Source organism: Podarcis muralis, chromosome 3 (genome assembly GCF_964188315.1).
Source record: "Podarcis muralis chromosome 3, rPodMur119.hap1.1, whole genome shotgun sequence".
Taxonomy (NCBI): Eukaryota; Metazoa; Chordata; class Lepidosauria; order Squamata; family Lacertidae; genus Podarcis; species Podarcis muralis.
The window spans coordinates 108290110-108351057 of record NC_135657.1 but is presented as its reverse complement, the minus strand read 5'-3'; the positions used below and the strand labels follow the sequence as shown (position 1 = coordinate 108351057).

The window sequence follows — 60948 nt, the reverse complement described above, 5'->3', positions numbered from 1 at the left end:
AAAGAAGGAGGCTTCCCCATATTTTCCTTGCGGGGATGAAAAAGAAGATCAGGGTGGGTGGTTTTGAGCTGAGAAACCTGGAGGTAGGCTGTATGGATTGTGTATTGCTTTGTAACAATTTGTTGGGTCTCTGGACCGTAATAAACATTGTTGTTGTTGAAAGAACAGGAGAAAGACACACAGGACAATCCTATGCGTGTTTGAAAAGAAGTCCCACAAGTCTGCTTACCCCTCTAGGTGCCAGAGGCATTGCAGGATGGCAGAGGCTTCACTGGTGTGCCAACGAGGGAACTGGAACTTCAGTGCTCTTCCTGATGGGCAGTGGGGACATAAACCCCCGCTGCCTATCAGGAACCGGATCCTAGCCTGCACCCTGCTTTGGCGAATGGGGATGCAGGCTGAGACTAGGGCTGTGTCAGGGGGCAGATCTGACGGAGCAGGTAGGCTTCTCTTGGGTTCGCCCCTTGGCCATTTAAGCAGCCCACGCCTGGGGCACTACCTGTTTGTTCCTTCACTGGTTTTCCTTACCCACCCACCTTCGGTTTAAGCTGATAGTCAATGACTTTGCTTTGGCTACGGAGGTAGGAATTTGCCCACCGGGCTAATTGGCACTGACCCGGTGGTTTTGCCTACCTCATAGCAATCGTCACAACTGGTTGGGCATTGGGGTAATCCATTGTTTTAGATGGAGGGGAGGTTGTAGTCTCCGCCTGCCCCTCCAAACACTGGGATATACCGTTAAACGGATCTGAAGAAGAGAAGAGAAGAAGAGTTTGGATTTGATATCCCGCTTTATCACTACCCTAAGGAGTCTCAAAGTGGCTAACATTCTCCTTTCCCTTCCTCCCCCACAGCAAGCACTCTGTGAGCTGTGTGGGGCTGAGAGACTTCAGAGGAGTGTGACTAGCCCAGGGGTCTGCAACCTTTAAGACAAAAAGAGCCACTTGGACCCGTTTCTGAAGGGGGAAAAAACTGGGAGCCGCAAAACCATTGCATGCGCGCCGCTGCCCTCCGATCTGATAGCGGGTGGGAAGGTGACGCCGGGACGGTGCGTGACTAACGCACGCACCGCCCCCATGCAACGTCACAGCCAGTACAGCGCCCGCCACAGTGGGGAGTGTCGGGGCGCACAATGCGCCTCCTCCCCTCACTAGTATCCGCCCCGGAGCCGCGGCAAAGGTGTAAAAGAGCCACATGCGGCTCTGGAGCCGCGGGTTGCTGACCCCTGGACTAGCCCAAGGTCACCCAGCAGCTGCATGTGGAGGAGCAGGGAATCGAACTCAGTTCACCAGATTACAAGACTACCGCTCTTAACCACTACACCACACTGGCTCATCTGAGGGGAGTGGCCATGTCTGTGTGCCCAGGGGGACCAGGGCTGAAGGCACTCCCCCAGATGGCAGTTCCTGCGGGGGTCACCTTATTGGATGTAAGTCTTAGGAACCCCCACCTGGATTGAACACACGTCACTTCCGGCAGACGGGCTGGAAGTATTTAGATTGCCCCATGCCCATGCCCATGCCAAAGCTCTTTCATCTGTATTCAATAAAGTTGTGGCCTGTTTTGACCCCAAACCAGTCTTACTGGTCTCTTATTTATATGGGTTGGGGTATGGGGAGTCCGCTGCCTGGCCCTGCAATGTTCACTGAGGGTTGCTCAGTCCCCACCCTAGGGTGCCAGCTTCTCACACCAAGAGGCCACCTGCCCAAGGCTGGCATGGGTGGCTTTTTTAATTAAAAGAAATTACAGTGGAGGAAAGAATCAGAGGACGCCTTGCAACATGTAATTGGAGCCTTCCCATCATGTAATAAAAGCTATCTTAATTAATCTGGCTGGAGGTTTCCAAACCAATATTGTGTGTGCGATCGCAAATGCCTGCTCCTGGGCCTGGCAAGATTTTGGCATTGGTGGAGGAGCGGTAGGCATTAGCTAAGTCGCTAGCGCCGATATCCGTAAACTTCCCATGGCTTGATTCTGAGGATGACTGTTTGTGCAGAAGTCGAGAGCATCAGCTGCACAGAAGTCCTCAAGCCACTTCTTTCTGGGAGCCTCCTGTTCTGATCATCTCAGGGGTGCCAGGTGTCTGCCAGCTCCTTGAGCTTCAGGAATGTTGCTGAGACTCTTGGGCTTGCCACTCAGAAGGTGGCAGTTCGAATCCCTGCGATGGGGTGAGCTCCCGTTGCTCTGTCCCAGGTCCTGCCAACCTAGCAGTTCAAAAGCACGCCAGTGCAAGTAGATAAATAGGTATCACTGTGGCGGGAAGATAAACGGTGTTTCCATGTGCTCTGGTTTCCATCACAGTGTCCCATTGTGCCAGAAGCGGTTTAGTCATGCTGGCCACATGACCCGGAAAGCTGCCTGTGGACAAATGCCAGCTCCCTCAGCCTGAAAGCGAGATGAGCGCTGCAACCCCATAGTCGCCTTTGTCTGGACTTAAACATCCAGGGGTCCTTTAACATTTTAACTTTTACCTTTATTTAGCATATTGAATTACATATTTGTTTAGTCATTTAGTCGTGTCCGACTCTTCGTGACCCCATGGACCAGAGCACGCCAGGCACTCCTGTCTTCCACTGCCTCCCGCAGTTTGGTCAGACTCATGTTTGTAGCTTCGAGAACACTGTCCAACCATCTCGTCCTCTGCCGTCCCCTTCTCCTTGTGCCCTCCATCTTTCCCAACATCAGTGTCTTTTCCAGGGAGTCTTCTCTTCTCACGAGGTGGCCAAAGTATTGGAGCCTCAGCTTCAGGATATGTCCTTCCAGTGAGCACTCAGGGCTGATTTCCTTCAGAATGGATGCGTTTGATCTTCTTGCAGTCCATGGGACTCTCAAGAGTCTCCTCCAGCACCATAATTCAAAAGCATCAATTCTTCGGCGATCAGCCTTCTTTATGGTCCAGCTCTCACTTCCATACATCACTACCGGGAAAACCATGGCTTTAACTATACGGACCTTTGTTGGTCTGTATAGGTACATATACAGTATGTGATTTTACTCATTTTCATAATAGACAGCAGTGGCCAATAGATGGTGCTGTTGTTGTATTTAAATGTTTCAGCAAGAGATACAATCTTTTGAGTATTCAAAAAAAGAAATTTGGCTTTAAAAACATTTGCTCTATATACCGGTATTTTGCAGGAATAACAATAAGCAGTTTCTCCCCCCCCCCCCCTTAAAAAAATGTTTAGGGATACTCTCGTTTTCCTCCTCACATTGAAATATTCCCCTCAATGAGGCCAAACTTAGATTCACAAAATGATTAGGGGTATGCATATCCCTGTGTCCCCCCAGAAAAAAGCATTGACAGTAAGTGTCAATCAGTAAGAACATAAAAAGAACCACTTTGTTTTTCTTGGTTATGATTGTATATATTGGAATCTATCTGTCTTGAGAGTGTACATTTGGGAGTAAAGTCAAACCATTGGCTGTGCTCCCCCCCCCCCCCAGGAGGTAATCAAAGGTTCGGGAGCCAAAACATTCAACTCACAACTTACAAGAGAAAAAGGGAAATGTCGCTCTAGACTCCCTGAATTAGTTGACTGGAAAGAGCTTCTGAAAGAATCCCTTTCCAAATTGAGAGGCACCATATTTTTTTAGCAGAACACACACACACACACACACACACACACACACACATACACGTGTCAAAACACACAGTTCAGGTCTATTTATTTATTTAGATTTATTTATAACAGTATATATTGCCTTCTTGTAAAGTATCAGGGCAGTGTCCTTTTTAATGAAGTGCATTTTTCCAAATCAGAATGTGACCTGTTTTGGAGAAAGGCATTTGTAAAGAAGAAAGAAAGAAAGAAAGAAAGAAAGAAAGAGGGAGAGAGAGAGAGAGAGAGAGAGAGAGAGAGAGAAGGAAGGAAAGAAAGAAAGAAAGAAAGAAAGAAAGAAAGAAAGAAAGAAAGAAAGAAAGAAAGAAAGAAAGAAAGAAAAACTTTCCCAGTAATAAAGACAGATCATTGTTTCCCTTGTGGAAACAATTCCTGGACTTCAGCCAAGCAAGTCATAAATACAGATCGCAGTGTAGCAATGTCAGAAACGGCAAACCCTTCTGGCACTCTCTGCAGCAAGTGTGGTTTTGAAATGCTTTTTTGCAGCTATAGCTAGAAGGATGATTCACCCTCCCAGCAGGGCTGTGACTTGCTTTTGCATGTTTCAAGAGGCCAGCTAGCTTTATAATGACCTAATTGCATACAGTGCACCTCCCAGAAGGTTTCTCTGCAAACTTCTGAGCAAAGCAGCAGAGGTGTATATAAAAGAGGAAAGTCCTTTCGGGACGATGGCGACCGGCTCCCACCAGCTGTTCCTCATGGCTGCAGACTTAACACTGGCTTCCGCCCTTTCCTTTGTCCTTTATGTGCTTGGCTGCCTTTTCCTTGCGAGCCTCTCCAGCTTGGTGATCTTCCACTTCTCCTTTGGGCTGCTGAAGAGAGCAAAGAGGAAAGCAAAGAGGAAAATCAGCCTGAAATGGAGAGCAATCCTGAGCCTGGTTTCTCAGAACACCATCGGAGGGATGCTTGTGAAGAAATTAGACCGAGCAAGTTCTGGGTTGCTGGAGGTGCACCGCTCCTCAGAGGGAGAAAGGGTATCTATGCTGAAGAAGGAAAGCTCCTCAAACACCAGGGTGACACGACTCACAGCGGGTAAGGAAAAGAACCAAGCAGTGATGCAGACCCTCACTGAGAGCCCGCTCTCTCGGGAAGGTATTTCCTAAAGTAGCTTGGGTTGTTTATAATCTCAGGGCCTACTCAATCCCATTGATTTTATAGGACTGCTTCTGGTTGAAGACAACAGCTTGATTGGGCCTAGCTCTCCAGAATCCTCTCTTATTCTTCTCTCTGCCTTGGGTCTTCTTTCTGTTCCATACATAATCTATCATTATGTCCTGGTTGGTGTGCAGATTGAGACAGAGAATGCTATTGTGCATGAAAGCTGTATCCCATGCCATATTATATTACATGTGAAAAGATGTAACCCAAGGCAAGGTGCATTATTATTATTATTATTATTATTATTATTATTATTATTTGAATTTATATACCTCCCTATACTCGGGGTCTCAGGACAGTTCACAGAATAAAATCAATATATAAAACCACAAAATACATAATAAAAATAAAAACAACAACCCAATAAAGGTAAAGGGATCCCTGACCATTAAGTCCAGTCATGGCCGACTCTGGGGTTGCGGCGCTCATCTCGCTTTATTGGCCGAGGGAGCCGGCGTACAGCTTCCGGGTCATGTGGCCAGCATGACTAAGCCACTTCTGGCGAACCAGAGCAGCGCATGGAAACGCTGTTTACCTTCCCACCAGAGCGGTACCTATTTATCTCCTTGCACTTTGATGTGCTTTCGAACTGCTAGGTTGGCAGGAGCAGGGACCGAGCAATGGGAGCTCACCCTGTCGCGGGGGATTCAAACCGCCGACCTTCTGATCGGCAAGTCCTAGGCTCTGTGGTTTAACCCACAGCGCCACCTGCGTCCCCAACAACCCAATAGTCCCCCCCCCAAAAAAAACCCTATATTTTAAAAGGGCATAGGATATGCATCAGATTAACCAAAGGCCTGGTTAAAAAGGAACGTTTTTGCCTGGCGCCTAAAAGTGTACAATGAAGGCACCAGGAGAACTTTCCTGGGGAGAGCATTCCACAGATGGGGAGCCACTGCAGAGGAGGTGTTGCCACCCTCTGGACCTCTTGAGGAGGCACATGAAGAAGGGCCTCAGAAGATGGAAAGAGGCAGTCTTTGAAGTATTGTGATCCCAAGCTCTGCATGAAAGTACATGGTGTCACCACTTGGCCGAAGCTAAGCCGGTCTGGGTTTGGTCAGTCCCTCGATTGTAGGGGAGGCCACTTGAGAACCCAAATCTAGTTCCATAGTGGAATCCCTTGAGTTCCGTAATGAAACCCTTTGAGCTCCCTAACAGAATCACCAGAGTTCCGTGATGGGAGAAAGGTGGGATATTCATGGAGTGAAATTCAAAGATACGTTTCTACAAGTTGGTCTGAATGTCTTCTCTGTCTTACCGCAGAATCTCCTGTGCCAAAGCACCACAAACTGATGCCGTTGAGCCTTGCCTTCTCAATCTACCAGGAACCAGATCCTGAAACCTCTCTATAAGCAGAGCTGAACTAGTTTTCAGGCTAGGAGATGTAGCCCACCCTCAGCTTGCAAGTTTATATTAGACTGTACCACCAACTCTGTATGGGAAGGAGTCCAAAGAAAGAGGAGGAGACAGGCAAAGAAGACCTCAAGCCTGCTCCAGGTGGACTGTCCCCTCCTCCCTCCAGGCCATCTTCCATTAACTGCCCTGTAGAAAAAGGTGCTCCATTTTGGACTGTCCTGACCTCATCATAGGGCCATTTAGCACCACCTGCCCTGAGAGAAGTATTCCAGGAGAAACATAAACCAAAGAAGGCATCACTCAAGCCCTTGAGAGAGAGAGAGACTGATGAGTTTGAGTCTAGATGTATCAATGTTTGCCTTCCGCAGGAGTGATGTCATGATGTCTAACTATTACTTTAAAGTAATGATTGAGGCTTCGGAAATTTTAATTAAAAAAATAATGAATCTATTGCTCTTTAATTGCATTATTGTGTACCACCCGAGGACATTAAGTAGTGAAGCATGGTTTTCAAATTGAACAAATAAATAACTAAAGATGGGGGGATTGCATGCAAAGAAGACCCCAGAAGCTGCCCCAGTTGGAGTGGCAGGGCTACCTGCCATTAACTGCCCTGTGGGAAGGATCCCAGGGAAAAGAGTGTCAGGGGCTGGACTGAGGAGGAATGGTTGGGACTGCCCCCCTCTTCCTGCACATTCCCCAAAAGAGGAGGACAGTATAGATTTAGAACAGTGGTTTGCAGAAGGTCATAGTTCAGAGGCTGCAGAGAAGAGAAGCTGGGAAATATTGAGGGAGCAGCAGGAACAAGAAGCACCAGGGGAGAGACAGGTAACAGACTCAGTGTCTCTTGAAAGCATTCCTGACCCCCCCCCCCCGAACCAGGCGTGCCTTGAGAGTAGTAGAACAGAAAGCTCAGAGGCAGAAAGCACAGATCAGCCAGCACAGGAGTGACGTAGAATAGGAGGGACTGAGGGGGTGGGACTTTACTTGGAGCAATGCCATTATCTAAGAGAGACCGCATTCCTTCGTCTCTTTCTATGAATATTGAAGAAACTACAATTGTACCTTGGAAGTCAAACAGAATCTCTTCCAGAAGTCCATTCGACTTCCAAAACATTCAGAAACCAAGGTGTGGCTTCTGATTGGCTGCAGGAAGCTCCTGCAGCCAGTTGGAAGCTGCAGAAGCCCCATTGGACGTTCGGCTTCCAAAAACAAAAGTTTAAAAAACGGAATACTCACTTCCGGGTTTTGACCGCTTGGGAGCCAAAATGTATGAGTACCAAGGTGTTTGACTACCAAGGTACAACTGTACTTGGTAAGAACTCTTCTGGGTTTTCTGCTTCTTGGCAACCCCAGGGAGAGAGATAGAATCCCCTGAAGCCTTGACAAAGAGGTTGGTACAGGAGGATGACATCAGGTGCTCCTATCTTCCAACTGGATTGTCCTTCCACCTGCTCACAGGGCCACCTGCCACCAGCTGTCATATGGGAAGGATCCAGATGACATGTTAGATTGGGATACTGCCTAGCATGATTTTATGAATGCATTTTAAAGTTATTTGTAAGCCTCTTTGAAGGAATTTGCACCCTGAAAGGTGGGATTCGATATGATATGATGATATGATATGATTTATGATATGATGATATGATATGATATTGTTGGTGCTGACCTTTAAAGCCCTAAACGGCCTCGGTCCAGTATACCTGAAGGAGTGTCACCACCTCCATCGTTCTGCCCGGACACTGAGGTCCAGTGCCGAGGGCCTTCTGGCGGTTCCCTTGCTGCGAGAAGCCAAGGTACAGGGAACTAGGCAGAGGGGCTTTTCAGTAGTGGCATGCGTCCTATGGAACGCCCTCCCACCAGATGTCAAAGAGAAAAATAACTACCAAGCTTTTAGAAGACATCTGAAGGCAGCTCTGTTTAGGGACGCTTTTAATGTTTAATAGGTTATTGTATTTTAGTGTTTTCTTGGAAGCCGCCCAGAGTGGCTGGGGAAACCCAGCCAGATTGGCGGGGTATAAATAATAAATTATTATTATTATTATTATTATTATTATTATTATTATTATTATTATTTTTTTATTAGATTAGATTAGATATGATAGACAAACGAAATAACACGGAAGCAACTTGCTCCAATGCCGGTTGCCAGGTTTATTTAAAGCCCACCCCAAACTGGGCTACAATTTGGTGATTTGGGTTCATTTGCAGGCTTCCTTCCTGGTGCCGTGATCAGCACATGATGCCCAATGTGTGTGAGCTGGGGAAACATTAAGACAGTGGCTTTTATGTGCTTGTGAAATGCTGTGATCTAGACAGGACAATGTAGGTGGCATCTGATAACATTGGCACAAACGTTTGAGCAGTTGAGAAACCCATGGCAGCTCTGGGATTCATCAGACCAATTTAGATCATCATTGCAAACACAAAGCTGAGTTTTTAGACCCTTTGAAAAACTGGTTGTATGTATCCACCTTTAATCTTCAACTGCTTTGAGTCCCTATTTGTCAGCCGGAGAAGAGAACAGAAATCTATTTAGACCATGTATTTGCCGCATGACTTCTTGTCCTCCTGTTCATGTCAACATTCCTGAATCCTGGTCCCATTGTCATCTCAATCTCGCCTTGGCTCCTGGTTGTGGGGAATTAAAAGGCTTGGATTTTCTGAATGAGTTCTAATATTTTTTTATAAAAAAAGAGATTAGAACGGAATGGTTTCCAGGAGTGTTCTCTGATGGATTACAGTAGGAACTGGGTCAAGACCTGCTGAGGATCAGGAAATGTAAGACAGGGTCACGGACCATTTGCTGACTTTGACACAAATGTTCAGTGAGTTTGAGGAAATGAGATCAGAATCACAAACGGCACACAGCGTGCTCACTTCCTAGATCAGCGCATCACACGAAAATAGTTTTTCTTACTTATGTAAGATGAGGAAAAGCATAAATACCCAAACAATTTCCAGGGGAGCTGAGAAGATTAAACTAGATATTTATAATAGGATTAATTTTTGCATTTCAAAACGTGGTGTTTCACCATACAGATCCTCACTAAATTTAGCATTGTTTGGGTATGAACAGAGCAGTGATTTTAGTGGTGGTGATGGCAAGGGATCGTTCCAGGTTTTCAGAAAACTGAGAATTTTTATTCCGACTGATTTTCACCTCGTATCGTGCTTCTGGACTGCAGAATCAAAACTTGCGAGAAGCTTGTTTTTAATCTTTCCAAAAGCTCTTTTTCAGAGCAGGGAAGCAACATTACTGGTTACAGGGAAGGGAGGGGAAACCTGGAAATGCAATTTTATGAATTGCAGTGATCAAGCAATTTGTATCGGCCAGTCGTAGGACCAAAGGGGGCTGCTTCATACTGTATTTACTTGAATCCAATGCTCACCTTTTTGGCCAAATTACATTGCAAAAATTAAGGTATGTGTTAGATTCATTGGCACATTTACATTTGCTGGCAAATACTTTGGGGTTTCAAGGTTCTGAAAACTGAGGTGCACATTAGATTTGATGGCGCATTGGACCTGAGTAAACGCGGTATTTGTTCATCTAGCCTAATACTGTCTGCCCCAACCCTCCTCCAGCCTGGTGCCTTGCAGATGTTTTAGATTATAACTCCCACCATCCCTGAACATTGCCCGTGCTGCATCCAAAGCATCTGAAGGGCACCAGCTTGCAGAAGGTTAGTATAACTGAAAAGCGGAAGCTCTCCACATCTCAGGCAGCAAGAGACTCTCAGGCACCTCTGTGGTGTCTGGTGCCCATTCTGGGAGCCCGACAGTAGGTGGCGCTATAGCTAATGGGGACAAAATTAGAATTTGTTGGCTCTGCCTGCCTCCTGCTGAATTCTACAAGGGCTAACACTGAGACTAAGGAGGAGGAAGCTGACAGGCTGGGCCACCATAGGACTGGTTGTTCACAAAGAGGCAGGTGGAAGCTGGCTGAGGACAGTGCCCCCTTCACCCAAATGGGCCAGCTATCTTCTTCTTCTTCTTCTTCTTCTTCTTCTTCTTCTTCTTCTTCTTCTTCTTCTTCGGGAGAAGCCAGTAATTGAACCTAGAACCTTATGCGTGCCAAGAAGATGATCTGCCCGTGAGCTACAGTTCACCCCATACTGCATATTTCTGACCAGGAGAGCTTGTTTGAACGGGAAAAAAAATGTTTTAGAAGAGTTGTTGTATCTTCCAAGATGTTCGTTTTCCTCTTCAAATGGTTGGAGACTGTAGCTTTTGCAGAGAGTTGCAGGCAGTATTGTAATGCGATACACTTTCTTTGTCCTTGTTGGCCGTGACCTCTGTTCAAACTAGTTTTGCAAGTTTCCCGGGAGTGTGTCAAAATCTCGCCCCCAGGAATGTGGCCGGTGCTGTTTGCAACAGAAGCGTCTACAGTTTGCTGCGACCTCAAGCAGAATCCCTGCTGCCACCTTGCATCCTGTTCACTGCTGCTGTTAGGAGAGGGTTAGATTTCTCTTGCTAAAGGTCTGAACACTTGCAGAGAGCTGTTGAAAGTACTCCGAGGGCCACAGGCTGTCCACCTGTACTGTTTGGAAATAATTGTCAGGATACAGCTGGTGAAACAAGGGTTCACCACCCACCTATAATTTCAGGCCAGATTTCCTGATGCAAATCAGACCAAGTTCAATAGCACAGACCGTCTTTTCGCACCAACTCTGTGTCCGGTTGTCTTTTCAACATTCAACTTTTGAATGCCTCTTTAGCATGTCTGAGAGATGAGCTCTTTTCTGTAATCCACCTCCTCCTCCCCCCACTCCCCCCACTCCTTTGCTCTTTTCTGTTTGAGCATTTTCACCATGATGCTTCCACCGGAGGCATGAAAATGTATTTCCTATGCATTGACCCAGTTGCATAGCAAATCAAAGCCTTAATTTACAGGGCGGGTAGAGAGAAAGTGTTCTGACTGATACTCTCTGATCATTTGGTTTTTTGACATTCGGGGTCAGGGGACTAGAGTTTGCTTGCAAAAGACTGACTGAATATATTCGACGTCAGGTAATAAAATCCTGATTTCTGCCAGCAACTCGTTGAAAAGTTTTGATGAAAGAAAGATTTTGGAAGTAGCCACACATAAAACTGTCACACACTAACGTCGTGTTAGTCTTTAAGGTGTGACAAATCTCTTAATGTTTGCAGTAACTGACTAACATAGGTACTTTTATAGCGCGGGTGGCGCTGTGGCCTAACCAATGAGCCTCTTGGGCTTGCTGATCAAAAGGCCAGTGGTTCGAATCCCCATTACGGGGTGAGTGCCCGTCGCTCTGTCCCAGCTCCTGCCAACCTAGCAGTTCAAAAGCACACCAGTGCAAGTAGATAAATAGGTACCACTGGGAAGGTAAATGGCGTTTCCGTGTGCTCTGGTTTCTGTCACGGTGTTCCGTTGCACCAGAAGTGGTTTAGTCATGCTGGCCACATGACCCAGAAAGCTGTCTGTGAACAAGCACTGGCTCCCTCAGCCTGAAAGCGAGATGAGCATCACAACCCCATAGTTGCCTTTGACTGGACTTAACCACCCAGGGATCCTTTACCTTTTTACCTTGCCTTCTAGCATATAATGCCTTATTCCAAGTCAGAAAAGCCACAGAGTCAATGGGCCCTTTACCACTTTCTAATTTTGATGTATTTAGGAACTGGTTCCTGCACCAACACTTGCATGGAACAATAAATCTAATTTGGGGTAGTTCTGCTGTTAAATTACATTGGATGATTTACATCAAGATATATATCTATATATATTTTTAAATGAACACTTCAGGGGCCAGAGGGTTATTTTCACCTGCCAGCCAGGAGCTGGTTTCAATGAAGCAATGAAACGAGATACAATCTGGAGATTTTGTCGACAACTCCACAATACATTAACAGCTCCTCTATACAACTTCTCAGCTTCACAAGGAAATTAGCATTTTTGATCTATTAAGTATTTTTTGGGCTACATCCCAAGTCTATTATAGATCTGTGAAAGGTAAAGTGCAGTTCTGTGGAAGGTAAAGTGCAGTTTCCATGATTCTTTTATTTTGGGGAGGTCTTTAATACATCATGTGGATGCAGCCAGTGACGTAAGTGAAATAGACTCACCACACATGTGAAATAGTCTGTTTCACTTATGTCACTGGCTGCATCCACACGATGCATTAAAAGCTTACCCAAAATAAAAGGATCATGGAAACTGCAGTTTGCCTTTCACAGATCTATAATTCCCAGCACCTTTAACAAACTACAGTCCTCTGGTACGTAGGATGTGTACTCAGCATTCATGTACTATTATCTTACTACAGGACCATGATTACCTCATTTATTGTTTGCAGGGCTTATTGACTTTTTAGCTGCCAGTTTTGTGCAATTAGACCCTCTGCTTTCTGTTTGCATATTATCCCAAGCCATGTCATTGGTCCATTAGCCCAATGAATGGCAGTGGGAGTCTGTTCTTTTTTCTTTCTTTCTTTTACAAAACTGAAGATGCCATGGAGACTTTCTGTGTTAGAAGCACAATCTGCCACTGAGCTATGTGAGCCTTCCTTTAGAAACTGGCATTCAGCAGTCTCCTGGTGAGAGAATGAAGCTGGATCAAGGAGGGATACTGGTGCACTAAGCCAGGACTGGTCTTCAACCTTTTGCTATCTTCTATGTAGGGAATCCTACATAGATCATGGCCACTGGGCCCATCACCTCCTGGCAAATAGAAGGGGAAGAAATGGAGGCAGTGAGAGATTTTACTTTCTTGGGCTCCATGATCTCTGCAGATGGTGACAGCAGTCACAAAATTAAAACACACCTGCTTTTTGGGAGAAAAGCAATGGAAAACCTAGACAGCATCTTAAAAAGCAGAGACATCACCTTGCCAACAAAGGTCCATATAGTTAAAGCTATGGTTTTCCCAGTAGTGATGTATGGAAGTGAGAGCTGGACCATAAAGAAGGCTGATCGCCGAGGAATTGATGCTTTTGAATTATGGTGCTGGAGGAGACTCTTGAGAGTCCCATGGGCTGCAAGAAGATCAAACCCATCCATTCTGAAGGAAATCAGCCCTGAGTGCTCACTGGAAGGACAAATCCTGAAGCTGAGACTCCAATACTTTGGCCACCTCGTGAGAAGAGAAGACTCCCTGGAAAAGACCCTGATGTTGGGAAAGATGGAGGGCAAAAGGAGAAGGGGACGACAGAGGACGAGATGGTTGGATGGTGTTCTTGAAGCTACCATCATGAGTTTGACCAAACTGCGGGAGGCAGTGGAAGACAGGAGTGCCTGGTGTGCTCTGGTCCATGGGGTCACGGAGAGTCGGACACAACTAAATGACTAAACAACAACAACATGTAGGGATTCCAGAACTGATCCAAGATGGGACATGATTCCTGCCATTTTCATAGTTGGGTCAATGCATCTTCTCTTGCCACAGCAACACCAAATGACAACAGGCACAAGAATCCTGTCCTCTGCTGACTCGGACAACCCTATCAAGGCATCACTTTAATATTTACCCCACAGTCAATGGTGCCACAAACAACCTATCTCCAACTCCTCGAAAGATTCCAACAGTGTCTCCGAAAAATTTTACACATCACTTGGGAAGACAGGCGAACTAATATCAGTGTACTGGAAGAAGCAAAGATCACCAGTGTTGAAGCAATGATTCTTCAACATCAACTTCGTTGGACTGGTCATATTGTGTGGATGCCTGATTATCATCTTTATTTTTTTGAAATAAAGTATCGGTTGCCATCCTGCCTGGAAGCTAGATGTGAAACAGACCAAGTTGCAAAAGCATCCCTTCCAACAGGTGTGGGAGAGCTATTCTCTGTATCTAAAATCTGGGATGCAGCTTTTCTCACACCTAACACGTCAACCTAACAGAAGCTGGGGGGGGGGGTGCATAGCAACCAAGATGTGACTGCTTTGTCTCCGTACACTTAAGACAATTACAAACGCTGCTCAGATAGTGTGGATTTTTTAATTGCAGCCTGATGCTCCAACCCGGCTTTTAATTATAAACCTCTGCCCTAGAACCGGTTATTAATTGCAGTGCTCAATCTAAGAAGATGTGAAGTTGCTGCACTAGTATTGTTGCCTCCTCAAAAGCACAGGCCCTCCCAGCAACTTTTTAGAAATCCAAACTTCTATAGCAGAGATGGGGAACATGTGGCTCTCCTATCTTGTCAGTCTCCAAGCGCTTTTCAGGCCCAGCAAGTGTGGTTGGCGAGCAGAGATGATTACAGCTCAGCAACATCTAGAGCAGTGTTTCCCAACCTTTTTTGGGCAAAGGCACACTTGTTTGATGAAAAAAATCTTGAGGCACACCACCATTACAGCCCCGTGACGTCAGCGCGCAGCGTCACGCCGGGAGGGAAGGGCACCGGGGCGCTGCTGCTGCTGCTGCCGCCACTGCTCCCGGCAGGCATGGGCCCAGCTGAGGCGGCGGCGGCTGTTGTGGTGGTGGCGGCGATAGCGGGCGGAGGAGGGGGCGGCGGCGGGGCCGAGGTGGCCGGCGGCGGCGGGGGAGGCGGCGGCGGGTGGAGCAGGAGGGCGGCCGAGGCCGGTGAGGGAGTAGGGTTGCCCGGGGCTTGAGGAGCCGTCGCCGGGAGTTGCTGCTGCTGTTGTTGCTGCTGCTGCCCGGACATGCCGGCCTCCTCCTCGTCCGCTGTCTCGCGCTCCTCCCTTTTGCGCGCGCTGCCCCGCCGCCGCCCCATTGGCCGGGTCCTGTCAGCTGATCCTGTGTTATTTCCTGTGTGTGTGTGTGTGAGGGGAGAATGGAGAGAGAAACCTCGGCACCACCACCGCGGAGCCACCCCCGGCTCGACGCGGATCCTCGCCGCCGCCGCCCCGCCTCTCGCCACCCGACTCGCCCGCCTCCCTCCCACGGCACACCAGGGAACGTCTCGCGGCACACTAGTGTGCCGCGGAACACCGGTTGGGAAACACTGATCTAGAGAACCACATTTTCCCATACCCTGCCCTGTTGAAACAGAAGCATTTATTTATAATTGAAGGCAGCCATCTTGACACTGCATTCCTATGTCGCAGAATAGGAGGTGAAGGGGTTTTTAAGCACTTCATTTCAGAAAAGGTTTGCTAGTGTGAACTTTAGAAGTTCACAGGAGACCCTGAAAACTGTTTTATTCTGAAGTTATGCAGGTATTTCTTCTAAGAAAGAACTCAAGGGGGCGTGCCAGGCCAGTCTCCCATCCATGTACCAACCAGACCCAAACCAGCTCAGCTTCAGCAAGGTTCTCACATTGTGTGCTGCCAGACCATCCTTAAGATCCTCTGCCCCAGACAGTAAACAGGAATGCCTTTCTTTCACAACAGTCAGCTCCTGTCTGTTTGGGGATCTGGCATTTTCAGCACACATTGACTCCTCCTTCATGCTGAACCTGGGAACTATAAAGGTCTGAACTAGACCCAGTGCATGTGGGAAGATACGCGTTCCTATCCTTCATCGCTAGAATGTGTGGACATCCCATGAATCTGAATGTTGGGAGACTCAGAACACATATAGTGAAACTTGTTCCTGCAGGACTCTACAATTCTATGATTCTGTGATCTAGTAGACTATTTTTTAAAAAAATGTTTTTAAGCTAACTCTTGTTAACCCTGAATGGGGCTTATACCATACCGGGTGTTTATGGGATGCAGGTGGCGCTGTGGTCCAAACCACTGAGCCTCTTGAGCTTGCCAGTCAGAAGGTCGGCAGTTCAAATCCCCACAACAGAGTGAGCTCTCATTGCTCTGTCCCAGCTTCTGCCAACCTAGCAGTTCGAAATCACACCAGTGCAAGTAGATAAATAGGTACCACTGTGGTGGGAAGGTAAACAGTGTTTCCATGCACTCTGGTTTCTGTCACGGTGTTCCGTTGTGCCAGAAGCAGTTTTGTCATGCTGACCACATGACCCGGAAAGCTGCCTGTGAACAAATGCCGTCTACCTCAGCCTGAAAGCGAGATGAGCACCGCAACCCCATAGTCACCTTTGACTGGACTTCTGTCTAGGGATCCTTCATCTTTACCTTTATGCTTGGCTGGGGCTAGTGGGAGCTGTGTTCAAAACATCTGGAGGGCACCAGGTTGGTGAATGCTGATATAAAATGTCTCACCAGAGGAAGATTTTAGTTTCAGGTACATGAACCAAAAGCACTGATCCCGGAGCTTACTTCCTAAGCTTATTTTTTCCACCGCCACTTGAAAGGCTCAAGACAATTTCTACAGCAGAGGTGTTTAAACTGTTTACCAAACCACCGAAAACATTTTGTACTGTTTGCCATACACCAGGTTGATAAATGAACTCTTATACCTACAACCCCATGAATGCTCACCTGGGAGTAAGGACCAACAAGCACAATGAGACTTACTGTAGTGTAAAAGTGGGTAAATATGAGCTGCAAGTCAGGCCTCTGAGGAAGTAACCAGATGGATTAAGTTAAACAGGAGGATAATGAAGAACCGTTCAAACAGCAAACACAATAAATAAAGGGAAACAAACACAGCCAATTCTATGCAGCCACTGTTCCTTCTTCACGGGGCAAATAAGAACCATCATATTTAAAGTTAAGAATGAAATCTGAGGTCCCAACCAAAGAAGAATGGCAACTTAAGTTGACAGAATATACACAGCTTGCAGACTTAACATATAGAATAAGAGAGCAAGAAGAACATACGTTTAGAGAAGATTGGAAAACGTTTCTTGAATATATGGGAAATAACTGTGTATAGCTGAAAACAATGTCAGCATTCAGATAAATTGAACAGTGTAAATAAAGTTTTGATGGATGTAATAATGGAAAACTGTATGGTATAGTTTGTGTAAAATATGCAGGGATATGTAAAATGAACTATGGAAAGTCACTAATGTAAAAATGAGTACTTTAAATTGTAAAACAGAAAATTTAATAAAAATTGTATTTTTAAAGTTAAGCATGAAATCTGGGAGCGATTCCATCAGGACTTGGACTTGCCCCCAAACTCAGTAAAATAAGCACAAGGTTCCCAAATGTACCAGGCTGACTTACGGTAGCATCTTTTATAGTAAATGAAGTACCTACATATTACCATTTAAAGTCCCACCACCAGCAGAGGAACAGTTTGAAGTCTGTACCCAGAAGGGAATGAGTTATTGATTATGCAAACTTTTAAACTATATCATAACATAATATTTTAAATTTGGCAGGAATGCCTGGAGTGCTGAAGAATCCGGCTGTCGCGTTCCAGGAAGAGGAGGCAGAGACACAAAATCAATATAAGCAGAAGAATGGTATTTTGACACCTGGTAAGAGGAGAATTAAGGTTCAGCCTTACAAAACGTGGCAGGATATACAGGGGCTCATTTGAGTAGACATTTTGCTCCTCCAAATGGTTGCAACTCAATCCTTTGTATGCCTCACTCCCAAAACACCAGAGCAAATGGTACTCACTTCCAAGCAGTCCTAATTTTTGTAGAAAAAGAGGTGCCGGAACTCACCATGAACACCTCCCTTGTTCTCCTAGAACGGCAATGGCAACTACCTGAGAGGTGCCAGAACCATCAAGTTTCAGTTGGAAAAAAGTTGTGCTTCCAAGTCACTTCCGAGGATACGGAGAGTTGTTAGGAGACTCCCATTTCCCCCGTGGAGTTACAATTCTCTCCCTCTCTCTCTCTCTCTCTCTCTCTCTCTCTCTCTCTCTCTCTCTCTCTCTCTAATTTATTTATTTGGTTTTTTTCAAATTAAAATTTTACAATCACATATCCAACATAAAAACAAGATTCCAAAGAATCTCCTCCTCCTCTTTGTGGGTCCTATTGTTAGTCCTTTTCTCCTGCATCTTTCATAATAATCCAAATCTTTTACATCTCCATTAGGTCCAAAATTCACCATTAAACTACAAGTGTTATTCCAACCCCACTAACAATTTTAGCTGCTTAGACTGGTTTTTAAGAAAGATGATAAATTTTCCTGATTCCTTATTAAAATTTTGGTCTTTCTGATTTCTGAGTCTTCCAGTCATTTGTGCCATTTCGGCATAGTCCATCAACTTGATCTGCCGTTCTTCTCTGGTCAGGACTTTATATTTTTTCCATCTCTGGGCTAGTAGCAATCGTGCAGCCGTAGTGGCATACATAAATACAGTGGTACCTTGGGTTAAGTACTTAATTTGTTCCGGAGCTCTGTTCTTAACCTGAAACTGTTCTTAACCTGAGCACCACTTTAGCTAATGGGGCCTCCCACTGCCACCGCGCCGCCGGAGCACGATTTCTGTTCTCATCCTGAAGCAAAGTTCTTAACCTGAAGCACTATTTCTGGGTTAGTGGAGTCTGTAACCTGAAGCGTATGTAACCTGAAGCGTATGTAACCCGAAGTACCACTGTAGTCTTTTTTGCTCCCTTGGGAGTTACAATTTTCAGAGTGGTTTAACGATCAATTGCTCTTCATGGGGAACTCTGGGAACCAGGGGTGCCAATTTGAATATAAATATTGGGGTGGGGGCAGGTAAGCCCCACCCTGCATAATCGATCACATGACATGGTGCGCACACACCATCTGAATAGCAATGCCCATTGAGTTTGGAGGGGGGCTGGCCCCCTCAAGTATTTTCTTGGGGTAGCCAAAGACCCTTCGGCTGATAGGAATTGGCTCCTATGATGTGAACTGTAGCTCTGTGAGGGGAATTTGTTCTTCCTAATAACTCTCAGCACCCTTAACAAACCTCAGCTCTCATAATTTCCTGGGGGAAGCCATGGCTGTTTAAAGTGTTATCATAGTCAGTGCTTTTTTTCTTTTTTTAAAAAAATGTTTAGGGCTACTCTCAATTTCCTACTCATATGCGCTGTGGGTTAAACCACAGAGCCTAGGACTTGCCGATCAGAAGGTCGGCTGTTCGAATCCCCGTGACGGGGTGAGCTCCTGTTGCTCGGTCCCTGCTCCTGCCAACCTAGCAATTCAAAAGCATGTCAAAGTGCGGGAAGGTAAACGGCGTTTCCGTGCACTGCTCTGGTTCACCAGAAGCGGCTTTGTCATGCTGGCCATAGGAAGCTGTACACTGGCTCCCTTGGCCAATAAAACGAGATGAGCGCCGCAACCCCAGAGTCGGTCACAACTGGGCCTTATGGTCAGGGGTCCCTTTACCTTTACTGAAATACTGCCCCTCAATGAGGCCAAACTTAGATTCACAAAATGTTTAGGGGTATGCATACCCCTGCGTACCCCCAGAAAAAAAGCATTCATAGTGCTTCAAATGTATGGGGCATATATGGCCAAAATCTTGTAGCCATTTATTGACTCAGGCTTGGTTTGTCTGACAGTAAACCTAGCTGTCTTATGAAGCCTTTTGCCAGTTTTCCTTCCCACCATTCCCTACTCCCAGCCGCCCAAAATTGGGCCAGGTGTTGAGATGTATGGGGAATATGACATTATTTGCTGTCCGGGACAGTGAGGGAAATGACTGAGATGACACACAACGCTAACCAGGGCATTACCTTAGAGCAGATGTATGTTTTCTTTTTTCTCTCTCTTTTGCAGCTTTCTTTATTGCCCTCATTTGGCTTCCAGTGAAAATTGCATGCCCATGTCTGAGGAAGAGAGGTTGCCTGAGGCGACTGTGTACATTTGTGTGGGGGGAAACGACAAGATTTGCTCTGGGACTGAGTGAAAAGAATTGAAGGGAAGATGACAAAGAGTGCTTGGTCTGGGCACCGCCTTTGAACCATCCATTTTGAATACTATTATAATTTTTTTGCAGCTGTCATCATTGGCCTCCTTTGGACTCCAGTGACCACTGTGTTCTCACGCCTGAAGAACAGAAGTCCCCAGATTCTTACAACCCTCTCAAAATCTCAAGAGTGACGGGTGAAGCTGACTAGGCCTGTAACACAGAGAGACTGGTGGAGCTTGCTCAGCTTGTGATGTGCAGATGCAGAATTTGAATGTGTGGAAACCATCCATTGCAAATAGGGATGACGAGAAAATTGCCGCAATTTGCATGTTCACCTACAATTCCCAAAACAAAATGCAGTTCTCCTTTGAAATTCTTTTATATTTATATATATTCATTTTATTAGTTTTCCAAATTATAACAAATTGATCCAAATTATTAAGATTTAATACAACTTTTTTTAAAAAAACATAGTTTCCCGCTCCTGTTACAATCATATGTCCGTTGCTTCCTGATGTTGCCACTTCATTCTTCTTCTTTAATCACCTTCTCATCCGTCTGTTAATTTTAATCCATTTTCAAAGCTGACCTTTCTTGTTCCCTTGCAATCAGCACCTTTGTTGTTTTGCAAACATATAGATATCCATTTCACGCGTGTAGTCCTTCCAGCACTCTGTTCCCAAACCTGAAGTGTAGAGATAATTTATTGCCCCCGTCCTTTGTCCATTCACATTCCACTCCTTTGAAAACATTCCTTCAGTTGTTCAAGGAGTTGCTGGGCTATAAATAACTTCCCGACAAGATGCCTGCTCCGCCATTTATGTCTGCCATTAAAATTCTGAGGATTATTTTCCTCAGTCCACAGTTAAAAAACAAAGTCACATATATAAACTCCTGCCAGATGTAATTAGCAGTCCTTCGTCTTGCCAAATTCCTCTCTCCTCCACTCCAGGTCTAGTCCGAAGATGATTTGAATTGCGTCCATTTAACCTTGGTCGAAATTCACACTTCTCCAAATGTTGTGATGCTGTCCCACAGTGAAATAATTTGTATATGAAGATGTGTATGTTGGGGAAAGGTGTACATAAAAATGCAGCTGTGAAAATAAAATATCAAATGCATACAGGGGGATTTGCTTGCCAAAATGCCGATATTAGTTTGAATGCCACACAAAATGGTGTCTCCTGAGAGAAATGTGCTGACGAATTTACACGAGGACATTTTTTTAAGGAAATGCAAACTGGTGAACAACTGAATTTTCTATCAGCAAAATGGCAGACAGAGAGAAACTGAAATTGACAAGGTTCATCCCTCCGTAATTCCAATTCCAAAGGGAGAAACAGAGACTAGATTTACAACATAAATGGACCATTTATGTGCTACCATATTTAGCTGAGTTGCTTTTTACATAGCACACAATTCCTGGGCAACATGAACATCATTGTAAGTGAATATTAATGTTGTTTCTGCAGTATACAGTTGATTACAGCTTCTTTTCTAACCTTGTTTGCACATACCTCTAGACTTAATGTGACAATAATTCGAGAGTCAATCTGAATTGGACAAAAATTAGACTTGTAATGGATTTCACGTGGATGAACAACACCTTGGAAACCTCTTCACCTCTTCAGATATTCAAAAGAAACCTTAATTATTTGGTAGGTTTAAAAATATGAGGGTCAGGGAAAGGATATGTCGACTCCTGTTTTCAGAAATAAGGAAAAACCCTATACGCTGCAATAAATCACAGCCTAAGCCCAATGACAAAGCTTTATGAATTAGATGTGGATGGAAAGACAATGCCCTGATTTCATTAAGAGCCTGTAATGCATTTTCTAAATCTGATTTGTGCGAAGAGACGCCAACAATTTTACCTGCATGGATATGGCTGAGGTTGGACGGTTTTGCATGCTTAAGTTACTTAAATGTGTCCATATAGTTTTGTAGCTGTGTTGCAATTTTAATTATTGTCGTGAGCTGCCTCGAGTGTATGACGAGGTGGTATCTAGATGTTTCAAGGAGAAAGAAGGAGACTACGAGAAGGGAGGCATTTTGTCATGTCAGCACTTAGCCGCTTTTTGTGCTATTCATTATTTAGCAGCCATGCTTTTTGGATGCCTGTCAAAGATCGCTTTGCAATCCTGGAAAGAATTCGGTTTCAAACCTCAGTGGATCATTTCAGATGATGAAGAAAAGCCTTGGATTTTATTTTTAGCACTTTGGAGAACATCAAGATTCAGTGACAGACCAACCTTTCACCAGAGTCCTGCTGGGTCAGACTGAAAGGTCCATTTGATTCAGTGTCCCATTCTCTCTCTTTTTTAAAAAAATGATTTTTATTGAAGTTTCAAAACACCAACCAACAAAAACATCACGTCTTATTACATATATCCTGCTTTATGCTCCATAGAGCCATTGACTTCCGTCCTTCCCTTCCACCAGTTTTCCAATCTATAATTCACAGTTTCTTTAATTAAAAATTACGCCATGACATGAGATTTACTTCAATCCTGCCAACATTTTCATATTTGTACAGTTCTCACTTATATAAATCATAAATTTACTCCATTCTTTTTGGTACTTTGTCTCCTCCTGATTGCGAATTCTGTGTGTCAATTTAGCCATTTCAGCATATTCAACCAGCTTTATCTGCCATTCTCTTATCGTTGGCATCTCCTGTAACTTCCACTTTTGGGCTATCAAAACTCTAGCTGCTGTTGTTGCATACAGATACAGTCTTTGGTCTATCTTCTTAATATCTTCTCCCACCAAGCCTAGCAAAAATTCTTCCAGCTTTTTGGGAAAACTATACTTAAACATCTTTTTAAACTCATTATAAACCAATTCCCAAAACTCTTTTATTTTATTGCATGACCACCACATATGATAGAAGTCTCCGTCCTTTTCCTTGCATTTCCAACAAGTTTTACTACTTGTCCTATACATTTTTGCCAGTTTGGTGGGAGTGAAGTACCAACGATAGACCCATTCTCATAATGGCCAATCAGATGCCTACAAGATGCCCAGAAGCAAGACCTCACTCTTCCCCACTTAAGTTTCTCAGAAAGTGGTATTCAGTGGCATGGACCTCACATGCTGGACATAATAAATTGCCACCATCAGTATAGTCACTGGTGCTTCATCTTTGAACATGCATTGTATTTGTGTCAAATTTGGCAATATTTTGGGAGTGAGGGGGTCAAGGTAGTTTTATGGGCAACTGCATGATTTGAGTAAACACAGAAAGTGTGGAGCAAGCAGGTGGGTTAGCATCTGTCTGTCTTGGGAGACCATAGGAAAGTACACCTTCTGGGATGAAATCAAATCAGTACAGAGTTACAGCACCTGCTGTGGCTGAAAAGACCAACAGGGGAGAGAAATGTTTTGTTGCAGCTGGGGCAGATGAAGGCGTCTGGTTGTGCTGATGCAAGTGTAAGCTAAAGGTAAAGGTACCCCTGACTGTTAGGTCCATCTCACTTTACAGGCCAAGGGAGCCAGCGTTTGTCCACAGACAGCTTCCAGGTCATGTGGCCAGCATGACTAAGCCGCTTCTGGCAAACCAGAGCAGCACACAGAAACGCCATTTACCTTCCCACCGGAGCAGTGCCTATTCATCTACTTGCACTTTGACGTGCTTTCGAACTGCTAGGTGGGCAGGATGCAAGTGTACCATGGCGTTAACTGTTTTCCGGGCTTCTCCCAGCTGTCATTCCTCCTCTGGTCGCTGCTGTGGATGCAGAACCTGACCGTCTCCAGGCTCTGCGGCCATCTGCAAGGGATTCCCACACTGCAGGGTTATTATTATTTATTAAATTTGCATACCGCCCGATACCCGCAGGCCTCAGGATAAAAATACAAAATAAAAACACAAAACACTTAATCAAAATAAAAACAAGAACCACCCATTAATGCCCCCTCCAAAAAAAACCCCCATCATTTTAAAAGGTAGGTAAAAGGTAAAGGAACCCTAGACGTTTACGTCCTGTCAAAGGCAACTATGGGGTTGCAGCACTCATCTCACTTTCAGGCTAAGGCAGCCGGCGTTTGTCCACAGACAGCTTGTGTCCAGCATGACTAAACTGCTTCTGGCGCAACGGGACAGAAGTCAGAGGGCCTGGAAACGCTGTTTATCTTCCCACCACAACTGTACCTATTTATCTACTTGCACTGGTGTGCTTTTTAACTGCTAGGTTGGCAGAAGCTGGGACAGAGAAACGGGAGCTCACCCTGTTATGGGGATTCGAATTGCTGACCTTCCAACTGACAAGCACAAGACTTTTAGACCACAGTACCACCTGCATCCCTATTTTAAAAGGGCATTGAATTTCAGACAACCAAAGGCCTGGTTAAAGAGAAATGTTTTTGCCTGGCACCTAAAGGTATATAATGAAGGAGCCAGGCAGACCTCCTTGGGTTGATGTTGCCAACCTTTCTGTCTCTGTTAACCAGTTAGCCTGGTGCCTGAAGCCTGCTTCTTGTATAGCACATCTTTGGGGATCCTGGCACCTTCCATTCTGCAGACATGACCAAGCAAGCATAGATGTCACTGAGACAGGAGTTCAAACATGCTGGGAATGTGGGCTTTGGAAAGCACATCTTTGTTTAAAACGCAGTGCAGGTGTCGTTCCTGACAGATGTAAGTTGTTTCTCTCCAAAGCGCGAGAGAAGAATGGCACATGAACATTTTGCTTCATATCTCAGGTTCTATAAATGCTAGAAACTGTGTTTTTATCCTAAATAAAGGTAAAGGGGACCCCTGACCATTAGGTCCAGTCGTGGCCGACTCTGGGGTTGCGGCACTCATCTCGCTTTATTGGCCGAGGGAGCCAGCATCCAGCTTCCGGGTCATGTGGCCAGCATGACTAAGCTGCTTCTGGCGAACCAGAGGAGCGCCCAGAATTATGATTACATATTCATGTCTCTTTGATAAATGACACAGAGAAGGACTTTCTCTCTCTGCTGCTGTAAGGAGGGGCAAGAGAACTGGCTGCAACTGCCTGTGTTTTGTTAGCCCCCCAAATGGAAAACAAGCGAAGCCCCAACTAAAGAAGAATGGCAACTTAAACTGATGGAATATGCGCAGCTTGCACATCGAACTTATAGAATAAGAGAACAAGAAGAACATTTGCGTGTTGAGGTCCCCAGGTCCACCCCAATAACTCACACATCACACAGAATTTTTGTTTAAGGTTTTTGGCATAATTTTGGCCACAACTTTATTAAAATACAAATTTGTGAGTGGTTGCGTAGGCATTGGTTGCGACTATCTGCCCCCACCATGGGGGACAGACTGACATTCCGCACAATGCGAAAGTCAGAATGGGGGAATAGACCTGGGGGTTACGCGGAGCAGGGAATCTGCCCTCACTCCAAATGCAACCAGGAGCTCATTGCTATGGCCCGAGCCCCCTTGACAGAGTGGACAAGCGGGTGAGAAGGTGAAAAATGGCTTTGTCATGTATAATGAGATAAGAATCCAATGTCTTTGTTCAGACCAGGTCTCTCCATGGTTTTAAGCTTGGTAATAAGTTGCAATTCAGCAGCTTCTCTTTCCAGTCTATAGACTTATTACCAAACTTAAAACCATGGAGAGACCTGGTCTGAACAAAGACATTGGATTCTTATCTCATTTTTCACCTTCTCACCCCTTGCTTTTTCCTGTAAGACCTATTGCAGTCATTAAGAGTCGTCAACAGGCTCATCACAGCTATCTGCCAATCACCCATTCCCACCACCCTTCTGAGTAATACCCCTCCCCACCTTCTCACTATATAGAAGGATCTGGCAACTTCTGTTTCTGTGTATCTGAAGAAGTGTGCATGCACACGAAAGCTCATACCAAGAACTAACTTAGTTGGTCTTTAAGGTGCTACTGGAAGGAATTTTTTTTTGTTTTGACTATGGCAGACCAACACGGCTACCTATCTGTAACCATAACCCAAAGAAACTGATCTACGTTTTTAAAATGTCCGTGTCTCAGGCGCCATCTTGTGGACATACCTATAGTGTTTCTTTTTTTAAAAAAGGAAAGCGATGCTTCTCGGTCTGTCGCGGTAAAGACAACAAAGAGACTTGCGGCAATCATTGTGGTGGCAATCGGCCTTCTTGAACTAGCATCCACTTCTCGGGAATGATGAAATGGCATCTGTTGTTGGCAGTTGTGTACATGGATAAAAGGGGGGTTGTGGAGTGTATATATTGTGAGCAAATGTTTTGCATGGTGTCTGTGACAGCAGAAAAAGAAAGGTGACTTCTTGTATCTGACAATGTAGGTTCTAGTCCATGCAAACTTATGCCTCAATGGTCTTTTTGTTCTTAAAAAAAAAAAAACCCTAATAACATGGCCAAAGGCTGTCTATTATTATTATTACTACTACCACCACCACCACTACTACTACTATTAAAAAAGGTAAAGGACCCCTTCACGGTTAAGCCCAGTCAAAGGCGACCACGGGGTATGGCGCTCATCTCGCTTCAGGCCAAGGAAGACAGTGTTTGTCCACAGACAGCTTTCCGGGTCATGTGGCCAGCATCACTAAACTGCTTCTGGCGCAATGAAACACCATGACGGAAACCAGAACGCACGGAAACGTTGTTTACCTTCCTGCTGCAGCAGTATTTATTTTTTAAAAAAATAATAATTATTGAATGGTCTTATGTTACAAAAAACAATACAGCCATACTACCACTAAATATAATTAAGAAATAAAAATCACATACATCAATATTTAGTTATTAAATATTGTTATTTACCATCTTATTTCCTCCCAAACTTTGCATACAAAAACACACATATGTGCAGACACCCACACACCCACACACAAAATGATAATAATGAAAGTAAATATTTTCCCCCTTTTATCTTCCAAAATCTTTTCTTCAACTTTGACTACCTGTCAAGTCCCTTTGCATATATTTTATCTTACATTTGAATGTACACAAAACAATAAACCTTTCTATATAATTTTTCCAATACATTCTGAAAACATTATAAATCCTTAATTGTTGTCCACTTCCTTTTAGTTCCTTTATCACTCGAATGCTAGCACAGCGTCAAAACTATTATTGTATTTTTGAACATATCTTCTATAACCATCCCGTTTTTCCGCAAATTTTTGCTTTGAGTTTCCTCTGAGTTTACTAATCAGTTGAGCCATCTCCACCAATTCCTGTAATTTGATTTGCCAATCTGTTATTTTTGGAGCCTCATGATCTTTCCATCCCTTGGCCACAAGTATATGAGCCGCTGCAGTGCAGCAGTGCCTATTTATCTACTTGCACTGGTGTGCTTTTGAACTGCTACGTAGTCAGGATTTGGGACACAGCAACAGGAGCTCACTCTGTCATGGGGATTCAAACTACCGACCTTCCGATTGGCAAGCCCAAGAGGCTCAGTGGTTTAGACCAGTGCTCCCCACCTTTTTATCGCCGCGGACCGGTAAATGTTTGATAATTTTTCTGTGGCCCACTTGTGCAATAGGCCTGGGTGAATGAGAGGGCATTCTAATAAAACCACTGCTGCTCCTCTTTCCGTTTGATAGTGCTGAGTGCCCCCCTCTGTGCACTTACCTCACGGCAGCTTCTCTTCAGTCCCCGCGTCTCCGACCTCGAGTCCTCAGTCCTCCCGTGGCGCCTCCTCCTCGGCCAATGGCGTGAGGTTTGCCTTTCGGCCAATCAGGAAGCGGGAGGACCCGCTCCCTGATTGGCCAGGAGGAGCATCAGTGTAACAATAGCGAATTTTCATTCACTATTGTCACACAATGGGCGGGTTTGGGAGGGTGCAATGCTCTGCGCCTCGGCCGCCTGCCACAGTGAAATGATTTGAAGTTCCTCGGGTGGCCCGGTGCTGATTGATCCACGGACCGGCACCGGTCCGCAGCCCGGAGTTTGGGGAACACTGGTTTAGACAACAGTGCCAAGAGTGTGCTACCAGTATTAATGTACAAGGCACTAATATTAACCTTTTCTTTCAAGGTAGGAAAGACCTCGATTCTTCCTGCCTACACCATGAAGAGAAAAGTATACCCAGTATATCAGGGAAGTCAATACACTTTATGTAGCTTGTTTGCCAGTTGGCCTAATTTCCTAAGCCACTAATGACATCTTTCCCAATTTCAAATATTATAACAATTGGCTTAACATTCATATAACACCAGAGAAGGGTAATTTAGTCATTTGGAGTTATTCTAGATTAAGGGCCTGCTGTTAGGATTTGGTATAGAAGGGGGAACCTTTTTTTGATAATAAGATTTCCCACCACTCCAGCTCACAAAGGATTTGATTGACAAAGCAAAGGGTTCTGAGGATTCTCAAAATAGCTATAATGCTTTGCATAAAATGTTCAGTGTCTTCATACAGTGGGAACACTATTGATTTCAGCGGGTGTTAAGGTTAACAAAGCACATTGCAACGATAGGAATGATATGACTGCTGGTGTGGATGTGAACTAATTGGGATACATGTATGTATGCATGTACCAGGGACTGCCACCCCTGCTTGATTTGCTTGCCAAGCCTGCCCACCTACCAGTCCCTTTGCCGAACCACTCTCTGAAGCTCCCTCTCCTTAAAACACTGCCCCAGTGAAGTTTAATGGAGGAGGGGAGTGCTTCAGAGAGGTCTTTGGAGCACCTTCCACCCACTCTCCTTGAAACAGCTCACTTACACTGCTTGCTTGCTGCCTCCCTGTTCTCATGGCCCTCTGTTGGCAGCTGCAAAAATTGCAGTGTGATGACAGTCTTATAATTTTATTATATAGGTAAGATATGTGTATGTGTGTACGCATACTCCTTTGAATCACTTCCCCTTTCACTACAAACCAGAGCTTGCCACATGAGAGCAAAGCTGCCTCTCCTCCAGTCCTGTTTCTACGTCACACTCTCAGTAGAATCTTTGAAAGCAATGGGCATGGCTAGCTTCAGTTTCGTTGATTTTAATGAGTCTGCTCTGAATAGGATGTAGTTGAAAACTACCCACAACAACCTGGCCCTGAGACTGGATGTCACAGTCTTGAGATCACTAACCCAAGCTGTGACACAGTGGCAGCAACCTTAACACACAGTTAACTATACAGGTGGTTTTCACTAGGCAATTGGACATGGTTGGGACAGTGCCGTTACACTTTTCTGGGGGCTGAAACGAGAAGGCCATTGATCAGGAATTTCAGTCTATCCTGGGATACTCAGTAAATAACAAAACCTGGATCCTGAAAATCCACTGCCAGTCAAGGTAGGCCCTATTGAGCTAGATGGACCATTAGTCTTCTCTGGATAAAATATGATTGCTTGATGACCATGCCAGGCGTTAGTTTTGCATGGTATTTTAATCAACACACACGTTTGCATAGATCAAATGCCACAATCTTAATGGAGACTTGATTCATGATCCTTCTGCTTCGGCAGCTGGCTGAGGGAAGCCCTCTCCCAAGCCCATCAAAAAACAAATGGTCTGCAAATGACTAAACCGGTAATAGCAAGAATATAAGAGGCAATCCCTGCAAGTTGCCTGAATCGTAAGAGAGTTGCTTCAGCTACTGACAAACTCCCAAAGGCGCCTAAACAAAGCAGGCCACATGATCCAAAATCTATGCAGGAAACAAAAATGCAAGGTTGTTATAGCAACTGCAACACATCACCTGAAATTTAAAGATAGGAGTTTAAAGAAAAACCCAAAACAAGCCCTGTGAGCAGAATATTCCAGGGCTGCGAAAGAATCAACTTCCTCTCCCTTCCAGTGTTACTATGGCATCTAGCCATGAGACAAAATTTGGGTATGGGTGGCATTTTCCTCTACGTACCCCCCTTTTTTCTAATGCAGCTGTTCTTACCCTAGCCCCCAAAATAGATGAAGTCTTGAAATGAACTAGTTTTCAATCTGGTAAATGCTATGTGTGCGCTTGAGTGGCAGGGAGAGGAAGACTGGACATATATACACTGTTTTGAATTAACTATATGACTGATGTTGCAGGTGTTATGTACGGAAGTTCTCACCCTGGTCCAGCAGGGAGATACTGTAGATAGTTTTCACTCAGGTCCACATAGGCAAATAAGGAATTGAAAGTGACGTTCAGTGATTGGATAGTTACAGAAAGTTGTTACTGTTGCCTTGTAGTTGAGATCTATATAAGCAGGTTGGCTGAACCCTTCAGCTCAGTTCTGTTCTGGCCTGTGAATAAAGAAGAGCTGTTTGAAGAATCACTGTGTCGTCTAATATGTTCACCCACAACTTAACAGCAGGTGTAAAAGTAAGCCCTTATTTTCACATCCAACTTATGCTGGAAATGTGGAAAAGTGGAAGGAACACTGTTCCATACCTGGTGGAGCTGCGAAAAATCCAAGGCCTACTGGGGTATGATTCATGAAGAACTAAAAAAAAATGTTAAAAACATCTATACAAAAGAAACCAGAGGCATATTTATTAGGCTTATTGGGGAAAGATATACCACAGAAAAAGAAAGGGATTTTCTTATATGCCACAGCAGCTGCCAGGATACCTTTTGCCAGCAAATGGAAGAGTGAGGCAATACCTTTAAAAGACGATTGGCTGTGTAAACTAAGCGAGTTCATAGAAATGGCAGAGCTGACTGCCTATATCAGAATGCGGACAAACCCAAAAACTTAGACTAAAATGGCAATGCTTTGAAGAATATATGGACAAATATTATTCCAAAAAGAATATGTATGTTGATATGTTTAGATTAAAGGAGTAAAGCGAAAAGAACAATATTATCTAGGAATGTTATAAAGAGATAAAAATTCAAAATCTAAAGAGTGCAAGGGTCATATAGAATTTTAAAAATAAGGAAGTCGAGGGCTGTGGTGGTGGGAGGGAAATGGGGGGGGGAGGATTTACATTTGTGTAAATAATAGTGTATTTTTGTGTGCTTTTGTTTTGGTAGAATGTACTTTTTCTTTTTCTCTTTTTGTATTAATAAAACTCAATAAAAGCACACCAGTGCAAGTAGATAAATAGGTACCGCGGGAAGGTAAATGGCGTTTCCGTGTTCCGTTGTTCCATTGCGCCAGAAGTGGTTTAGTCATGCTGGCCACATGACCCAAAAAGCTGTCTGTGGAGAAACGCCGGCTCCATTGGCCTGAAAGTGAGATGAGCACCACAACCCCATAGTTAACATTAACTGTCCAGGGGTCCTTTACCTTTTTTATTTTTTGTTTTTAGTTGAGATTCCTGCATTGCCGGCGGTCGGACTTGATGGCTGGCGGGGTCCCTTGCAAGGCTCTGATTCTAGACGTGTTGGCAAACTGGTGGCCTTGGCTCTGCCCTTCGGGCTCCTCTCCCTTGCATCTCCCCTTCCACGTGATTTGGGGAGTGGGATGTGCTTGGCTCCTGCGCTCCGCTTTGCGCAGCGAGGCTGGGAGCCGGCTTGCCATTGTTACGCGCGCGCCGGCGCGCTTCCTCTCCCTGGTTCCGTTGCTATAGGAGCTCCCGTCTAACAATCCCCTCCTCCCGCTGGGTGCTCCGGGGACACGCTCGTTCTCGCGGAGGCTGCCACCCGCCCAAGGAACCATTCCTGCTCTCTTGCCATCAGCCCGCGGAGGAAGCGGGGAAGAGTCATGCCCATCTACCAGGCGTCTGGCCGGCTGCTTTCGTCTGGTCTCCTCCAGCTCTCCTGGAGCGTCAGCAAAGCTTGCAGGTAAGCTGCTGGAGTCGCGGCAGGTTAAAAGGAGGAGAGGGCGAAATCCAGGCAGATCTGGCCAGTAGTGGTCATTGTTTTTGCGGGGTGATGTAATCCTTTAGTGCTTCTGTCTAGAAAAAGGAATATCGGAGAGCCCTGCGTTGGGAATGGTGTTGCAGCCCAAAGAGCCCAGCGCCTTTAAAAGGACCGCTTTGATTGACAAGCAAAGGCTATTGCGGACTTCACGTAGAACTCTTCGTGCGCTCGGTGGTAGGCTGCTCTCATTCAGGCTCTGTTGTTTGTCTGACCACTGAGTTGACTCGGAGTTGCTTTGCTGGTGAACTGCAACTGCTTATAAGTCATACATGCAGATAGAACTGCAGGAGGTGAACTTTATTGCCCGCTATCCTCAAGACATCAAGGAGCTCTTGGGGAAAATTTATAATTTACCTTAAAAACCACTGTAAACAGTTAAAGTCGTTGGTAGGATCTGAATAACACTTGTAGTTTAATGATGAATTTTGGATATAATGGAGATGTAAAAGATTTGGATTATTATAAAAGATGCAGGAGGAAATGGTTAATAATAGGACCCACGAAGGGGAGGAGGGGAGTCCAGGAGATTCTTTGACATCTTGTTTTTATGTTGTATGTTTGTGGTTGTAAAATTTGAAAAACCAAATAGTTTATATAAAAGTTAATAAATAAAGGAGCTCTTGGGGAAATAATAATAATTCCAACTTTACAAATTCTATTATTGATGAGGGCAGATTCATATATTCTTGTATATAGATCTGAATCTTGTGACTTGACTGTATGCCAGTCCAGTGAGCATGGGAATGAATGCTGAGCTAGAAACATATTGGGTTTTAAAAAATACTGTAAACCAAAAAAAAACCATTCTCCATCATTTAATAAGAAAAGGAACTATGAAAAATGGCAAAGAGGAGAGAAAATGCAGATGAAATTATCGTTAAGCAGCACTGGATTTGGGGTGATGAAGTCTGTTCCCCTGCACAAGGCACCAAGCCAAGGGGGCACAAAATATTATTATTATTGTTGTTGAGAAGATCTATGCAAAAGCAACTGTATCAAAAGGAATTATTGTGAAAATAGGAAATTTCGAGGGCATGGGGCACCAGATTATGACCTAGCTCAGGGCTCCATATCACCAAAGCCTGCTCCGGCCCAGGTGCGTGGGAGACGTTTGGTTGCTCCCACCTTACATTCAGAGTGGCTGAGGATGTTTGTAAGTGTCCTTTCTTCAAACCATCTGCCGGCAGCCTTCCCAGGTGCTCTGTCCTTCCTGAAAACTTAATGACGTCTCTGACCAGGCTTTCCTGTAAATCACAAAAAGCTGGGGTGTGTTTGTGTGTAAAGGAACTGCCTAATATGTACCTGACAGCTGTTTGTTACTATTATATATTTTTTTGAAACCGAGGCCTGTTACTTTTAAATACATGTAAAGGCAAGCATATAGACATCCTTTAAAAGCAAAAGTGGGCGCACCAGTTTCAGATGCTCAGAAGGCAGTCCCTTCAGATGCATTTCATTTAAAGTTTAGGGGGTAATTCCATGAGGTTATTCCTTTCCCATGGGGCTTTTTTGGGGGGAGGGGATTAGGAAATGTGGGCAGCTGGGGAAATGTTTAATGGAAATTGGGGACAATATGCACAACATAATCACTGCACCATGGTAGGTAATCTCAACTCCACACCCACCCAAACTTAGGGGAATTCTGAAGCACCTTGAGATTGAGACAGCAAAATGGAAGGGGAAGGAAACTTTTGAGAAATTGAAGGCATGTTTCCAGCACAGAGCCCCCAGGTCTGAACAGAAGGTAATACAGTGGTACCTCGGGTTACATACGCTTCAGGTTACAGACGCTTCAGATTACAGACTCCGCTAATCCAGAAATAGGACCTCGGGGTAAGAACTTTGCTTCAGGATGAGAACAGAAATCGTGCTCCGGTGGCACAGCAGCAGCTGGAGGCCCCATTAGCTAAAGTGGTGCTTCAGGTTAAGAACAGTTTCAGGTTAAGAACGGACCTCTGGAACAAATTAAGTACTTAACGCGAGGTACCACTGTACCTGGTGTGTCACAAAAGCTCTGCCTGTAGGTTTGGTGTCCAGGCATTCAACCCTTAGTGCTTCCATGCCATCCTAGATAACATAAGAAGAGCCTACTGAATCAGACGAAAGGCCCATCTAGTCCTGCATCCTGTTGTAACAGTGGCCAATCAGATGCCTCTGAGATGCCTACAAGAAGGACCCAACTTTAGTCTGCCAGCCCCCATCCACCTACCTTCTTACTTAAAGGGGTTATTCCTGGCTGTTGCCTTCCTCCTTCTTAGGCTTAGCTTTGTTGTTGTAGAAGTCAGCAGAGAGGAGGATGGGGACAAACCTAGCATTTGTTAACTCGGTCTGCTGTTGGCTCTGGTTCTGCCTATAACTTGCCTCCTTTCCTACCAGCCTCAATGGGCACCAGCCATCGATAGCCTTGTCCTCCATGTCTAATCCTCTTTTAAATCCATCCAGGTTGGATGTCACATGCATGTGTGAACTTGCTTTGTTTGTCGTTCTTTGGGTTTGTTGTCCTGCACCTCTGACCCTCAGGTTTCACAAGGAGGCTTCTGGCAATGTATGCAAACATCACAGCACCCGTATTTGCCAAGAGGTTGAGGGTTTATTCTTGAGGCTCAGTTGATGCCCTCCTAGAAACTAGAATTTTAAAACAGATTCAAGTGAAGGCTAATGTGCCATTCCATCTTTGACTTATGGCATTGTTGCTATGATGCACTGTTGCATCATCAGGAATATTAATGAGTTGCAAACAGCAATGGCAAACAGCAGTAGCAAAGGACAACTAACTGCAAACATAAGTGTGGTGGCCGGTGGTGACTGGCGCCCTTTGGGTTGAGTGGAAGGTAGGGACATCAACAGTCCACAGAGCCACAGCCAATGACAGACAGAGCCAACTAATTCTACTTTTGTCTCCATCCTCCTGCCTGTTTGGAGTTCTACAAGGGCAACATTAAGACTAAGGAGAAGGTTATTTATGTAAGCCACTGCTGCGGCCTGTCTTTTGTTAGCCCAAAGATGGAAAACGAGCAAGGCCCCAACCAAAGAAGAATGGCAACTTAAGCTGACAGAATATGCACAGCTTGCAGACTTAACATATAGAATAAGAGAACAAGAAGGACATACGTTTAAAGAAGTCTGGAAAACGTTTATTGAACACATGGGATATTGGGTACACTTGAAAATGTTGGCAGCATTAAGATGGAGTCAGTAGTGTAAACAAGATTTGATGGATGTAATAATGGAATACTGAATGGCAGTGGCGGAGCTTCATGCTCCGGCACCGGGGGAGCGGGGAACAGGTGGGGGCGTGGCATGCTGCCCGCAGGGGCGTAGCGTGCATCCCAGAGGTGTGGCACCCAGCGCAGGCAGGGGGCAGCCGTGATGGCACCCCACCGGGATCGCGCTGCCGGGGGTGGTGCGCTCCCCCCGCCCCCCTCTTCCTCCACCAGTGCTGAATGGTATAGTTTTGTAAAATATGCAGGGATTTATGATATGCCAAATGAACCATGGAAAGAGAAGAAGGGAAGTCATTGATATTTTAAGGATGTTTAAATGAGTTTTTTAAATTGTAAAACAGAAAATTTAATAGTGTGTGTGTGTGTGTGTGTGTGTGTGTGTGTGTGTGTAGACTAAGGAGGAGGAAGCTGACAAGCAATGCCACCAGCTGTAAGAAGATAGGCTGGTGGGAACCGGCTGAAGGGAAACTGAAGTTGGTGGGGCAATATCCCATTCATTTTAAAGGACCAGCTTCCACTGGCTACAGTAGTGTGGCATGCTTTACTGTGTCATGAGCCACAGGCAGAGGGCCTTCTCAGTGGTGGCACCCACCCTGTGGAACACCCTCCCATCAGATGTCAAGGAAATAAACAGCTACCTGATTTTTAGAAGACATCTGAAGGCAGCCCTGTTTAGGGAAGTTTTTAATGGTTGATGTTTTATTTTGTTTTTAATCTGTTGGGAGCTGCCCAGAGTGATGGGTGGGGTATAAATAATATATTATTATTATTTTATTTATTATTATGCAGAGTCGCGTCCTTTAACAGATATGCTTAACCGCTACAGCACAAATGGGGTACATCGTAGAATTCCATTACAAAGGAGACTCATTTCTCTCCCATTTCCTCCTTCTGTCCAGAGAACCACCTCTATGAGAATATCCTTCCTTCGGTTGATTGAGAATGTTGGCTGACAAAAGGCTCGAAAACCTACAGATCTACAAAGTTCTCCAGTGCGTTCGCCAGAAGGACAAGAAGCAGATTGAGAAGCTCACCAAACTCGGCTACCCGGAACTCATCAATTTCACCGAGCCAGTCGATGGGGAGGCTGCTCTTCACTTGGCCTGTGTTGCCAACGACATTGACATGTGCAACTTTCTCTTGGAGCTTGGAGCTCATCCGGATGTCCAGGATCGGATGGGCCGCACCCCCGCGATGAAAGCTGCTGAGCTGGGCCATGACTTGGCCTTGGATGTATTAGTCCAGGCCGAGGCAGACATGACCATCGTTGATGTGGAAGGAAAAGGTAATGAGAACCAGGTGTTGGCAAGGGAGGTGGGGATTTCTCTTGTAGCTCAAGAAGTTCAATCCACATTGGGGCACATTTCAAAGTGCTGGCTTTCACCTTTAAAGCTCTAAACCATGATTATTTAGTTAAATTTGTTAAGTTAAACTAACTGAAAATAGCTTGCAGATACTTAATGGGCTTAGGATTTTATTTATGTTAAGTGATGAATTAATATGTTCACCATACGGTGAAGATCTAAGGATGTTAATGTTTAAGTTAAATTTCATAAAAATTGGGATTTGGAAAACCGTTAAAAGGAAATGCAATGAAATTCAACCAAGGGGAAGCGAGAAAGTCACTTAACAAAGTTAATAACTGTAATTTTCAATAAGGCTATGATTTATGTTTGTTTGTCTTGTGTGTGTGTTTGTTTGTTTGTTTGTTTGTTTATAATATTGTGAAAACTAATAAAATTTTTGGAAAAATAAATAAATTAAAGCTCTAAACCATGGGTAGGCAAACTAAGGCCCGGGGGCCGGATCTGGTCCAATCACCTTCTAAATCCAGCCTGCAGATGGTCTGGGAATCAGCGTGTTTTTCCATGAGTAGAATGTGTCCTTTTATTTAAAATGCATCTCTGGGTTATTTGTGGGGCCTGCCTGGTGTTTTTCCATGAGTAGAATGTGTGTTTTTATTTAAAATGCATCTCTGGGTTATTTGAGGGGCATAGGAATTCGTTCATTATTATTTTTCCAAAATATAGTCCGGCCCCCCACAAGGTCTGAGGGACAGTGGACCGGCCCCCTGCTGAAAAAGTAAACAGCTTGGGGCCAGGTTACTTGAAGGATGATCTCTTCCCATGCATACTTGCCCAGACCCTGAGATCTTCATCTGAGTTCCTTTCCCAGGTTCCCTTAGCTAATGAAGTGAGTCAGGTGTCTGCTAGGAAAAGAAACTTGCATTACTTTCTAAAAAGAATCAGAGTGGGGATAATTCAGACTGAAATCCCCAGGTGTCAGAAAAAGTTATTTATGTATGCGACAACTGCGGCTTGTGTTTTGTTAGCCCCAAAATGGAAAATGAGTAAGGTCCCAACCAAAGAAGATTGACAACATAGGTTGACAGAATATGCACAACTTGCAGACTTAACATATAGAATAAGAGGAGAAGAAGCACATACGTTTAGAGAAGATTGGAAAATGTTTATTGAATATATGGGAAATAACTGTGTATAGCTAAAAATGCTGGCAGCATTAAGATAAATTCAAAAGTGTCAGTAACTTTTGATGGATGTGATAATGGAAAACTGATTAGTATAGTTTTTTTCTAAAACATGCAAGGATATAAAATATGTAAAATGAACCATGGAAAGAAAGGAAGGGGAGTCATTGATATCTGAAGGATGTAAAGTGTTTATTTGAAACTGTAAAACAGAAAATTTAATAAAAATCTTTTTTTTTTTTTTTTTTTTTTTTTGAAAAAAAGGAAAAGAGCCTTATCAGTAGTGACACCCATCCACCACCGGTTGATAGAATTAGGTTGTGAACCATCCTGATATCTACAGACAAAGGGCGGTCTATAAATTCAATCAATAAATAATAAAATAACTAGAATGTCATTCCCAAAGATGTTCACCTGACACCCACATTATGGTCTTTAGATACCTGCTGAAGATCGTTTTGATTTCCCTAGCCTTCATAGTAATTACCATGGGTACAAATATCCAGTGGTTTTTTTTCTTTAAAAAAATGTTTAGGGATACTCTCATTTTCCTACTCATATTGACATACTGCCCCTCAATGAGGCCAAACTTAGGTTCACAAAATGTTGCGGGGTATGCGTACCTCTGCGTCCCGTCCCCCCCCAGAAAAAAAGCACCGCAAATATCTGGTGCATTAGTTCTTTGCTCCATTCCCCCCCCCCCCTTTGCTAGTTTCGTATTGGTTTCCTCATTGTTTCAACTGATATGCTTATGCTGGTTTTAGGAATGTATATTTTGGTGGTGTGATTTTAACTAATCGGTTTGAGTATTTATTTTGGTTTGGATTGTATTGGTATACAGTGGTGCCTCGCAAGACGAAAATAATCCGTTCCGCGAGTCTCTTCGTCTAGCGGTTTTTTCGTCTTGCGAAGCAACCCTATTAGCGGCTTAGCGGATTAGCGCTATTAGCGGTTTAGCGGCTTAGCGGCTATTAAAGGCTTAGCGGCTTAGCGGCTAAAAGGCTATTAGCGGCTTAGCGGCTTAGAAAAAGGGGGGGAAAGCGAAAAAAATCGCAAGACTCGCAAGACGTTTTCGTCTTGCGAAGCAAGCCCATAGGGAAATTCGTCTTGCAAAGCGCATCAAAAAATGGAAAACCCTTTCGTCTAGCGGGTTTTTCGTCTTGTGAGGCATACGTCTTGCGGGGCAGCACTGTATTGGTATATTTTAATGCCTCTGCAACCCTCCCCGAGCACTTAGTTATATGGGCAGTACTCAAAGGCAATAAGCAGATTATTTTACTCCTTGGCATTTAGTGGTTGGTCTCTCTTTTCAGGATCACAGCTGTTTCCCTGTTAAGCCACTCTGCAACTATTCTTCACACAGGTGTTCTGTTTTACTGCATTCTGCCCACCAAACGCCACTTCCGCTGTGTTCAGATGGTCCTGGAATATGGGGCGGATGTTAACAACTGCACTTTTGAGGGGAAGCCAGTTTTCGTACAAGCCTGTGAGCAGGCGCATGAGATCAGAGACATGTGCATGACATTTTTGGAGAGAGGAGCAGACCCTAATGCAACAAACCCAGTAAGAATGTTCTTAGCCATTCTAAGAGTGGGGAGTGGAATGCCGACAGGCATAAGCATACTAATAATTAGGGCTGCAGTGGCTAATTGGTTAAATTTATCAACCATAAAAATGTTTTAAGAATATTTATTATCCTGAGCAACCAGGCAGCAGATCATATATATATATATATATATATATATATATATATATATATATATATACACACACACACACACACACACAGTGGTACCTCGGTTCTCGAATGTCTCTGTTGTCGAACATTTCAGAACCCGGACACCGAAAATCTGGAAATAAATGCTTCCATTATCAAACGTACCTCGGAAGTCGTTCGACTTTTTCAATTTTTTGATTGAAAAATTGTCGTTTGATTTTTTCAATATTCGCAATTGCATTTGCAGCCAGCCCTTTGTGCCTCGGTTTCCGAACGTTTCGGAACTCGGGACAATCTTCCGGAATGGATTACGTTCAAGAACCGAGGTACCGCTATAATTTGAAAAACTGCAGATGGCATTATTTATTTATTTATTTATACCCCGCCCATCTGGCTGAGTTTCCCCAGCCACTCTGGGTGGCTTCCAATCGAGTGTTAAAAACAATATAGCATGGTAAGGAAGCACATAAAAATAAATTCACACTAAAATACTGAATTTCCAGGAAGCCTTTTTATGTATGGATATTAAAAAATTGCAAACTGATGTGGACATTTGGAGATGATTGGGGAAATGAGAAAAGCTGAGAAATGTCAGATTCATCTATCGCTCCTCCCGATGTTATCAAGACACACTAATACACATGTAAATTCAAGATAGAGAGCAGGCCACAGAAATATCTCACGCTTTCTGCTAGGATTGTGATCTTTTTCAGAGAGGCCTGTTTTGTACCTGAAGAACAATGGCTCCCACTGTACACACAGTCCCCTTTTTTCTCAGGTAGAGGAGAGGGCATCAAGGAACTACTTAACAGCCCTAACCCCTGTTCATGGCTTCCATTCTTTATAGAATAAGACATTTCCTCTGTGTCCCCCCCCCCCACTTTTTGCAATATAGTAAATGAGCAAATATGTGTTAATTTTTTTCCCCCTCTCTCTCTCCCCTGTCCCTCTCTTCCTCCCTTTCTCTGATCTGCAGGCGACCGGCCGCACAGCCCTGATGGAAGCAGCCAGAGAAGGGGTTTTGGATGTGGTCCGCGGTATTCTTGAGAGAGGTGGAAATGTTAATGTTTTTGACAATGAAAGACACCATGCCGCACATTTTGCTGCCAAAGGAGGGTTTTTTGAGGTATTCTTTGTTGGTGGTGTCAGAAACAAAGGTACCCAGCCCAAGGAACTCTCTCAGTTAATTACTAATAATCAGGCTTGGCTAACAGAGGGGATCCGAGAAAATCCAATTTCATTTTTTCCCAAAGCACACTTTTCAGAATGTTTAGCTTGACCTGAATAGGAAGAAACATGGAGTTGCTATAGTCGTGTGCTATGGCAAGAGGGATGCGGGTGGCGCTGTGGTCTAAACCGATGAGCCTCTTGGGCTTGCTGATCGGAAGGTCGGCGGTTCAAATCCCCACAATGGGGTGAGCTCCCGTTGCTCTGTCCCAGCTCCTTCCAATCTAGCAGTTCGAAAGCACGCCAGTGCAAGTAGATAAATAGGTACCGCAGCGGCGGGAAGGTAAAAGGTGTTTCCGTGCACTCTGGTTTCTGTCACGGTGTTCCATTGTGCCAGAAGCAGTTTAGTCATGACCCAGAAAGCTGTCTGCGGACAAACGCTGGCTTCCTCGGCCTGAAAGCGAGATGAGCGCCACAACCCCATAGTCACCTTTGACTGGACTTAACCGTCCAGGGATCCTTTACCTTTACCTTTTTTGTGTGCTGTGATAACTTGGGGTTTTCCCTACTCTCTGCACAGCCTGAGGGTCATTGTCCTGAAGGCAGAGCCAGTGCTGTCCAGCACCATTCAGCCACTGCCTCCTTCAGGGAGGGAGACACTTGAAGATCTGGAGAGCAGTGAGGAGACATAAGGATGGTTTTGAAAGTGGCAGATAGCTAGTTAAAGAGTCAGAACGATGATCCCTTTGGGTAATAAAGGTAAAGGGACCCCTGACCATTAGTCCAGTCATGACCGACTCTGGGCTTGCGGCGCTCATCTCGCTTTATTGGCAGAGGAAGCCGGCGTACAGGTCATGTGGGCAGCATGACTAAGCCGCTTCTGGCAAACCAGAGCAGTGCACAGAAACGCCGTTTACCTTCCCACCAGAGTGGTACCTATTTATCTACTTGCACTTTGACGTGCTTTCGAACTGCTAGGTTGGCAGGAGCAGGGACCGAGCAACGGGAGCTCACCCCATCGCAGGGATTTGAACCGCCGACCTTCTGATCGGCAAGTCCTAGGCTCTGTGGTTTAACCCACAGCACCACCCGCGTCCCTTTGGGTAATTCTACATTTTATATTCAGTATGTCTTTGTGTGGTTTTTTAAAAATGGCAGCTACAAAGGGCCCAATCTAGATTGGGAGTGGGTTTGTGCCATACCATAAAAAAATGGAGCCCACCCTCAAATTTACTATTTGCCCAAGAGGTGAAGCTGCACAATAGCAACTTCTGTCTCAAGGCAATTGCCAATTTCATCTGGGAGAAGGGATTTATGTTGGAAGTCACTGCAACAATGATGGGAGGAGGATTAAACTCCCCTCTGCCTGTGCCTCAATTCTGTTGTGGATCATGGCTCCCCACACAGGGCTCGTATGGGATAGCGGTGGGCTTTGGCCATCTTTGGTAGCATGGTGCTCTGAGCGAGGCCAGAATTTAGCACCCCCAAAGGAATCTTCTCAGTGATGGATTTTCTCAATTTGGAACCCCCTCGGCTTGGCGCCCTGTGCGGGGAAGCCAACTTCACTGCTCTAAACTGGGCACTGTTTTGAAACACCCACACAAATGCAAATTTCACATGATTTGAAGTTTGGCCCTTGTCATAAGAAGAAAAAGGCTTATTTTAAAGCACAGGTGGGCGACCTTCAGCTCTCCAGACCATAGTTGTCAACTTTTCCCTTTTCTTGCGAGGAATCCTATTTGGAATAAGGGAATTTCCCTTTAAAAAAAGGGAAACATTGACAGCTATGCTCCAGACGTTGCTGGACTCCAACTCCCATTAGCCCCAGTGAGCATGGTGCAGTAGTCAGGAAATATGGGTTTTGTAGTCTCGCAAATTTTGAAAGGCTGCAGGTCTTCCAGCCCTTGCCTTATTTCTGTGCAGGAATTTTGCCCTCTCGCCATTACAAATATTAATTAGGCCATGGGTAGGCAAACTAAGGCCCGGGGGCCAGATCCGGCCCAATCTCCTTCTAAATCCGGCCCATGGATGGTCCGGGAATCAGTGTGTTTTTACATGAGTAGAATGTGTGCTTCTATTTAAAATGCATCTCTGGGTTATTTGTGGGGCATAGGAATTCGTTCATTTCCCCCCAAAAAATATTGTCCGGCCCCCCACAAGGTCTGAGGGACAGTGGACCAGCCCCCTGCTGAAAACGTTTGCTGACCCCTGAATTAGGCCTTTCTCTGGTGCCCCAGCTTATATAGTTACAGCTTTTCAGACTGTTTAAATGGCATCCATTTGCTGCAATTTTGCTGAGAAGAAAACAGGTACAGTACATTTGGTTAAAGTACATCTGTCTTGGTTTAATGGTGTTGACTTTGCTTCCCAGATCCTGAAGCTTATTTCCGCCTACAATGGAGATGTGGGTTTGATAGCCATGAACGGAAACACGCCGCTGCATTACGCTGCTGCCGGGGGTTATGCAGAGTGTTGCAGATTTATAGGTCAAAGAGGTAAAGGATGGTTGTCTGAGAATGAAACATTCCCCCCAACCCCGGGATAAACTGAGGGGTTCAGTCACCTGATTCATTGAACAAGAATCCACTGCACTGAAGCAGGAATGGAGCAATCTCGTTTCGGTGCCTGTAATATACTGCATCAGGGTGGTCCAACCCACAGCTGTGGCCCTCAATGCCTTGTTTGGCGGCCTTCAGCAACATTCAGGAAAATGACATCTTAAAGCCTTAAGAATTTTTTGTGTGAAATCTTGTTGTTAGAAAAAGCGGCCACGTCTGTTTGCGTATGAAATTGGTTTACTGGTTGCATGTATTGAATCTGTTAAATACACAATATGTATTTAATCAAATATATTAACTGTGTATATTAAATAATATCAAATATATTGTGAATGCTTTAATTTATGATATGGACATTAAATTTGTGGGGTGGCCTGCGAGTTGTTCACACATCCGCAGAGGTGAGCAGGTTGTGTGCTGGTGTGTGGTGCTTGTGTCCAAGCAAGGGAGTGTGTGAAAGAATGTGGGGTGGCCACACCTACCTTTGGCCATACCCACCAACTGCATGTGGCCCCCCAAGGATTTATCAAGGATGGATGTGGCCCTCAGGCCAGAAAGGGTTAGCCACCTCTATTCTGTAAGAATCTTGAGAGCCATGAAATGAATGAGTCAACCACGGTTTTGATGATCCCCAGGTGTTGAGACTTTCTTTTGACTCATTTTCTAAGATTTTGGAGCTGTCTTCATTGGAACTTACACTTTTGCCTTTTAGGCACTGACCCTACATGGAGGAACCTAGAGAAAAAGACCCCGAGGCAGGTGGCTAAAGACGGTGGATTCAAAGCAGCAAGTAAGGAGATTCGTAAGATTGAGCGGCGCTATGCCAAATATTCCAAGCCCAAGCCTGGGGTGAAGAACCCCAACCCGCCCTGGGCTGTTAGGCTACATGACTGGACTGTAGAACACCAGGCAAGTCTTCGTGAAGCATTTGAGATCGCAGATCGAGGGGACGGGGCCGTGAACAAGGAAGATTTTGTGTCCATCATTGAAGAGAGGTGTCCGTTTGTGGAGGCTGAACAATTAATGACAATTGCTCAGGCTCACGAGAAAACGCGAGCAGGAGGGATTAAGTTCGAGGAGTTTCTTAAGGGCAACCGGTTCTTGCAGAAAGCCTTCCTCCTTACATCTTATGGTCCCAAGAAGAAGAAGCCCAAGAAAGCGAGAGGCAGGAAAGCCAAGTTTGTCGCCCCTATGCCAATCTGTGTCATTCCGGAGAGTGCGTACCTGAGGCGGGCAGATGGCGGGCCGCCTGAGTACATGATCGAAACCTATAAGAACGTGACAGACTGCAACCGGTTCAATCGGGACCACCCTCCTGAGCACCCCATCCAAGATGATTCCTGGTGGTACATTGATGACCCGTTGAAGACTTTCGCCCACATCAACTACCTCGCTAAAGACGGAGACCTTTCATCCATGAAGAAAGCCTTTGAGGCAGGGGTATCGGTGGACATACGAGACCATTTCTACAAAACTCCTTTGATGGCTGCTTGCGCAAGTGGGAACATCGAAGTGGTGAAGTTTCTCCTGGAAAGGGGGTGAGTTTACTTCCTCTGGTGGCTTACTGGGCTGGTGGGCATAGGAGGCAACCCTGTAGACACAAGTAATGTGGGATTTATGTGGGAATGTTGAGGAAGGTAGGAGAGGATGTATTGATGAAACATTATCCTTCCTCGCTCACGCCAGTGAGCAAGAAGGAGAGCACATTCCCTTGCAGATATTTGGAAGCAAGTTGATGGATTTGTTAGAATCATTTAACTTAAGCAATCCAGTCTGGATTGTTCCTGGTAAGTTCCCCCTTTTATTTCCCTCTTAAAATAATAATAACACAACACAGTTTTCTTTAAAAGTAAGAGTAAAGTTTTACTTACATTCAGTTCACAGCAGTAATCTGTAGGCAGGCTTGATCTTGGGGTAACAGTTACATTTGTACAGAAAAGAAGTCTGAGCTACACCTCAGACTTTCTGCCTTGTGGCTTCCATCCTCTTGTAAGGATGACCCATGTGTTGGCTAAGAGCCAGGAGAGGAAGTCCAAGAGAGAGGTCTGAAAAGAGAAAAAGGAAATATGGCTGTGTGGCTAGCCCTTTTACAGGGTCTGCTAGGCTCATGCACATCTACCTGGTCATACACAAGGGCAGGAGGCTCCAGAGCAGGTATGACAGGAAGTCCTCCCTGTCTGGAGCCACATTCCCCTGGGTGTCCACTCTAGGTAACAGGAAAATGTTGTACTTGACTGCTTCAGTGATGATGCATCCCCCAATTTATGAGGGGTGTATCCATGCTCTGTGCAGGGCATTCAGAATTTTGAGGTTGACAGAGTGCAGATGGGAACACAAAGGTCAGAGGGCATCAGGAACTGGGCAGATGAGGAATGGTGGAGACAGCCTCCGCATCCTGACCCCTCCAGAGAGGAGGAAGAGGAAGACAGTACAGATTTACAACAGGGGTTAGAGGTCACAGCTCAGAGGCAGATGAGGGGGGAAGTTGGGAAATAATGGGAGGAGGAGGAGGCAGGAGCGAAACGGCAGCTGGCCGACATGGTGTCATTAGAAAGCATTCCAGACCATCTCCCAGAATCTGACGGGTCTTAAAAGTAGGAGAGTGAAGAGCTCAAAGACAGAGGGCACGTAGCAGCACCCGTAGAAGTGACAAATGACGAAGTGGGAGAAACGGAGGGTGGAGATTCACTTGGGACAATGCCTTTATCCAAGAGGCTGGGCTCTATAGCCTCTCTTTGTAATATTGAAATGAAAAGGGAGGGTATGAAACTTTTCCTTGTCTTGATACTTTCCTGGGCAACCAGCCAGGAGCCGCTGACAGCATCCTGAAAGTGGGTAGCTTTGGACAGGCCACCAAGTCTTGCCCTATGCGACTTCACAAGATGGTTGTGAAGGAAACAACAGAAGGCTGCACCCAAAGGAACGGGCTAGATCAGTAGTCAACTTTTTCATATCCTATCATATCCTTCCTTTAACCCAAAGATCCACTTGGAGACCCATTTCTTTGTGTGTTCTTTGTGGTAGAGGTGCTGTTGTCTCCCACCTTAGTTCAGACTGCAGGTCAGTAGTAGTGTGTCCTTACCCCCTAGTTGAAGACAAATGGCTATGTGACAGTCACCATTGTGATGTGACAGCCTAGGCAAGTTGTCATGGAAGATTGCATGTTTGATTGGAGGAGCTAATTTTCCAACCATGGTGGGAGCAATGGACCAGGACTGAGGAGATCCACAGCCAGATCCTTCTTCAGCCATGGAACTCATCTGGTGACCTTAGGTCAGTCACCATCTCTAAGCCTAACTGACCTAACTCTCAGATTTGTTGCAAGAGTGAAATGGGATGGGGGAGAATGCAATGCATGATAGCCTTAGCCCCTTGGAGGAAAGGCAGTATATGGCTGTGTACATATACCTTGAGGGACACGGGTGGCGGATGGATCGACCAGGAGGGAGAGAATATGCCAGTCGGGCATGTGTCTCTGCCAGGGTCCTACATGAGAGTAGGATGGATCCTAACACAAATCAGGTCCCTTCTCATTGGAGTTCACTGAAATAAAATTCCTCATGTGTCCCTATGTGACAAAACAGTATATTTCTAATATAGAGAACAATCATTCTTTGTCTGCAGGGCTAATGTGAACGCAACAGACAATTTCATGTGGACTGCTCTCCACCATGCATGCCATGCAGGCCAGCAGGATATTGCTGAACTGCTCATTAATTCCGGAGCAACAGTAGATGCTATTTCAATCAACTATGGAACCCCATTGATGAGAGGCCTTGAGAGCTGCCGACTGGACACGGTGCATCATTTGGTCAACGCTGGTGCTAAGCCTCAGCTGACAAACAGAAAAGGTAAAACCTTTGCATTACTGCTAATTGACGGCCAATGCAATGTTTAAATTAGCTATGGTGTTTTATCAGTAACTCCTAACTCCTGACCTAGACTGGAAATTGAATCATTGCTCCTTTACATTTTCTTTTTCTTTTTTTTTTTAAATTACTCTTTCCAGCTTATGTTGTTGTTTTTGTTTAGTCATTTAGTTGTGTCCGACTCTTCGTGACCCCATGGACCAGAGCACCCCAGGCACTCCTGTCTTCCACTGCCTACTGCAGTTTGGTCAGACTCATGCTGGTAGCTTTGAGAACACTGTCCAACCATCTCGTCCTCTGTTGTCCCCTTCTCCTTGTGCCCTCCATCTTTCCCAGCATCAGTGTCTTCTCCAGGGAGTCTTCTCTTCTCATGAGGTGGCCAAAGTACTGGAGCCTCGGCTTCAGGATCTGTCCTTCCAGTGACAACTCAGGGCTGATTTCCTTAAGAATGGATAGGTTTGATCTTCTTGCCGTCCATGGGGCTCCCTGTCTGTGGAATGCTCTCCCTATGGAAATTTGTCTGGCACCCTCATTAGGCACCTTTAGGCACCAGGCAAAAACATTTCTTTTTAACCTGGCCTTTGGTTGATCTGATTACATCCTATGCCCTTGTCTGTGTGTTTTTTTGGGTGGGGGGGCTATTGGGTTGTTTTTAATTTATTATGTATTTTGTGGTTTTATGTCTTGATTTTGTTCTGTAAACTCAGGCTTCCTCAACCTTGGCCCTCCAGATGTTTTTGGCCTACAACTCCCATGATCCCTAGCTAGCAGGACTAGTGGTCAGGGAAGATTGGAATTGTAGTCTCAAAACATCTGAAGGGCCGAGGTTGAGGAAGCCTGTGTAAACTGCTCTGAGACCCCTGGGTATAAAGGATCCCTGACCAATAGGTCCAGTCGTGACCGACACTGGGGTTGCGGCGCTCATCTCGCTTTATTGGCCGAGGGAGCTGGCGTTTGTCCGCAGACAGCTTCCGGGTCATGTGGCCAGCATGACCAAGCTGCTTCTGGCGAACCAGAGCAGTGCACGGAAACGCCGTTTACCTTCCCGCCAATGTCGTACCTATTTATCTACTTGCACTTTGATGTGCTTTCGAACTGCTAGGTTGGCAGGAGCAGGGACCGAGCAACGGGAGCTCACCCTGTCATCGGGATTCGAACCGCTGACCTTCTGATTGGCAAGTCCTAGGCTCTGTGGTTTAACCCACAGTGCCACCCACATCCCTACCCCTGGGTATAGGGCGGTATATAAATTCATTCATTCATTCAATAAGAGGTAGGCGCCAATGAATTCAAAATCCAATCATTTTACAATGCTTCACCATTGAACTTTATGCACCCAAGTTAGTTGTATCTCAATAGCATCTTTACCACCCGAATACTCTGGGCTCCCATCCCACTCTGTCCCTGTATTCTTGGTGACATGGAATCGCTCTGGCATCAGGCAGAAGAACGCCACTGCCCCCACATACCGAGCCAGCTTCTTTTTTCAAACAGGACAAAACGCTCTGGAAGTTGCAAAGGCTTATGCTGACACCCGGCTGGTCCACTACATTCAAGACACGCTGGACCGCATGCCGAAGCCACCGGACAGCAAAGGGGACAAGCAGAAAGGGAAAAAGGGGGCCAAGCCAAAGGCACCGGCCAAAGCAGCCTCAGCAGCCTCAGGAGCCCCAACCACCCCAGCAACGCCTGCCACTCCCAAGGCAAAGATGCCAGATCCTGCGTCGAAAGAGTCTGTGAAAGAGGAGGTAAGGCGATGCCATGGTGCTTCCCTTCAATGGTGGGTTCTCCAGATGTTGGGCTCGACTCCCTTCATCCCCAGGCAGCTTGGCCAGGGGGTGATGGGAGCAGAAGACCTCAGCAGCTTGCATGGTAGCCAGAAGTATCATAGCCAGACACTGGAGAGACTTGTCTGGAGTAAGCATGGACTAGTGGTATCAAATAGTGCTGGAAACAGCCTTATTAGAAAAACTAACCCATAAACTGAAGCTGACACAGGGACAAATAGAAGAAGACGCCTTCGCCCCGGTATAGCTTCCCTTTATCACATACACAGCCCAACAAGACAACAACAAGAATCCGCTGACAACATACAAATTAATCTGGCTAACCTGATCCAAATACACACACACACACCACACAAAAACAAATCTCACTACAGCCAATCAAAGACAACCACCAACACGCTAGGCCACCTCCAACCTCTCTCCCCACCAAGGAAACACAACCAGCAAATAGTAAGAGAACCCACACAAGTGACGCTGACACAAAACCCCACACATACACTATGTAGAAGAATAGAAGCATTACCACCTGACCCCACCCCACGCCTCCCCCTCGTCCCCCCTTTTCTTCGTAACCTAACATTGTATGTAACACTACATGTCTCGCAACAAATAAAACTGACCTGTAGAAAGCACAACTTGAAAAAAGAGACAATGCACGTATTTTTCTAAACTAAGAAATCTTTACTACAGGGGTAGGCAACCTAAGGCCCAGGGGCCGGATCTGGCCCAATCGCCTTCTCAATCCGGCCCGCAAACGGTCCAGGAATCAGCGTGTTTTTACATGAGTCGAATGTGTGCTTTTATTTAAAATGCATCTCTGGGTTATTTGTGGGACATAGAAATTTGTTCATTCCCCCCCCCCCCCAAAAAAAAAAAATATGTCAAAGAGAACAACAACTACCAGACTTTTAGAAGACATCTGAAGGCAGCCCTGTTTAGGGAAGCTTTTAAAGTTTACTGTATTACAGTATTTTAATATTTTTTTGGAAGCCGCCCAGAGTGGCTTGGGAAGCCCAGCCAGATGGGCGGGGTATAAAGAATAAATTATTATTATTATTATTATTATTATTATTATTATTATTAATTATTATTATTATTATTATCAGTGCTCACATTGCAAGGGGGGAGCAGCCTTCATGACCCCCATACCTACTGCGACAGCCCCCTGCTTTTGGATTTTGACACATAACAAGAAACTTGGGTTGCAAAAAGGCCTCTTCCGGCTAATTGCGTGAGACATTTATGACACACACAAACACTTGTGGAACTGATGATGTTCTGTGTTTAAGGTTCTACCATCGTTGGAAACAGTCGCTGAGAAATCTCTCTTCGAGGAGAAGAAAGAATCCCTCAAGGATAATGTCGTCCATCTGAATTCACTGATAACTAGAGGAGCCACAAGGAAAGTTAATATCACTTTCACACCACAGAGGGTAAGTATGTCTGCAAAATAAGACCAGCTCACTCTGCTGATCTTAACACCCCAGTGGGTCTCTGGGGAAGAATGTGGTAGAATGGCTTATTTCTTAGTGTTCCAATCATTTGAGGGGGGGAAGAAATGATCACAAAGGGATTCTGTTCTTGAATATTTTCCCTATTGGGAGTTGTAGGTGACAGGATTGTATGTGATGTTTCAACTCTGCTGGAGTACTTCCGCTCCATAATTCTGAATCCTTTACAGCTAGATGTTGCTAACTTTATTCCAGAGCCCAGCATTACTGGGGAGGGGCTCAGTTTGCGAAACAAAATATCCAGTGCTTTTTTTCTGGGGGGACGCAGGAGTACGCATACCACCAAACACTTTATTAGCGTGGCTCACAAGGTGCCTTGCTAGAAACTCTCACAGTATGGTTCAAGCAAATGTATTTATTAACATTAGGCATGAGTGTTACACCTCAATAAAAAATTAGTTAAACAGCTTCCATAGAAATTAAAAAGTCTCTAAGGATATTACAAAAATGAGAAAGAAGGCTTAAGGTATTGCCTGCTTTGTGGTTTTGGCGGTGCCATAATTGCTGGCCTTTTGCCAATTCCTGGCTTGGCAGGAGGAATGTAAGATGTGGAACTTTTGGAGTTAGATTATGTCTTCTTGCCGGTTCTGTAACCCCCTTTAGAACGAGCCTGCTGGCCTCCAGACCTCATTTTCTTCTTTGATTCTCTGAAGAACTGAGGCTTTTTTCTCTTCCTTCCCTTGTTGGGTCTGTTGTGGAAATAGGCAGATGTTGTATGCAGCTCCTCCTTTGCTTCATCAGTACTGGAATTTCTTTCAGCGTCAGCTTCTGTAGCCGAAAGAGGCTTGTTTTCCGCTGGCAGTGTCCATTCATAATACTTCTGCAGCACTTCAATGATTTCTGCTCCATACTTCTCTAACTTGTCCTCCGTAACACCATCAATCTGAAGCAGAACTGCAGGGTCTGGAGACAGTGTCTCTGCAATTCTTTTCAGCGTGACAGTGTTAAAAACATTGAAGTAATGGACATCAAACGCTTTCCCAAGGTTTTTGCAGACATCTGTGAGTTCTGAGAGACATTTCTTAACCATCTCTTCCCGCTGGGAAATTTTGATCACAGACGCCCTTTGGTGCTTGCGAATGCTGCTGGCACTTTCAGTTTCATGGAACTCTACCTGCAGAGATCCATTCAGCACAGCATAAGCTTTCTCATAGGGGACGTGGGTGGTGCTGTGGGTAAAAGCCTCAGCGCCTAGGGCTTGCCGATCGAAAGGTCGGCGGTTCGAATCCCCGCGGCGGGGTGCGCTCCCGTTGCTCGGTCCCAGCGCCTGCCAACCTAGCAGTTCGAAAGCACTCCCGGGTGCAAGTAGATAAATAGGGACCGCTTTCTAGCGGGAAGGTAAACGGCGTTCCGTGTGCGGCTCTGGCTCGCCAGAGCAGCGATGTCACGCTGGCCACGTGACCCGGAAGTGTCTCCGGACAGCGCTGGCCCCTGGCCTATAGAGTGAGATGGGCGCACAACCCCAGAGTCTGGCAAGACTGGCCCGTACGGGCAGGGGTACCTTTACCTTTACCTTTAAGCTTTCTCATGGGGTACGCATACCCCTAAACATTTTGTGAATCTAAGTTTGGCCTCATTGAGGGGCAGTATTTCAATATGAGTAGGAAAACGAGAGTACCCATAAACATTTTTTTAGGGGTGGGGAAACCACTGAAAATATCCTTCTGGAGAAGAAAGCTGCATGGAAAATACAAAACTTGGGAATAAGCGAGATAGTAACTGGAGGTTGCCAATCTTTTTGGACCCAGGAGCAAATTTGCAAACAGGAGAAACTGTCATGGGTACCATAAACACCCTATGACCAAGAACACACCAGAAACCTATTCCATAGGCTACAAAAGAAGGCTTCTTTCTATCCTAAATTCAGCATGGCGGGGACATGGGAGGGGGTGATTATAAAATATATCAACCATGCTTTTTGCCTTTCGTTAAGAAATGTACATAAGGATAGCCCATTTGCTGAATCTTAATTATGGGATCCTTTTCTCTTTCAAGACTTGGAGTCCAGAAGCGACGACCCAAGACCTTCTAAGGAAGAGAGAGATGCGTCGGCAGCGTTTTAGTTATGAGGTGGACTTTGATGACTTCATGATGCCCTTTAAGAGGAACTTTATGGAGAAAGCCCGTTTGTTGCAACAGGGTGCTATCCTGCATTAATCACTGTGGAATTCCTGCAAGGATGTCCAGGAAGGAAAGGATCCAGTTCTGAAGAGGGCAAGAATCATGTTATCCTGAACTGTGATGGAAGTTTCGCTTTGTTCTTTTGTTATGTAATTTCAGTACAGGGCATGCTTGAAGTATTCAACCAGGAGGACCACTCTGTCTTGCATTTGGGAATGGATTTGTTTTCATTTATTTATTTTTTAGCAACAAGTTGGAAGATTAATGAACATTTCAGGAAAGTGGGAGTCCAGCTACCCTACTGCATTGCAGTTGACTTTTTATTACCCTCTCCCAGTCATCCAGATCTGAAACCATCTCCTTGCTTAAAAAATAGACTCTATCCTGCTACAGAAACTTGAAACCAATTATTTCCAGGTGCTATAAATATCCATTGTACTGAGCAGTGTTGGTGATACTTCTTAAATCTAGGGCAGCTGTAGAATTTGTGCAAGTCTGCAGAATTTTCCCATGAGAAGAATGTCCTGGTGCTAACAGGGGTATGTAGGTTTTCCCATATTTTTTTGTGGGCATGTCGTGGGTGGGATAACATTAAAGCAATACAGATATAATACAGGAAAGTGATCTGGGCGATTCCTAGGTGGAATCTACACACATAGAAAAACCGTTCTGAAAGTGCTTTAAAAAAAGTTTTTAAAAATACATGGAATTTTCCATAAAGCTCACCATCACACCTAGTGTCAATTGTATATTGCACTTAAAACACACACAAAACGTTTTATTTGCAGCTATACAGCTGAGTCCCTAGTTTTGATCCATGTCCACTCAACTCTAAAAAATGAAGTTGGGAAAAGTTCCTGTTTATCAAGGAAAGGAAAGAACAAATAGCCAGGAAAAAACAAACCATGATTTACCCCAGTATGTATGTATGTGCACCCAATGTTCTTTGGAAGAGCCTTAATATGTTTGTATTATTTAGCTAGTTATCCAATAGTCTGTAGTGAATAACCACTATTTTTTGCTGCTATTCCCTCCTCCAAAACCAGGAATGTAAAGACAGCAGCCAGAGCGCTCCGATGTTTCCTCAGCCAGGGCAATCAATACAGGGACAACAACAAACTGGGGTTGTTTCACTGGCCAGTGTGGTGTAGTGGTTAAGAGTGGTGGACTCGTAATATGGTGAACTGGGTTCGCGTCTCCGCTCCTCCACATGCAGCTGCTGGGTGACCTTGGGCTAGTCACACTTCTTTGAAGTCTCTCAGCCCCACTTACCTCACAGAGTGTTTGTTGGGGAGGAAGGGAAAGGAGAATGTTAGCCGCTTTGAGACTCCTTCGGGTAGTGATAAAGCGGGATATCAAATCCAAACTCTTCCTCTTGTTTCACTTGTGTCCTGCCTCCCTCTGTCTTGCTTTGTAGCATTTTTACTCACCACAGGCATACAGAAAAGTGGCTAAATCGACTTTTGTCTACCTGATGTTCTCCAGATGTTTTCGACTACCGCTTCCACCAGAGCCATGCTGGCAGGGGCTGAGTTGTAGTCCAAAACATCTGGAGGGAACCAGGCTGGTGATAGATAGATAGATAGATAGATAGATAGATAGATAGATAGATAGACAGACTTTATTTGCATTAGCCAACGGCCATAGCAACATAAAACAAGCAGTATAACAAGCAGTATATACAATTAAAAAGACAACGATGGGTAAAAAGGACAAACACCTGGAGAGAACCAGGTTTGTGAAGGCCGGGCTAAATCCGAAGATGTTTGCCAATAGCCCAACGCTCCTGAAAAGCCTATAGTCACATTTTAATGGAGATGGGAATCTGGGACATCACTGATTCCCCAGCCAAGTCTGGACAGGTGAGCGAAGGGATGTTCTCAGAATGGAAGAAACTGCAAAGTGACGCAGTTAACCTCAGTAGTGAAATGTAAAAGTTGCCTGTGTGTTTGTGTGAAAGCACACATTCTTTGGGCTGAGAGAACACTCAGGGAGAAGTCCAGCAGATCCCAGCTTCCAGGCTGCCATCTGACTTTATTCCCAGATGGTGGAAAAGTATCTGCAAGAGTAATGATTAATGCTGCGTTGTAGAAATTCAGGACATTAATGAGAACAGTTGGATTCCTCTATGAATCACTGGTCTAAAATTGACAGCTGGCCTATTAGCCTTTCTAATACCAGCAATTTGCATCCCATCCAGGCCTCTTTAACCAGCAGAATCCGCGGCACAATTTCCAAAAAGCCCAGGCTACATTTTTATGTATAATTTTTTTGTGGCAGTTAAATGGAAGCAGGGAATTAAATAACTCAAGAACCACAAATACTTCTTGTAGCTTCATCTGATGGCTCATAACAGCACCTTTTTTCTTTTTTCTTTTTTTGAGTAATACAATATATCAATGGAAGGATAATTTAATGAAGAATGTAAAGCAACAAAGTTTGTTCAGTTATCTGTATTCTGTGAAAAGTTATAGCCAAATAACCAGAAAAAGGAAGCACAACTTGCTTAGGTTGATACGCAGTAGCTTTCCTTCATTTGAATGTAGCCAATGAGTATAAGTGTTTAGAGAGCCAATCAGGTCTTATGAGCCATCAAACTCGGAAATACACTTTTCCGAAATGGACTCCAAACTTTTGGCCACTGGTGTATCAGATACACACATATTTAGATTAAATAATAATAATAATAAATAGTAAGCTATTTGAAGGAAGAGTGTAAGCTAGTTGAAGGAATGTCATGCTCCGTCCAGAAAGACTGTAATATAAACACAAAACTAATTCCTTTGGAACTCTCGTGAAAAGCCAATTTGCTGCCACAAAAGGAGTGTAGGTTTTATCTTCACTGTCGCTTGTTTGGGGAGTTGGTCCTTGAGGGCAAATGGGGCACTGTCCCAAAAAGCTCAGTCTACTCTTGGCCAGCCCACACCTGTCTGCTTTCTTCATGACCTCTGGCCTGGGGGGAGGGTGACCCTTGCTCTCAACACCCTCCTCCATAATCTCAGGGTTGCCATTCAGGAACTCGGCGGGGATAAAGCAAAATGAGAACTCGTTGGCTCTGCCTGCCGTTGGCTCTAGTGCCACCTTCTGTTGGCCTCCCAGCCTTCGGCCCTATCAGTCCCAATGGACAGCAGCCGCTATGGGTTGCTTGCCAGGAAAAGGATATTGCATGAGTTGTGGTGCTACTGGTTTAGAATGAGATGGGCCACACACATGCAGTTCCATGGCCGTTCATGGCAGTAGGGCTTTATGCTTTTCAAAAGTGTTTTCGTTTGTATGTTGTGGATCGAGGGCCCGATCCCCGCTATGTGAAATAAATACACAAGGACACGTGATATAAGGTTAATGGGCAAGGAAAGGCCACAACTTTATTGATTACAGCAGTGAAAAGGTATTGGCTTAGGCATTGGATGACTATAGGAGGTGGGTTTATTCAACAGTAGGTGGAGCCTGTTGATGCCAATCCAACTATAGGCTCACCCCCTGATGTCACCGAGGGTCGTGCCATGGCCTCCCGCCAAGCAGGCATCGGACGGAATGCACGACCGCCAGATTCCTTTAACGGAATAACCCACGGTAGATAGCATAGGCGATGGCCACACCTAGCCCTTGACACAGCACAACACATGAATCCAATGCCTAACCTACCCACCAATACCACAAAAGTTGTGACGATTGCTACGAAGTAGGCGAAAAAACCAAAAAGCCTAATGCCAAATGGAAAAATTCCTACCAGGCCCCCCAGACAACCGGGGCGACCAACCTAAGGTCCATAGCAAGGCCAAAAACCTATACCCTGAGCTAAATGGGAGTGGAGGGTGGGTGACTCGCTGAGGGACGACGACGAATGAGGAGGAGGCGGAGCTGGCACCACAGCATTAAGCTGCTACACACGCCCCCCGGAGGCACCTGGTTGGCTGCCTCCAGTGGGCGTGGGAGCCAGCCAGGTAAGGAGGGGAGGGGGCTAAAGCCCCCTACCAGGGGCGGAGCTCGGTCTCCCGCCCACAACCACTCTCCTCTCTTCCAGGGAGGAGAGTCTTTATCTGCTCTTCTTTGGTGTACCAGTGAGGATTGCTTCAGCTTCCAAATCTATGCAAACGTCAAGGCACCCTTATTGTGCTCTCTGTACAGCATTCGTGCTCCTTGTACCATGACCATGTGCATCCTCATTATTGTCCAACATCTGTAGACTCTCCACCATGTGCTGTCTTTGATTGTCCCTTGGAATGTATATTACTGATTGAAGTCTAAAGTTCTGTTCTTGACTTCAGCAGGGTATGAAGTTTAAATAATAATAAAAATAAAAATAAAGGTAATGGACCCCTGGATGGTTAAGTCCAGTCAAAGGTGACTATGGGGTTGTGGCGCTCTTCTAGCTTTCAGGCCGAAGGAGCCAGCATTTGTCCACAGACAGCTTTCCGGGTCTTGTGTCCAGCATGACTAAACCACTTCTGGTGCAACAGAGCACCATGACAGAAACCAGAGTGCACGGAAATGCCGTTTACCTTCCCGCCGCAGTGGTACCTATTTATCTACTTGCACCAGCATGCTTTTGAACTGCTAGGTTGGCAGGAGCTGAGACAGAGCAACGGGAGCTAACTCCGTGGTGGGGATTCGAACTGCCGACCTTCTGATCAGCAAGCTCAAGAGGCTCAATGGTTTAGACCACAGCGCCATCTGCGTTGCCTTTCAATATGTCATTCACATCATGCTAGGGAGCAACTGGCTGAAAATTAGCTACCAGGCTTCAAGGTGCTGATTTCGGGATATAAAGCCCTAGACAGCTTGGAACCAGGATGCTAGAAAGATTGTCCCACACTTTATATACCAGACTGATCACTGTGCTCTGCAGATGAGGGTTCTTTCTTTCTTTCTGGTGGCCTGTTCTACACAGTGTTGGAATTAGCCCTTTGGTGTTGTGGCACATGCCTTTTGGAATACACTCTCCTCGAATATTGAACAGGCTCCATCTGTGGTTTTTTCCCCCTGATGCCTGCTGAAGACTTTCCTCCTTCACCAAGCTTTCTAAGCTGAACGCTTTCTCAGTCTGCATCTGTACTGGAATTGTTTTAAATCTATTCTTATTGTTTTATCACTTGTTTGCCACCCTCGGCTCCTTTGAGAGGAAGGGCTTGATAGGAATTTAATGCGCAAATAAAGCCATGAGGGAAATAACACAACGAAAGCTATGTGTTTTCTAGGGAATTCACATTCCAAAATAATATCGTTCATCTGGGGAAACAAAAAACAAATCCATGAGAATCATTGAAGAAACAAAAATGGCGACGGATTACAGTGCTTATTATGCAGCTTCAAGAATGCTGTGGGGAAATCTATTTCATTTGTGATAAATTATAAGAAATGTTGCCTGTGCAGTGGAAGAAGCAAGATCACATTTTGATTGATTAGCCAAAAAAAGATTTTCTAATTGGGAAATAAGCTGGATGATGGAACAGGTTGTCCAGGAAAATGATATCCTCTACTACACTGCTTCTGTAAGGAATGGGATTAATCCAGGCATCCCCAAGCTGCGACCCTCCAGATGTTTTGGGCTACAACTCCCATGATCCCTAGCTAACAGGACCAGTGGTCAGGGAATGATGGGAATTGTAGTCCAAAATATCTGGAGGGCCGAAGGTTGGGGATATCTGGATTAATCTAAGAATTCCCAGCATTCTCAGAGACTAAGTTGAATTGGACAATCCTTGAAACCCCTGCCAAATATTTGAGTGCAAAGTGTTAACAAAGTCTTTTAAATAATGCCATCTGAGTCCAGAGAAAAGAATCCTAATATAAATTAACTGAAGCAACTGAACATAAACAGTATAATTTGAGGTGGAAGGAAGAGACAGGTTTCTGTCTTTCTTATTTCAGTCTTTGAATAACAAACAAGGGAAACATCCAACCAAACATGCAGAGGAAAAACTCACTCCAAGCTCCTCAGCCAATCAGAGCATGTTCTACCATCCACTCCAACTGGTTGCTAAGCAGCAGCACCACACATACACCCTTGGGTAGTTGACTAAGACTGAGGACAAAGTTAACCCTTTGGTTACAAACTGAATCATCTCTGCTGTAGCACTTCCAATACAGATGAAGAATGCAGCACAGAAATTAGAAATGTGTGCTTGACACACAACCAGATTTGCTTTAGTTGAAGGTTTCAATCACCCTGGCCTTTGGGATATGTTGAAACCAAAACCAGAAAAAGAGCATTTTTTAAAAAATTGCTGTGGTTCTCCAAAGCTGAGTGGTAATTCCTTATTTTCACGTGAACTTTTCTGTCTTGGAAACAAGAAATTCATTGTCATCCGTATCAAGCTGTGAATTTAGATCCTGCCCTCTCTGGGATGGGAGAAGGAACTGTTGCAAAGGGAGTGGGAGGAAAAAAACCAAGCATATACAGATTGCCTGTCTTCAGTTTCTTTGGCACTCAGCCACTATGACGGCTGAAGCCTTGGGCAGACAAGAACATTCATTTGATAGATACAGCACAGTGGGTCTGTAGATGATGTCAACCATAGCAGTTGCTGGAAGCAGCTTGCAAAATTGTCAAACTTCAGTGCGGAAGTGGTTGTGAAGGTACGTAGTAAAAAACACAAGTGGATCAGGCCATCCAATTCCATGTCTTACCCTGACCAGACCAATGGCACAAATCGGTTAAGAAGCTTTCCTTCTGGGTGCTACCATTGACATATTACACAGTTTGAGCCCCATTGTGTTCTTTCAAATGCCCAAATGATTTCAGTTACTGGGGAAGCTTCAGAATGACAGAAGTACAGAAAATAATCATGCTTCTCGTTTGCATAATGCTGATTCCAAAATATGATAAATGATAGCACTTCATCAGAAAACCAGTCTGCCTGTCTGCTGCTCTGGTGAGCCATATCCAATAATCTGCCTGCACTTGCAAATTACAGCGCTTTTAATAACAGTGCCCAATATTATACATGCGTAATCTGAGCTTCACCAGTGAGGCTCCTAGGTAATAACTTAAAATTCCTCAGAGAATGCCCCGCACATTTAAAACATTCCCGCCATGTGGCACAAGATCTGAATTGTCTATAACCAAAACCCTCAGCATAAAACTTCAGGCGAGGCTTCCAAATGTGAGAATAGTTTGTGTGGTTAACATTGCATTTCAAAAAAAATGAAGTACACTCAAGCGCCTTGGTACTCAAACAACTTGGAACCCAAACACTGCAAACCTGGAAGTAAGTGTTCCAGTTTGTGAACTTTTTTTTGGAAGTCGAACGTGCTCCATTTTGAATGTTATGCTTCCGATTTGAAGAATAATCTTATTCCGGAAGATAAGAAATCAATATAACAAACTTTTTGTAAAAGAATGGAAATGGTTTATTGAATATTTACAGATAAATTGTAAACAAATTAAAAACATTGGCAATATTATTGCAATAACCTGCAGTTTCATAAGAGTATATATTTAAAGAAGATGAATAAATGAGCAAATTAGGGTAATTTGGATATGCAGAAGATATTAAAAATAAATTAAAGCAGCTGCAGAAAGTTGGGAAAGGAAGTCAAGTTCTGAAATGTCAAAACGATTGTGAAATGAATGAAATTAAAAAAATTAGTGAAATCTATAAATTTGAAAAGTATAAATAAATTTTAAAATTACAACTGTTTAAAAAAACCTAATCCAAAATAAACACTGCTTTTTCACCATGGTGATTTCTAATTAAATTCCCAATCCTATGCAGATCTACTCAGAATTAAGCTTTGCTGTGCTCGCTTCGGCAGCACATATACTAAAATTGGAACGATACAGAGAAGATTAGCATGGCCCCTGCGCAAGGATGACACGCAATTTCGTGAAGCGTTTCATTTTATTTTATTTTTTAAAAAGAATTAAGCTTTGCTAAATTTGATGGGTTGTTGTTGTTGTTGTTGTTGTTGTTGTTATGCCACACACATCTGACTGGACTACCCAAGCAGTTCCCAACAAAAATACTGTACAGGCAATAACCACCACTACCACCACTAAAGCTTCAGGGAAGTTTTTAATGTGTGACATTTTAATGTATTTTTCATCTTTGTTGGAAGCCGCCAAGAGTGGCTGGGGGAACCCAGCCAGATGGGCAGGGTACAAATAAATTATTATTATTATTATTATTCCCGAAACTTACTCTCAAATAAATCGCCTTGCTGCTAACAGACACCTTTTTTTTTCCTTAGAAGAAAGGCATGGTTTATCTTCCACCTGAAAGTAGAATTAGAAACACAGACTTGGCTGCTCCCTTTCTTATTTGCCAAGCAGTTTGCAATTTCAGGAATTGAAATCTGGTTCATTTTGCACCCAATATTTTGGTGGTTTTTGCCTTTGCTTAAAAAGAAAAAGTTCATCTTTGGATGTTTATCCTCAAAGGTGAAAAGTGTTATGTAAATGCTTGCTGTTATTCCAAAGGTTTTTTCAATACTCTCTGGTGGCCTTAATTATCTGCTTTTCCAGAGCTGGGCTGGCAGCATGCAAGTTACTCAAGCCCATTATGTAAGCATTGATTGAACCGTTTCCTCCCCTGTGATCTTCTCTCTTTTACTTACAGCTCTCTTCCTGTGGTCTGTTACTCTAGTGGTGTTTTTTTCCAAGGAGCTGAATATTCCAGCAGCATAGTTCATAAAGGATGGCGGGGGAAGGCGAGTTACCCCTGTTCCCTGGCAGACAGATCCCTTACCCCCTTGAAGGAACAAAACAAAAAAAAAATTCCTTCCAGTAGCACCTTAGAGACTAACTAAGTTTGTTATTGATATGAGCTTTCGTGTGCATGCACACTTCTTCAGATACACTGAAACAGAAGTCACCAGACCCTTATATATAGTGAGAGGGTGAAGAGGGGGTGATTGGCTGATAGGTGTGGTAAACCTGTTGACGACTACAATTGGTCTTACAGGAAAAAGCAGTGGGCAAGATGGCTAAAAAAAGCTTTATCATGTATAATGAGATAAGAATCCAATGTCTCTATTCAGACCAGGTCTCTCCATGGTTTTAAGTTTGGT

At 44.7% G+C, this 60948-nt stretch overlaps 2 protein-coding genes and 1 non-coding gene across 5 annotated transcripts; all 3 read left to right on the top strand.

Moving 5' to 3' along the window:
• The first annotated feature begins 3907 nt into the window (after positions 1-3907).
• LOC114593662 (uncharacterized) lies at positions 3908-22347 on the top strand. 2 transcript variants are annotated; one of them, XM_028722221.2, is made up of 3 exons: positions 3908-4655; positions 17309-17407; positions 19635-19845. In XM_028722221.2, the coding sequence occupies exons 1-3, from the start codon at positions 4292-4294 to the stop codon at positions 19772-19774; spliced, it is 603 nt and encodes a 200-aa protein (XP_028578054.2). In that variant the 5' UTR covers positions 3908-4291; the 3' UTR covers positions 19775-19845. The 2 variants fall into 2 exon arrangements, with proteins under 2 accessions (XP_028578054.2, XP_028578055.2); XM_028722222.2 differs by lacking the exon at positions 19635-19845 and adding an exon at positions 19855-22347 and having other exon boundaries at positions 3937-4655.
• An 8793-nt stretch (positions 22348-31140) lies between these two features.
• ANKEF1 (ankyrin repeat and EF-hand domain containing 1) lies at positions 31141-56261 on the top strand. Of its 2 annotated transcripts, XM_028722225.2 has the most exons (10): positions 31141-31416; positions 35618-36003; positions 38570-38769; positions 39900-40049; positions 42462-42585; positions 43361-44186; positions 46273-46499; positions 48012-48265; positions 49594-49737; positions 51811-56261. In XM_028722225.2, the coding sequence occupies exons 2-10, from the start codon at positions 35661-35663 to the stop codon at positions 51970-51972; spliced, it is 2430 nt and encodes an 809-aa protein (XP_028578058.2). In that variant the 5' UTR covers positions 31141-31416; positions 35618-35660; the 3' UTR covers positions 51973-56261. The 2 variants fall into 2 exon arrangements, with proteins under 2 accessions (XP_028578058.2, XP_077782581.1); XM_077926455.1 differs by lacking the exons at positions 31141-31416; positions 38570-38769 and having other exon boundaries at positions 35889-36003.
• A 3417-nt stretch (positions 56262-59678) lies between these two features.
• LOC144327362 (U6 spliceosomal RNA) lies at positions 59679-59785 on the top strand. The gene has a single exon (XR_013392455.1). It is a non-coding gene; the product is annotated as a U6 spliceosomal RNA (small nuclear RNA).
• Positions 59786-60948: the final 1163 nt, after the last annotated feature.

What these genes read in the sequence shown, in the direction of transcription:
- LOC114593662 (XM_028722221.2), top strand. Translation starts at nt 4,292, where the DNA reads ATGGCGACCGGCTCCCACCAGCTGTTCCTCATGGCTGCAGACTTAACA. An exon ending in GGTGACACGACTCACAGCGG is followed by an intron (nt 4,656 to 17,308) that starts GTAAGGAAAAGA and finishes TAAATTTGGCAG; the next exon opens with GAATGCCTGGAGTGCTGAAG. An exon ending in GAATGGTATTTTGACACCTG is followed by an intron (nt 17,408 to 19,634) that starts GTAAGAGGAGAA and finishes TCTCTTTTGCAG; the next exon opens with CTTTCTTTATTGCCCTCATT.
- ANKEF1 (XM_028722225.2), top strand. Translation starts at nt 35,661, where the DNA reads ATGTTGGCTGACAAAAGGCTCGAAAACCTACAGATCTACAAAGTTCTC. An exon ending in ACCCTAATGCAACAAACCCA is followed by an intron (nt 38,770 to 39,899) that starts GTAAGAATGTTC and finishes TCTGATCTGCAG; the next exon opens with GCGACCGGCCGCACAGCCCT. An exon ending in AAGTTTCTCCTGGAAAGGGG is followed by an intron (nt 44,187 to 46,272) that starts GTGAGTTTACTT and finishes CTTTGTCTGCAG; the next exon opens with GGCTAATGTGAACGCAACAG.